We start from the raw sequence: 64,030 nt of genomic DNA, 5'->3' as shown, positions 1-64,030 counted from the left end.
ATTTGCACTATATTTTTGTGGGTCATGCTTTTCTAGAGACCTTTTCAATAAAATACGTGAAGTAAAATGCACAAGTAAAAAAGAAGGATGTCAATAAGTAAGAAAACAACCAACCCAATTTTAAAAATGGGCCGAAGACCTTAACAGACATCTCAGCAAAGAAGACATACAGATGGCAAAGAAGCCTATGAAGAGATGGTCCACATCACGTCATCAGAGAAATGCAAATTAAAACAATGAGATACCACTCCACCCCTACGAGAAGGGCCAAAATTCAGAACACCGACCACACCCAATGCCGGCGAGGATGTGGGGCAGCAAGCGCTCTGGTCGCTGGTGGCGGGAACGCAGGGTGGTGCAGCCCCTTGGGAAGACCGTTTGTGCACCCCTCCTCGAAGCTGCCGGCCCGGCCGGGCTCCCGAGCGGCAGTCAAAGCACCACAGTCAGGAACCTGCACACGACAGGCCTGACTGGCCGGAAGCTGGACTGACCAGGGGCACCTCCGTTTTCTGGTGGATCTGTCTCATCAGATAACGTAACGAAGATGTTTCAGAGTATTTGAAAATGGGTTGGAATAACCTTGAACTACTAACACAGCATGCTCTGTACAGTGATTATAGTCGTCCCTCTGGAGTCACCAAGCCGTTGAGTTGTAAACGTGAGGGAAAGAGTTCCACGTGGGTGTGTGACAAGTCAGCATTTGTATTTTACACAATTAAATGGAAAAAATAAATTTTTAAAAAGTCTTTAAAGGAGAAGAAGAATGTGTTGGCCTGAAGGAGTAATTGGCCTAAGAGTAGGGTAATGTTATAATTTCATATTCTCAGCCCTGCCGGCCAGGGCAGTGGAATCACAGAGCACTCTGTCCTAAGCGTTATCAGGAGGCCGAGGGAGGGGACAGAGACCCAGGCTTCATGAAGTCATTTTAAGGAAGTGATAGCTACATAGTAGAAAACATGACTGAGGCCCAGGGAAGGTGAGGTGCCGGTCGCTGCTAAGGCCAGAGTCCAGTGCACAGCATTCTCTCGAGGGCGGCTGTTAGGAGACTTTTTTATTATTAATTAATTAATTAATTTTTGGCTGCGTTGGGTCTTCGTTGCCGTGTGTGGGCTTTCTCTAGTTGTGGCAAGCGGGGGCTATTCTTCGTTGCGGTACACGGGCTTCTCATTGCGGTGGCTTCTCGTTACGGAGCATGGGCTCTAGGCACGTGGGCTTCAGTAGTTGTGGCACGTGGGCTCAGTAGTTGTGGCTCGCGGGCTCTAGAGCACAGCCTCAGTAGCTGTGGCACACGGGCTTAGTTGCTCCGCGGCATGTGGGAGCTTCCTGGACCAGGGCTCGAACCCGTGTCCCCTACATTGGCAGGCGGATTCTCAACCACTGCGCCACCAGGGAAGCCCCGTAATTCACCTTAAAATACTCCAGTGCAGCCGGTGTGATATCACGTGTGTGCCAATCAGCTTCACATCTAATTCTGAGAATGTGCAGCCAACCGCCTGCTACCAGCACTAAAACACAGCTCAGCCATCACCGGCGTGAGCCACCCACAAGGCAGCTCAGTCTCCGTTCTGTGTGCTCAGGGAGACGGCTGCACAGCACCTAGGGCCTTCCAGAAAAGGCGACTCTCAGGTAGATCGGTGCACAAATGGACTTACCCACCAAACAGAAACAGAATCACAGACACAGAGAACAGACCTGTGGTCGCCAAGGGGGAGGGGCTTGGGGGAGGGACGGACTGGAAAGTTGGAGTCAGCAGATGCAAACTAGTATATAAAGGATGGATAAACAACAAAGTCCCACTGTACAGCACAGGGAACTATATTCAATATCCTGTGATAAACCATCATGGAAAAGAATATAAAAAAGAACGTATATAGAGACTTTCCTGGAGGTCCAGTGGTTATGACACCACGCTTCCACTGCAGGGGGCACAGGTTTGATTTCCAGTCAGGGAACTAAGATCCTATATGCTGCACGGTGCAGCCAAAAACAACCGAAAAAAACAAACAAAAAGAATGTATATATGTATAACTGAGTCACTTTGCTGTACAGCAGAAATTAACAGTGTAAATCAAACTATACTTCAATAAAATTAAAAAAACAAAACAAAAAACAGATCAGTGGCCACCCGGGGCTCGAAGCTACTATGAAGGGGCTTAACGAACGTTTTATATCATAGGAAAAGTTCTATATCTTGACTGTGGTGCCCAGCTTAGATATTTGTCTAAACTCACAGAGGGGAGTTCCCTGGTGGCCTAGAGGCTAGGACTTGGTGCCTTCACTGCCGAGGGCCCAGGTTCAATCCCTGGTTGGGGAACTGAGATCCCACAAGCTGCACGGCCAAAAACTTAAACAAACTCATAGAACCCTATACTGAAAAGGGAGGTTTTTGCTATATGTAAATTATATTTCAGTAAACTTAAAAAGACTGCACAGTCCACATTTCACTGTAAATTTTACTTCAAAGAATCCATTTTGGAATACTGGCGTCTAGTTGATGTCCTGTTGGCACGTTTAGGGGTGCTGGGCTGAGGCCTGCCACCTGCCCCGAAATGTAGCAGAAGTGAGAGGGAGGGGGGGAAGGTCAGACACAGATGTGCACAGACATGCAACAAAGTAAATGTGGCAAAACTTTCAGGTAGCACCAAGGTCTGTGGTTCCCTAAGTGCTGTGCCAGACCGGCAGCAGAGCCTCACCTAGAAGCTTGTTAGAAATGCGTATTTTCAGCCCAGAGCCGCTGCTGAATCAGAACTGGAGGGAGGCCCCACCCCATGGGTTTTCACAAACCTCGGAGGTGATTCCGACGCAGGCTGCAGTCTGAGAACCGTCGATTAGAGGCTGGTGTGTTGGTGTTCGTCGTACAGTTCTTCCGAGTTTTCTGCACGTTTTGAAAATCTTCATAACGAAGTGTTGGGGCAGAGACTGTGTAGCCTGGAAGCTGGCCCCCGGCACTGACTCAGGAAGGGACACCCTCAGGGCGGGGCTGTCGCCAGCCCTCCAATGACTCCATCAACAGCCTGGGCTTCTCTCATCAGCGTCCTGGCCGTCCAAAACGGGGTTTTGTGGGTAGAAGTGGTGTCTTGTTACTTAGCACTATAAATGCCAAAAATGGGCTCGCGTTGGTGAAATTAAAGGTATTTAAGTAGGGATCGGTCAGACTGCCAGAGCAGGCATGGGAGTGTGGAGGCCCGTGGCCTGTGCCCCTCAGGCTGGGCCTGGGGTGGGGCCTCATGGGGGCTCAGCCTTTGCAGCTCAGGAATGTTGCATCCGCGGGTGTCGGGCCGACAGACTTGCAGGCAGGGGACTGAGAGCAGGCATTTCTTTGAGCCTCCAGAACAGGTTGTAGGAGCCATTCTGTGCCTGTGTTCTAACCAGTGTCTCGTAAATGCCTGTTTGTATCTGAATCCAGTCTGAGACTCACTTTCATTTTGACCCAGGGGTGAGATGTGGGTGGGCCTCACTCCAACCACTTCAAAATTCTGTGTCCGGGGCTCCCCTGGGGGCGCAGAGTTTGAGAACCCGCCTGCCAGCGCAGGGGACACGGGGTTGAGCCCTGGCCCGGGAAGATCCCACACGCCGCGGAGCAACCAAGCCCGTGCGCCACAACTACTGAGCCTGCGCTCTAGAGCCCGCGAGCCACAGCTACTGAAGCCCGCGCGCCGCAATAAGAGAAGCCACTGCAATAAGAAGCCCGCGCACCACAACAAAGAGCAGCCCCCAGTCGCCACAACTAGAGAAAGCCCGCGAGCAGCAAGGAAGACCCAACGCAACCAAAAAAAAAAAAATGTTCTGGCAGCCGTCACCCCCCAAAGGAACAGAGGGGCTGTGTGTGACCACATGAACTCAGACCAGGTGTAGCAGCAGGGGACCGATCACTTGATAGCTGGATGGTTCAGGAAACGTCATGTGGTTGCCTGACCACAAGTTCAGCCATTTGCCGTCAGTACTTCAGGAATTCCTTCTTAATTAGTCATTGCAGGCATCTATGGCTTCTAGACTTTCTTTGATTCCTGGTTAGCCTTCACTACAGCCTTCTTTTGTTAGCAGGACTTGTCCTTTTTCTCCAAATTTTGCAAAATAGTTACTGATTACTCCAGAAAGCTCATTCCACGTGGAAGGAAATCTAATGACGTGAGATGTATCGTGATCACCCCTAACATTTCATTCTGCAGTGAGCCTCTTTCCAGGCTGGCCCTTCGTGCGGGGGATACTAGTCCAGGGCTCCTCACCTGAGGGTCACAGATCCCAAAAGTCTGTGGATGGAACTCAAGAGACTTGTGAACTTGGACGGGGAAAAGTTACATCTTCATCTTCTCCAACTTCGAACTGAAACTTAGCATTTCCTTCCAATTACAAATGTGGGCAGCATGATACAGGCAGGCCAGCAGAACCTGTGCCTTTGTCTCCAGTAGAAATCAGAGATATTTTCACATCACATGACAATTTTGTAGTTATTCTTGAAAGACCATTTATGGTCATCACTGCTTCAAAACTAGGGAGGTTGTTAGATCTGCCAACCGATCTTAATGCATGAATGAAGAAACATATATATTACTATATCACCAGATTTCTAAAATATTTGATCACTGTATTTCAATAAAACAGGTTTCCTTTGGAATCATATGTATTTTATTTTATGCCTTAGAAAATATTCTGAGAAGGAGTCCACTGGCTTCCCCAGACTGTTAAAGAAGTTCCTGCCTCAAAAAAGATGAAAAATATCCTGCTTAGCCAGATTGAGAGATGTTATTTATTTCTGAAATTTATTTCTGAAACATGTGAGGGTTGGAAACCCACCCCCACCATGGCTCTCAGGGCACTGCCAGCCCGACTTCAACAATTGCTCGGAATTCAAAGGAGCTGAAGGGAGGCGAGGTGGCCAAGGGCAGGGCAGTGGAAACAACACTTGCTTAGGGACCAGCCCTCCCATCTGGGCCTGGGGATTTGCTGGTATTTCATCATCACGGTGACAGCCTTTGCTCTTAAAGATAATAATCTTCAGATTCCTCAGTTTTGGTGTGAGCCTCAGTATTTTCAGTGGCTCCAAAACAAAAGTAGATTTACTGCAAATGTACTGCATAGTTTTCAGTGAAGCTCAACCTTGGCCCGTTGTACAGAAACGCATGAAACGGCCCCTGCTTTGCTGGCTATAAAACCCAACTGGAAGCTGTTCCAAGCTCAGGAGGAAGAGGGTTGTTTAATAAGGAGGAACAGGACGGGAGAGCCCTGTCAACTCTCTTAGAGACGCTGAGAAGACGGGCACTGGCCGCCGGCACGCTCTGGTCATAGTACACAGGGAGCCAGATCTGGATTGGAAACCTGGCTTAGCCGCTTACTCACTAGATTTGGGGCGAATTAAAGTCTTTGAGCCTCCTTTTCGTCTCTGTGAAATGCAGTTTATCAGTGGATATTTTAACTTTCACTGATTCCACTAAACTACACCACTTCCACCAAAACATGACTGTGAAGCCAAGCATAAATGGCTGAGCCCGTTTTGAAACCAGTATTCCACTTGTTAATGCCTTTTGTCCTATCACGTGCCACGTGTTTAAGAATAAATTGTCTTCAAACCAAATGTCAGTCAACTGTGCAATGTCACACAGACCAATTTTTTGTCTTTTACATGGAAATAACAGTTCAATAGTAACAGATACTTTTTTTTAGAATACAATAAAGAATATTTAATTCTTCCTTCTCGATCACAGGGGTGAAATGATAGGTCTCTGAGCCTAATTCTCGGGAACTATCTTAAAATCATTTTTCCAAGCCCCCAGGCCTCTCACCGGAGCGGGCCGCCTAGCACCTCGTTTGTGTTTTCCACAGCTGCCCTCTTTTGAACGTCAGATCCCAGCTGTGACGCCCCGTGAGCATTCAGCCCTTGCTCTGTTAGTCTCCTGTCCTGACGCTGCTCTGTAAATAGCGCCCCGTTATGATTCCTCTTCCACGTGGGTGGCGGGGTGTCCCTCCATCAGCCCTTTGTGTTCGTTCTCTTCGAGCCCTTGGCACAAGAGTGCTCAGCGGACACTACCGGCTGCCACGCAGTCCTGTCCCACCTGTCCCACCTGTCCCGCTCAACAGCGCACCCACGGAAACGGAGTGTTACACGACTGTGCGATCCTGGGCCTTTTAAACAATACAGTAACCTGCGTCACCCAGACCTGTGCTCAGCGTTTAGCATTGGAATCACAAAGGCAACTTCAGATATGAAACCTGTTCTCAGCTGAGCAGAAAAGTACTTGTTTCTCACACAGATGAACCCCATGCGTCAGTGTTTTGCCAGTTGTGCTCTTTGCAGCGCTGACGTGTGACGACCTCACTGCACAGTAACGCCCAGCACTGCCAGGGAATTCTCAGGGCTGAGAGCCCCTCGGACTGCCCTCTGGGTTCAGGTGGCCCACGTGGCACTTTAGACCATGCCCGTTAGGAGAGCTGTTTCCTGGAAGCGAAAGGGCAGCTTCCTCCACGCAGTCCTCACGGTGGGGGTATTGCTCCTCTTGGGGAAGAAACTGAAGTCAGTTGACCATCTCTCTTCACCCCTAGTCTCAGGTTCCTGACATTCTGAGAGGTTTTCAGTGACACATTCCGATGGGTGTGTGACCTGCCCACACGGGGTGTGGCCTCGGAGTCCCCCTCTGAACCAGCCTGACCTCCGTTTCCAGCTGAGATGGAGGCCATTTTGTGTGTGTGCACGCGTGCGTGTGTGTTTGACAAACGATAGGGCTCGACTTTGATCAATTCAGCTAATTATGCAATGAGTGTAAAAACACTCAAAACAAGGTGGAGTGGTGACATAATACTATCGGATGTCAACAAGTTCAAAGTCATCTGCATGTTCCCCGTCTAACCTGTAACCCCACGTTTCTTCTCTTTGCATAAGAGCATTAAAAGAAAACTAGGACTATCCCTGAACCAGAACCCTGAATTTCAGAGACCGACCATAACATGTCGCTCTGCTCTCACCAAACAAAATACTTGTCAGGCCTTAAAATGGCTGAGAGTTAATTCCACAGCTGGCAGCTGTGATGTTCACCCTGTGGTATTCCTTCCTGAGGTTAGGGAAATTCCATTCAAAGTCCCCAGATTCTTCTATTTTTTTCAGTATGTACAGCATGTAGAATTTAATATAGCTCAATCGTTTTACAAAACAAAATTCACTATCTATAGGATGTTGGTCACAAAATCATCATAAATGCCTTTTTTAGATTTTCTGATCATGATTCCTAAGAATGCACAGCTGTGGGCTGTAACTGGGAGCAGACGGCGCTGTTACCTTCTGTAGAAATTCACTTCCCTCCCCAAATGTGACATTAATAATTTGATTCATTAGATGGAAAACTGACAGAAAGATTATTGGCTTTACCCTCCCTTCTAAATAAGATGTTCTTTTCCCTCTTGATATTTGGTAAGCTCCAGCTCTTCAGGATTTTTCCTTGGATAAAAGTTTCAACAAACACCTACCGTATGCTGGGGACTTCACACGTATGTCTCTCTCATTTGGTTCTCATGACACCATGCGACAGAAGTGAATCCCTACTCTATAAAGGAGGAAACCAGGGCTGTGAAAAGTTCCAAGAAACTGGGTCAAGATCTCATTACTAACCAGATCCGTTGGCTCCAAAGGCTGGGTCTTTCCAGTCCACTCAGCTGCCTCCTGGACCAGAGGTCATGTGCTTGCAATCCAGGATCAGGGAAGGCTTCCTGGAGGAGGTGGCAGGATGGGGAGCTGATTCAAGATCAGGGTGATGGAGCTTTCAGAGCAATGAGTGGGAAAAAGAATTAAGGATCAAAATCACAAGGAAAATAATTAGAAACACAACGTACACATAGCATTCCTGGGCACCTGCTAATCACCCCGTTGGACAGCAGTTAACTTAAATCGTTCTACCAGATTTATTGGTCACTGCCCATGTGCCAGCCCCTGTTCTCGGCGCTGAGGATGGAACTAAGGCTGAATGGTTCCAGCGCTGTTGGCCGCAGTGGGGTAAGGGCTCTCCTTCCTTCGCCTTCACCTACTAATCCATCCACCCCTGCCTTTTCCAGGAGCCTCGGAAGCGCGTCCAGGGCGCGTCCAGGACGCAAAGCTCAGACAGAAGCCTGGCAGCGGAGCAGCGCGAGGAGGGTCTGTCTGTCCTGAGCTGTCACCGGGGTGGGGGTGGGGGTGTCACGGGAAAGGACCCGCCGGCGCCTGACCAGATCCTGGTCCACTGGTCCACTGTCTGCGCCTTTGACCGCGCCTGGCCCCGGTTCCGCGCCCCCGCCCCCGCCTTGCCCGCATCCCAGCGGCATCCCGTCCCTGGGGATGGGGGAGGGCTCTTCCCAGCTACCTTGGCTCCACGCGGCCCGGGAACAGGCGCCCCAGGGTGGGGACAGAGCCCGAGGGGCCACCGGCCGCGGAAGGAGCGGGCGCCCGTGACTCTGGCCCGTCCCCTCCCTCTACGCCTCGCTGGCCTCCACGCACCGCCCCGTCGGGTAAGACTCGGAACCAGCCAGCCCGCCAGAGTTTGGTTTCCAGATGGGTTTTGTTTCGTCAGCAAAGTGTTTTCTCAAAAACGGACTCTGCAAATTTCTAGGCGAGTCGCGCCTGCCGCCGCGGGTCGGATATGGTTCCTTCCTCGGGGGGCCTCACCTGGTGGTCCTCGCAGGTACCTGCCCCTCCTGAGCCGCTTGGCAACCCTGAGGCCAAGCTGGGCCCATCCCGCGTCAGCAGCCCCCTCGTCCTCCGAGCCCGCAGCTGTGGTTGGCGGAGGCTTCAGACAAAGGCCGCGACAGCAAATACCGGGGCTCTGCTGGCGACACCGTGTCCCTCACAACTGCTGCCGTAGGGCAAAAGCGGCCACAGACAGCACCGAACGGGTGCGCGTCACCGTGTCCCCCAAAAGCTTCATTCACAGACACTGAATGACGGGTTGCATATCATTTTCACGAGTCATGAAATATTCTTTTTCTGATTTTCTCCCCCAATCATTGAAAAATGTAAACACCATTCTTAGCTCATGGACCACATAAGAACCGGTGGTGGGACAGACCTGGCCCGCGGGCCACGGTTTGCTGACCCCTTGTACAGGGTGAGTTGTGTTCCTCCAGAATTCCTGTTGGAGTCCTCAGCCCCAGGACCTCAGACTGTGACCTCATTTGGAGAGAGGGTCCTTGCAGAGGAAATCAAGCTGAAATGAGGTCTTTAGGGCGGGCCCTAGGCCACGTGATTATCTGTCCGTACACACAGGGGAAGTCTGAACACAGACACAGACAGAGGAAAATGGTGTGGAGACCCCCGCGGCCACCGAAGCTGGGAGAGTGGCCTGGCACACACTGTCCCACGGCCATCAGTGGGACCCAGCTCTGCGGACACCTTGACGGCACACCGCCAGCCTCCAGGACTGAGAGCCAGGAATTTCCCTCGTTTGAGCCCCCAGCGTGCGGTGCTCTGTTAGACAGCCCCGCAAACCGCTCCAGCCCTGGCCTCCACTCTTCCCCACCAGCCCTGCCATCCGCTGTCCACACAGAGGTGTCCAGAGGCCATGTCCCTCCTCAGTGTGGACCTTCTCAGTGACTCCCGTTGCTCTTGGGTAGATGAGGCGCACCGCCTCGCCCCTCCCGGAGGCCCAGCGGCCGTCGCGCCTTCCTCCACGGCGCCTCTCAGGGCTGTGTGATGACCACTCCTGCCTGGGCCCCTTCCGCCGTAAAAATTACAATGCTATTTATACCCGTGTATGATCCAGGCTGGACTTACTGTTATACATTCATTGTTAGTACATTCACATTTTTCTTCTGATTTTAAAACACTCAAAATTAAAACATTTCTTTGGGGCCTGGGCCCGATGGTGAGGCTCACGGGGGATGTGAGGGGGATCTAGGTCACCAGCGTCCTCCCTCACGCCGGCCCCTCCAACTAAACATACCGCTCGGTGAAAACAGTACTGCTCTGCAAAAGCAGCTTGGGGACAAGTCCCCACCCTTACTCAAGCCGACTGGGTGCCCTACCAGCGCCACCAAGAGGGAGGCTGTTTGGTGAAGAAAATGGAGGGGTGTCCTCTAGCAAGAGCGGTGAAAGCTTCCCCCCCAGGCAGCCTGTCCCCCGGCACCCCGCAGATTCTCGAGCCTCAGGGCCTGGGTTGCCGTGTGCGCCCACCCTCCCTGCCCCGTGCCTGGCTAGCGCCACTCCCTCTGGCGCTCAGAGGCCACTTCCTGGGGAAGGCCAGACCCCACGTGATTTGGTTGGAAGTTCACCTCCTGGAGGCTGTAAATTCTACGATGACAGGGTCCTGTCTGGTTTGCTCACCATGGTGATCTCAGCATCCAGCACTGTGCCTGGAATTCAGCGCACATGTGGTGGATGAATGAACGAAAAAATATTTATGATTCCTGAAATTCCACCTAAAGAGATTCAGTCATTGGAACCTTAAAGGCTTTCCATCTCCTGGGTTCCCTCTAAGGCACAAGTACCCAGCGGTTATCAGTTACAGAGGGAACGTGGTCCAGAAGGGCCAGACGTGGCCTCCTAGGTGACCACACGTGGGATGGAGAGAACAGCATCTCCTTCCGTGGGAATCAGGCCAGGACTTCAAAGGGCATTTTCAAGGACCCTCCTCTCTTACTTTTGCCCCCCTCTTTGGGCCCGCTCATAGAAAGGACCTGGGGGGCTTCCCTGGTGGTGCAATGGTTGAGAGGCCCGCATACCACAAAAGAAAAAAAAAAAAAAAGGACCTGGGCTTGGGATCATATGTGATCCTACACTATTTTTATTGTACTTAGGAATTAAAAATTAGTCTGGAGAAGAGACTGGTAAACGTGTCCAGAACGGTTCCCCAGTCGGGGGCGGGGGAGGGGTGCGCAGGGGGAGGCGGGGCGCGTGCAGCAGCCTGTGTTTGCAGGAGCGAGTTCCGGGCACTCAGCCGCCTCACAGCCGGTTCCCTCCCACCGTCCGCCCCCGCCAGCTGCACTTCTTGGCTTCTCGCTCTGTGTTCTGCCACTTCTTCCCTTCCTAGCTAGTTTCCGCTACAATTTCTCCAGATTTCTGTAGCTGTGATTGCAGTACTCACACATTTGTTAGACGGCTCTTCAAGATGCTTCACGTCTCTGCACTTTCTTTTTTTTTTTTTTTTTTTTTGCCGTACACGGGCCTCTCCCGTTGCGGAGCACAGGCTCCGGACGCGCAGGCTCAGCGGCCATGGCTCACGGGCCCAGCCGCTCCGCGGCACGTGGGATCTTCCCGGACCGGGGCACAAACCCGTGTCCGCTGCATCGGCAGGCGGACTCTCAACCACTGCGCCACCAGGGAAGCCCACATCTCTGCACTTTTAGTTGTGTGTAGAATAGGTGGAAGTGAACTTGCCCTTTTTTAAAAAAAATAAATTTATTTATTTTTGGCTGCATTGGGTCTTCATTGCTGCGCGCGGGCTTTCTCTAGTTGCGGCAAGCGGGGCTGCGCTTCGTTGCGGTGCGCGGGCTTCTCATTGCGGTGGCTTGTCTTGTTGCGGAGCACGGGCTCTAGGCGTGCGGGCTCGGTAGTTGTGGCTCGCGGGCTCTAGAACGCAGGCTCAGTAGTTGTGGCGCACAGTCCCTGAACATGCCCCTTGATCTGGGGGAAAGCTTTTTTTTTAAATCTATTTTTCTCTTTCTAAATCGAAGTACAACTTATATTCACCATCGTCATCTTTCCTCCATCATAATTTCACCCTGGAAGAGAAACATTAAAATGCAGACTTAGTCCTTCAGGATAAGCCAAGTCCTGTTTCGTGTGAATGTAACTTACTGTTATCTATTATCGGCAGTATTGAGAAAAATAATTCCTTGGTGGTCAGCAGCCATTTACAAGAGAAAGTGTCTCTTTATCCATTCTTATTTAGTATTAATTCCTTAAGGTTCCAAAGTCCTCTTCTGAGGAAAACCACGGAATAGAACTGAATTAAAACTAATTACATGGGACTTCCCTGGTGGCGCAGTGGTTAAGAATCCGCCTGCTGGGCTTCCCTGGTGGCGCAGTGGTTGAGAGTCCGCCTGCCGATGCAGGGGATATGGGTTCGTGCCCCGGTCCGGGAGGATCCCACATGCCGTGGAGCGGCTGGGCCCGTGAGCCATGGCCGCTGGGCCTGCGCGTCCGGAGCCTGTGCTCCACGACGGGAGAGGCCACAACAGTGAGAGGCCCGTGTACTGCAAAAAAATAAAATAAAAAAAAAATAAAAAAAAAAAAGAATCCGCCTGCCAATGCAGGGGACACGGGTTCGAGCCCTGTTCTGGGAAGATCCCACATGCCGCGGAGCAACTAAGCCCATGTGCCACAACTAATGAGCCCGGATGCCACAACTACTGAAGCCTACGCACCTAGAGCCCATGCTCTGCAACAAGAGAAGCCACCGCAGTGAGAAGCCCGCGCACCACAATGAAGAGTAGCCCCCGCTCGCCTCAACTAGAGAAAGCCTGCACGCAGCAACGAAGACCCAACGCAGCCAAAAATAAATAAATAAATAAATAAATAAATAAATAAACAAATAAAACTAATTACATGTCAAGAATAATATTTCTTGTTAACAGAAAATATTCAAATGGTTTTGGGGCCACTGACTAAGGAATGGCTTCTAATTTCAGAGAGATTCTATTTCACCTGAGGGAAACGAGGTGCGAAAAGCCCACTTACTGTGGTTATTTTGTTTCTGCCATGTCCATGGGGACATCCATGTGCTGACTTATTAGGTAGAAACAATTACTGAGTGACTTCTGGGTACCAGGCAAGGGACTAGAGAGTTCGGCAGCCACTGTACCCACCCAAACCCTGGGCCCTCACCTCAGGGAGCTGGAAGTCTAACAGGAGAACTAGCACGGTTCTGGAATAAACACTTCTCAGCAGGTGCCGCTGGGAATTCAAAGGAAAGGAAAGTGGTCCTTTCCAACGGAGACCATCAAGGACCGCTCCTTGGCGATGCTGCAGTAGAACCAGGCCGTGACAGAGGGTGTAGCATTGACAGTTTCCTCTTGCTGCCGTAACACTTCCACCAATGAGGCTAAAGCGTCACGAGTTTATGATCTTCCAGTTGCGGAGGCCAGGAGCCCACGCGGGCCTCACTGGCTACAACCAAGGCATTGGCGGGGCGGCCTGCAGCCTGGGGACTCTAGGGAGAGTCTGTTTCCTGTCCATTTGGGCTGTTCTTTGTGGGTGTAGGACCCAGGGCCCTGTTTTCTTGCCGGCTGTAGGTTGAGAGCTTTTCAAAGCTTCCGGAGGCTGCACGTGACCTCTTCTGACCTAACATCCCATCGTCAGGGAGTAAGCGTAGGCTTCTTTAAGTCACTACTTCGTGGTAGTTTGTTACAGCAGCGGTAGCAATCTCCCATTAAAAATAAAAGTAAGGGGCTTCCCTGGTGGCGCAGTGGTTGAGAGTCCGCCTGCCGATGCAGGGGACACGGGTTCGTGCCCCGGTCCGGGAGGATCCCACATGCCGCGGAGCGGCTGGGCCCGTGAGCCATGGCCGCTGAGCCTGCGCGTCCGGAGCCTGTGCTCTGCAACGGGAGAGGTCACAGCAGTGAGAGGCCCATGTATCGAAAAAAAATAAATAAAATTTAAAAAAAAATCCTCCCTGTGAACCCTCATTCTCCTCCAGCTGCTTCTTGATCACTTTCCTCCCCTTTCCAACCGTATGTCTCAGAGTGTTTTGTCTTCTGCTCCTGTGCTCATCATAGTATCTCCCATCTAGCAGCTCCTCTACCAAAAGAGCTCTTTGCTGAGATTCCAGTGGCTGCCACATCTTTAAATCCAGGGGGCACTTTCCAGCTACCATTTTACTTGCTTCTTAGTAGCCTGTATCTTGGTTGACCCCTCTCTCCTTGAAACACTCTTCCTTTTGTTTCTGAGAAGCCCTGTTTTCCTCCAGCCCCCGCCAGCTGATCTGTTTCCTGTGCGGACTCCCCCTCCGCTTCACCGTGGATGTTGCATTTCCTCAGCGTCAGGGCCCCTCCCATTCCATCTACACTGTCTGTGAGGCTCTTCCTCCACACCTTATCCACGGTACCTGTAGGGCAACTCACATGTTCGCATCTCCCCTGCTACAAACCTGTTGTCCACAACGCCCTCCGTAACATCTCCATCCACTCCACAGGGCTCAGAAGATACCTCCAAAAACAAATTTAAGGTGTTGGTCCACAGGACGGCACCAGCACCCCCGTTACATAAGTGAGAACCCAGGAGCCACGCCCTTCTCGCGTGGTCCAGACGGTCAACCCATCACTGGGGTCTCAAAGTTTGACCACTGTTATTTCTCCATTTCAGCTACTTTTTCCCTCGTCCATTGTTACCATCCTGGCTCAAGCTGCATCACCTCCCTCTGCAACTAGTAACACTCTGGGCCCCTGTCTCCACCCCCCCTCCCCCACTCATTCCCACACAGCTGATCCTGTCATTCCTCTACTTGGGACCCTTTCATGACTGCCACTGTTCTGAGTATTAAGACTGAAATCCTTAAAGTGACCTTAAAGGCCCTGGGTGCCTACCTCTCCTTCCTCACCTCCAATCTCTCCCTGCATCTCTGCACTCCAATCACAAGGGTCTTTTTCAGTGTTTGAGACGCTGGGTCTTGGTTCCTTCCACCACAGGGCCTTTGCACATGCAGTGCTTCCCCCCACCCCACCCCCTCTCAGAATGCTTTCCCTGTTCGTCTTGTTAATGTCTTCTCTGATTTTGCATCTCAGCTAAAGTGCTTCCTCATTTCCTAGACCAACCAGGTCACATCCCCTCTATGATAAGAGCTCAAGGAGCTGTGTGTCTTTCCTTTACAGTATTAATCACAATCCAAAATTTCCGTGAGTTTGTAGTGTTACCTGGTGATTATTTGCCTCTCCGCTAGACTCGGAAGCTCCACGATAATGTCTGTTGTCACTGTTTTGTCCCCAGGGCCTAGCACATCTGGGTGCCCAATAATGTTGAACAAATTAGATGCTGCTGGAGAGGGTGACAAGCCCGGCATATCGTAAGTTCTCAATAAATATTTGTCCTTTTGACTTTCAAAGGTTGTCGAGACACAAACGGGAAAATGTCTAGCAAGCAGCTGGAAGCGGGAAGATGAAAACATTGGATTTTGTGTTGCAGATCATAACCTTCGTGACCCATGAACACACCAAAAATTCCCATTTATGCAAAATACCAGAGAGAAAGGGCAGGCCAACTCAAGACCTTGCTTTTCCTTGAGGTCGTCTTTCAGTGTAGACATAAACCATGCTCCACCCTTTTGCCCTATGAACCCTGGGCACTGTGATGCCTTCCACCAGAGTGTAGTCCTTTCACCTCCAACCTCTACTTGAGCTCAGTTAAATTTTCTCTCACCTCCTGTGATAGCTCCCAAGTATTTTTTCAGCTCCTCTTTTCCCCAAGGATTGACTCGACAGCACATGGTCACGGAGCTGCCATCCACCTTCCCTCTGCTCTCTCTGAAGCCCACTCTCTGCATGTCTTAAATGCCTGCCTTCCTGTGACTTGCTTCTGCCCTGTCCCCCTTCCCAGATCTTTGCCTTGAACTCTAGTTCCTCCTCTCACCTCTGACTTTCTGAAGGGTATTAGCTCTGGGACATTTTTCGAGTTCCAACCCCCAAGCCCAGAAACTCTTCTTCTCCTGGGGTTACAAGCAACCAGATGCAATCTGCATGCCTGCTTCCCAACGTTTGTAGGTTTCCCTTTGCTCTTTCAAGTTGGGCAGCCTGTCTGTCGTGGGCCTCCTTCCACTTCTGCACATGAAATCACCTTATGATAATCTCATCATGGGTTTCATGATCAAAACCCATTTATCCAGCATCTGAAGAAAACACACTCAGTTTTTCTTTTCAGGTTTGGTTGATAAAGCAAGATACATGGTCTTAAAAGCAACTGTTCAATGACAACCATAACGACAGTTAGTAGTTAGTTATAAATTAAAAGTTAAAAATAGACCGTGAAAATGTTCTTTTTACAATTACACAATTAAATATTTCCTGTCAATTTAGATTGGCTCAGATGTTTCCCTTCGAAAATGTTAATTTTGTTATAGAGATTGATTTTGTTGAGACAAGAGTTGGAGCTTTACACTTTTTGTTCTTCCTAGAGCAAGTTTTACCAATGTTCACTGCAAAAGATTAGATTAAAAACCTGAATGGAAAGTTTTAGAACATCTAGGAGCATACAGACCTTCACAGTAGGATTTTTCTTTCAATTACAGACACAAGAACATTCTGCTCATGTCTGCAAAGGAAACAGAAGTTGCAGCCAACTATAAATGTAATGAGAAGTAAGTAAATAGCTGGTGTCGCTGTCACAGCTCACTCAGCATAAAAAGTAAAGTAACGGAGGATGTGGTAAGAAAAGAAAATGCATTTTAGCAATTGTCTCTCAATAATGTAAAGTGTCAACGTAAGAATTCTTTAAATGCAGAATGTGATTTTTATCTTGACAGTGTTTCTTTGAAGTCTTCTGGGAACACGTCTTAACTTATTGAGCAATTCTGACTTATGCAATCACATACTTCATTATTCATCTGAGAAGCAGAGTGGCTATTCGGAGAATGAAGCTGGGTTCTGTGTTGGAAAGGGCTGGAAAAGTAGGTCTGCAGAGACTGGCAAGGTGGCCACCCTGTAGGGCCTGCTGTGACCCTGGGCCTTTCCCTAAATATGCCCTAGAGGTTTTTACCAAATTTTCCAGGAAGCTCTGTTTTCCAAAATGGCTCAAAGCAATTAGAAATAAATTAAAATCAGAGAAGGTTTACTCTCTCATGATTTTAAGATTGGAAAACACATGTAAGAATTGAAATTTAGGGAATTCCCTGGCAGTCAAGTGGTTAGGACTCCACAATTCCACTGCAGGGGACATGGGTTCCATCCCTGGCGGGGGAACTAAGATGTTGGAAGCCACGTGGCGTGGCCAAAACAGAAAAAGAAAAAAAGGAAAAATGGTTAAGATGGTAAATTTTACATCAGGTATTGTTTAGCACAACTGAAAAAATAAAATAATTTTAAAAAGAAACCTAGTGGTAGAACTATTACGCAAAGGCTTTTGAAAAAAATATAAGGTATGAAATATTTCCGGTTATTCATCTACTATCTATTAATTGACTACTCTCTTAAAAACAATAATAATCCACTTTTCCATAAGTGTGACTTCCAGTAATATAAACCCTTTGGGAAATGTCCAGAAACTGAGGACAAGAGATGTTTTAATACTTGAAATAGCATCACAAGGCCCTAGCTCTCCTCTGCATAGGAAAGGCTTTTAGGAATAAGAGGTTCTGGTAGCTCTTAGTTTACGTACAGTTTTGAGAAGCGAAGTCATCTTTCATAGCCAACAGCAGACTAAAAGCAGAAAATTAGTGGGACTTCCCTGGCAGTCTAGTGGTTAGGACTCCATGCTTACACTACTGGGGGCACAGGTTCGATCCTTGGTTGAAGAACTGAGACCCCGTAAGCTGTGTGGCAGAAAATTACCTAACAGAGGAAAACAACAAAAAATCCCGCAAAAGAACAAACAAGGTGGGGAGGGAAGTAGGGTGTTAGGTGTTTAATGTGGACAGAATGTCAGTTTGGGAAGAGGAAAAAGCTTTGGAGATGGATGGTGGCGATGGCCGCACACAATGTGAGGGTACTTAATGCCCCTAAGCTGTACAGTTAAAATGTGATAAAATGGTAAATTTTATATTATGTATATTTTATTACAATAAAAAGACAGTAAAAAAAAAAAAGAAAAAAGAGTTCGTCATCAAAGCATATCCCCCAACTAATAAACTTGGTACTGCCAAGTCTTTCTAGAAGTTCCCACGAGTTTGCAGAACCAAAACCGCCAAAGAACAGTGTACCAGGAGGTCTCCCTGGCTGACCCAGAGTGCTTGGTCCTGACAAAAATGTGATCTTTAAAATTTTGATATTTCAGGGCTTCCCTGGTGGCGCAGTGGTTGGGAGTCCGCCTGCCGATGCACGGGACGCGGGTTCGTGCCCCAGTCCGGGAGGATCCCATATGCCGCGGAGCAGCTAGGCCCGTGAGGATGGCCGCTGAGCCTGCCCGTCCGGAGCCTGTGCTCCACCACGGGAGAGGCCGCAGCAGTGAGAGGCCCACGTACCGCATAAAACAAAAAAACAAACAAAAAAATTTTGATATTTCGGACATTAAAACAGCCTTTAAAAGTTCATTCAATACATTCAGATCAGCAGTTAAGTTCTCTATATGTAGTTTTGGGGGGAGAAAATGGTCCTTGTTCTTGAGGAATTTATAATCTAATTAAGGAGACAGACCACATGGGTATATAAAAAAATTAAATCAGTGTAGCACACCTTCTTTCTAGTTTTCCAGGCCTTTCACAATCTAACCCTACTCTACTTTTTCACTACTCCCCATAGAGAACATTCTTTGTAGTTAGCGGATTTGCTGTGTGTCCTCCACGGATTATTAACAAGGAGGCCTTTTCTTTCCAAAAAGACAAAAATTGTGTCTAGAGACCAGAGCCTGCTTTCCAGGCACTAAGGTATAAAGAGGCTGAGTCATAATCAGGCTTCTTGCATTCACAGGTGGGGGAGGGGTGGGGGAGGGGTGGGGGAGGGGAAGCAGGTAGGTAGTCTCAGGGCGCATTGCACAGCAGCCTCAGGGAGAACCCGTAAAACATCCTGGCCCCGCATCTGCAGGTGAGGTGATGCTGGTTCCTGCCAGCCCTCAGCCTCTGCCCTGTCTGCTGCGGGAGGCCCTGGGCCCCCCTTCCTCACTCCACAAAGACCATTCCTCTCCCCTCAAAGTAAAAGGGAGCTGATTTGGTTTCAGTTTCCTTATTATTAAGTACATTGTGATCATGACCGGTTGAGATTACCTGAAGACAGCCTTATAATTCAGTGCTTCCAAGCTCTGGCGTCAGATCTACCAAGGTTGGAATCCCAGCTCTTTGGTCTCTGGCGAGTTAGTTGGGCTCAGTGTATTTTAGGGTCCTCTTCTATAAAATGGGGTTAATAACATGGTTGACTAGAGGATTAAATGAGATAATACACAAGTTTAGGGCAACACCTGGTATACACACATAGTAGACGTATGTTAATCAATTAATTTATACATGGAGAGGTTGCCACTGCCACAGGCTTTGTGCTCAGTGGGACTTGTGCTGTCTCTCTTTTCTCCTCTTGGCACCTGGATGCATTACGTGGATGAACTTATGTAGCTGATTATTTAAACAGTTTTTAACTATCCTCTTTAGAAGTATCAGGAATTATAAGGCAGAAATCACCCAGCATCACTATATCCAGAGAATACCACTTTTAATATTTGGCTGCATACTTTACTGGACATATATACATATTTTTGTTTGTTTAATATATGTTATATTTTATATAATATATATCATTTATATTTTATGTGTATAGCTTAAATATAAATACATGTACTTATATTGTTTCACCAAGTTAGATCCTGTACCCTATTTTGTCACTATATTTCTTTTTTTTTTTTTAATTTTATTTATTTATTTAAGTTGTGGCTGCATTGGGTCTTCGTTGCGGTGCGCGGGCTTATTGCGGTGGCTTCTCGTTGAGGAGCACGGGCTCTAGGCGCACAGGCTTCAGTAGTTGTGGCTCGTGGGCTCAGTAGTTGTGGCTCACGGGCTCTAGAGTGCAGGCTCAGTAGTTGTGGCGCACGGGGCTTAGTTGCTCCACAGCACGTGGGATCTTCCCGGACCAGGGCTCGAACCCATGTCCCCTGCACTGGCAGGCAGATTCTTAACCAGTGTGCCACTGGGGAAGTCCTATCGCTGTGTTTCTTGAATGCATCAACAAGAGTGTAAGCTCCACCAATGGGTAAATCGTGTAGTTTTGCTCACTGTAGTACCAATGGTGTTTGGTTTAATCCATGGTTCATGGTAGGTCCTCAAAAAAATTTAAAAAACAAAAAACCCAAAGGAATGATTGACTGCATGTCAATAAACACAATGTTCTCCTATAGGGTGTATCAGTTTCCTCAAGTAAGCCTCTATTTGGAAAATTACCCGTTTCCAATTTGTTTCATATATATATATATATGTAAAAATGTTTAAGATATTTTTTAAAAAGGCACAAAGAATAACACACTACACATTATTGGATCTAATCACTCAGAATCAACAAATTTTAAGATTTGGACAATTTGTTTCAAATAAAGAAAGCAAGCACTGGAGAGAAAGTCGTTGCCCTTACTTTTCTCTCGAGTCTAATTTCTGCACTCCTTTCTACACCGGCCACAGCTGTAATGAGTCTGGTGTGTACATTTTCAGTCCGTGACTCTATTCGTATAAAGAACGTGATTAGCATAGGTTCTGTGGGATTTTATTTCTCAACATGGTATCATAGTGTAAATATAATTTTGCCACTCCCTTTTCTCCACTCTACAATGATTTTTGAAGTCTATCTACATATCCTTTGAAAAGTACAGCTAGTTCATTCACTTAGCTATTTTACATATTTTATTTTCCCACAGTTCCCTACTGCTGGACTTTTAGGTTCTTCCTGATTTTTCACGATTGCAAACAATTCTATAATGGTCATTGTAATCCCAAAATTTGATTAGGTGTCTCGCACATAAATTGTAAAGTCCATTAAATTCCTTTTATTTACGATATATTTCTTTCAGTTAACTATGTTTCTGTCGTTGAAGACACAGCAAGGGCAGGACCTTTACCTGCATACAAGGGGAGGAGGGGGCCAGCCCCGGGGTGGGGGCGGGGGGGAGGGAGGCCTGTCCGGGTGCGAGCGCCCGGGGCGCAGGTGAGGGCGGAGGCGGCGCCGCGCTGCGCCGCGCGTCCAGGTGAGCCTCGCGGGGGGCGGGGCGCAGGTGAGCCGGATCCCGGCGCTCAGCGGTGGCCGGGCCATCGGCGCGCGGGGACCCCGGGCTGTCCCCTGGCAGACAGTCCGGAGCCCGTCCGCGCGGGAGGACGCGGGACGGCAGCGCCGCGGGGGTGGGGGACGGCGGCTGAGGCCGCGGACCCCGCACGGACGGGCGCACGGACGACCGCCGGGCCCCGCGCCCCCTGGGCGGCCGGCGGGCGCGGGCGGGGGCGGCGCTGACGCGGCGGTCACGTGACGCCCCAGGAATGCCAACAATGTAGCGAATGTCCCGCTCGGGCTGCGCGCTGGGCCGCGGCGCGAGCGCCGGAAGATGGGGCCGCCCGCCCGCCCGTCCGCCCGGCGCCCCGCGTCCCCGCCCGCCGGCCGCCCCCGGGCTCGGCGTCCCCCGCGAGGCCCCGGAGCCGCGGGCCAGGCGGCCGCGGACGGCGTAGACGGCGCGAGGTGAGTGGGGCGGCGGGGTGCGGATCGGGACTCGGGACTCAGCGGCGGGCGGGGCCGCGCGCTCGGGCGGAGGGGGGTCCGCGCCGTCGGGCCACCTCGGCCCTCGGCCCCTCGCGGGCAGGTCGTGCCCGGACGGAGGCCGCGCCGCCCCTCCCCCTCGCGGGCCGCCCCTCCCCCCGGGCCGCGCCCCCGGGTCTTCCCCTCCCCCACCTTACCCCACCCCCACCCCGACCCCCGTCTGGAGTCCGGCCTCCCGCGGCGCCCCCCTACGCTTGGCGCCCGCCGGGCTCCGGACGCGGGTTCCGACCCGGTTCGCGGCGCCTGGCGACCCGGCGGAGGCAGGTGGGGCCGGGGAGACACACGTGCCCCGCCCGCAGGCCTCGGTGGGACCCGGACCGTGCGCGCTGTGTGCGGGGTTCGTCGTGTGGACCGATTACACGTACGTGGGGGGCAGGGGAGGGGATCTCCCTGGACAGGAGTCCAGACTTCAGAACTCACTAGCCCGGGACTGTGTGAGACCCAGCGCTTGGCAGGTAGAAATGCAGTGGCCAAACAGCTCTCTTCCCAAAGTGTTCAGCAAATACGTGCAATTGTAGAGGAAGGTTTGCCCCCATTTTACTAAGAAACATGAATGGAAAGTCACAAAATGTGTGATGTTCGCACAGGTGCTCAGTTTGAATTTTAACCTAGGGGTTGACAGGCCTTCCCTTGGTAATGGAGAAGGTAACTCCTGGCCCATTATTGGGGAAATTGTGCTCAGGAGCGCTTGATTCATAGTTTTAGTTGAATCTCAACTCAAATCCCTGCTTGATGGATCGTCATTTCTGAGCGCTCAATCAAGAGACTAAGCTACTTTGTATCTTTTAAAAGTTTTTTCTTTAGCAAATGTATTAATAAGAGAGTAACAGAAAAATCTTCAAAATAAGAATGCATAGACTGTTTAAGAAAGTTTGTTTTAAATTATAATTAACAAGACACTGTGTTATTCAGCCTGTCATAAAATTTGGTCTCATTATCCAGGTATATAGAGCGCTGTTTAAAGAATATGCCAGCATTCCTTTGAAATTAAAATTGCTGAACATTTAATGAATCTCAAAATGTCAAGCAATTTAAAATGATATCTGGGCAGAAGCTGTCATGAAACATTATTAAGGTGAATTATGAGAATCTCGGAATTTTTGAACCGGAAAAGATTCTTCTAGCTTCTTCATCTAATTTGAAATCGTTTTGACTTAGGTGTAAATGGGAGCTGTACATGTTTCTTTCTTTCTTTAGCGAATCGCAGGGTTGGGGGAGGGACTTTCCTTTGGTGGGAGGGGAATGTTTTTACAATAAGATGCCTTGTTATTTTAAATGATGTTTTGTAAGTAGCCCTCCCCGGGCTCCTAAATCCCACTGCTTGTGTGGGTTGGGCGTGAGGAGGGGTGTTGAAGCTGATAAATTCGCCGTAAACACCCAGGAAACATTTGGGGGAACTTTGCGGGGGTGTTCTGATTTGTATTGGAAAAACCAGACTAACACAGGTTTTGAAAAGCTGCTTTTATGTTTTATTTCATGGTTATAATAATGTGAAACTTCTAAATAATGTTCCTTACTGACTTTTAAAAAATAAAAGGTTTGAAGAAGTACAGAGGATAAATTCACTGCATTTACTTTGTTTTGACTGTAAATCTGCTCTAAAAAGGAGCAAAATATTCTGATCAACAGAACGAAGAGCTTGGGCTTGAACATTTCTAGAACATTTCCGACTTCCAGCATGAAAAATTCCCTGAATCTCCTTCCTTTTTTAAAAAAAAAAAGCCTATTGCTCAGTAATTCCTATGGACAGAACTGGGCGTCCCGAGTCCAGGGGTCACCATCCCCATTGTGTGCTGGTGGCTGACGCTCTGTGTGGGGCGGGGAGTGGGCTTTATTTCAGAGAGCACCTGTGACAGCTCCCAGAGCCTGGAGGTAGCCCTGTTTGGCCACTCAGGTCACTAAGTGTTAGTGTTAGTACTTTTGAGCCTAATGCTGTTTGATTTACAGTTTCATTTTGAAAGTATGATTAGAACAAGGTAATGCTGGAAATAAGGATAATAGTTACGGTGCTAAAATTAGGGTGGAAACTGGACGTTGTTTAATGTTTGCCGTTCACTCTACGAAAGCTTTATTTCGCTTGCCACTCGACCACGTCAACCTAATAGTGACAAGTGGTTGTTTAAGTTAATTAAATACTTTTTGTTCATATGCCAATATTTGACATTCACAGGAATTTTCTGGAGGACAAGGGAAACTCTCATATTGTGTCGCAGTGGTTTGTGTTTACCGTTAACTGTTCGATACTGTGGCGTAGAGCAGAGCCTGTAGTCTCTAGATTCGTTAGCACGGTGAGAATCTTTTCGAGGATGTAAGCTGGCTTTTGAATGGAGTGGGCTTCTCTTTGGAGTACTGAGCGCCCTTCTCCAGGCCGTGGTCTTCAGCAGGAGTGCTAGGGACCAGCTCGTTCCTTACGAATTAATTAACTCCATCCTGTCTCACGAGTGTCACTCCTGTGTTTTCATTAAATGTACCCAGATGCACCTGCCTTGCTCCCCGACGTTATCTGCCTGTTCATCTTTTCTCTGTTTGAGCCTTTTCGCAGGAAGTTCCGGACTCCAAGAATAGCTTCACACTTCCTCCATCAAATCATAGCCCTTGCGCCTTTCCAACTTTGGTGAAGTGATCCTTTCTCTGGGAGGTTTTCTCCAAATAGGCCTGGGCACTGGGATTCCTTGGATGGTCATGTATCACCTCTGTCCACAGCAGTGACTCTCCAGTGGCATGGGTGGTCCAATCCCTGGCCGCGGAGTTTCCGAAACTTGAAGGGGAGAGGGTTTCAGAGGAGGTGAGGCTTCTCAAAGAGTGAAAGCCCCTGCCGGGGTGTGGAACGGAATATAAGGAGACCCATCCTGTTGGGTTGCTTGCTGTTATGGTTGCTACAGAGAACAGGTGACAGATTTATCTACAGCCTGGCCATTCCACGTGGTCATCTTGAGTACAAACTTCTATAGCTCCGGGCTTCCCTGGTGGCGCAGTGGTTGGGAGTCCACCTGCCGATGCAGGGGACACGGGTTCGTGCCCTGGTCCGGGAAGATCCCACATGCCGCGGAGCGGCTGGGCCCGTGAGCCATGGCCGCTGAGCCTGCGTGTCTGGAGCCTGTGCTCCGCAACGGGAGAGGCCACAGCAGTGAGAGGCCCGCGTACCACACACACAAAAAGAAAACAAAACAAAAAACTTCTATGGCTCCATTTTTTCATGCTGTTATTCATAATGTGTGTCTCTAAGTGTATGTATGTGTATATCTATATACACACGCGCGCACACACACACACACACACACACACATATATATATATATCATACAGATATCATGTACAAAGCAAACAGGGCATGTGGTAGTTTGTTTTCCCTGGATCATAAACTTATTTGGGGGTGAGGCCCAGTTCTACCTGAGTGAACCCATATAATGTCCGGTACAGCCTTTGGCCCGAGTGGGAGACCTCCGTACCCGCTGAAACCTTGTGACTGTGCTCTTGGTTGGAGAGACGTCCTCAGGGGCCCTCCTGGCGCGGGGTATCCCCTGTGAGGGCTTCCTGGCTGGGGCAGCCCAGGTGAGGTCCTGCCGCACGGTGGTGCACGGTTCTGACATTCGGCGTCCGGCTGCAGGCCTGGCCCAGCTGCCTGGTTTATCTCAGCTTTGCCAGTTAGTTAGAGTAAGGATATGATTTAAGTAATAACTGGAATTTTAGGTCCGAGAAATACTGTTTTAAAAGTGCCAGCATGTGTCCGTAGTGCGGGCCCCGCGGTCCATGGGTTTGGTCGGTTCCTTCGTCGGTCGGGGCTGCACGTCTGTTTGACAGCCTGTGTGGGTTGTGAAGTACTGGGAGAAATTAGAATAAAAAGTATTGAACATCTGATAGCGTTTTCCAGGATTGGTTTCAGAACTAGAACTGGGTTTGGTAGGGCCAAATTAAGGGATGATTAAAATATTGCTCTCATGTTAAGTTTTTACAGGAGCCACCTATATTAGGAATAGGATTTAGTAGTTGTCACAGCTCCAGATTTGAAAATGACTTGTTTTTGTCTTGTGAGCTGTATTGCAGTTTTTTGTTTTTTTTTGTTTTTTTAAGAAGCATGAGAGAATAACACTTCATTGTTAGGAGATAATACAGGGGCTTTCTTTGCACATCGAGAGTATTGCAGTTTTAAAATTCCAGTGTCTTGTAGTTTCTTTTACTATTTTATTTATTTATTTATTGGCTGCGTTGGGTCTTGGTTGCTGTGCGCGGGCTTCCTCTAGTTGCGGCGAGCGGGGGCTACTCTTCGTTGCGGTGCGTGGGCTTCTCACTGCGGTGGCTTCTCTTGTTGCAGAGCACGGGCTCTAGGAGTGCAGGCTCAGTAGTTGTGGCTTGTGGGCTCTAGAGCGCAGGCTCAGTAGTTGTGGCACGCGGGCTTAGTTGCTCTGCGGCATGTGGTATCTTCCTGGACCGGGGCTCGAACCCGTGTCCCCTGCATTGGCAAGTGGATTCTTAACCACTGCTCCACCAGGGAAGCCCTGTAGTTTCTTTTAAAGTATATTTAAATCAGTTGATGATACCTAAGAAATTTCTAAAATTAGATTACTTTGCTTGCTACCCCCGTCTGTTTTCTTTTTTCTTTTTTTTTTTTGGCGGCACCGTGGCCTATAGGATCTTAGTTCCCCAACCAGGGATCGAACCCGAGCCCCAGTAGTGAAAGCACAGAGTTCTAACCACTGGAGCACCAGGGAATTCCACTACCCCGATTTTTTAAAGACCCATCCATGAGGCTTTAGGGTCATATTTGTAAAATTCTTGATGAGAGAGCTTAGTAAAATGATACAGTAGTGTGTCAGAGTAGCTCATTTCCAGCTGCAGTCTTAATTTGACTGATGAGTATTCTCGTGAAAAATGCTTTCAGAAGTTCATAATTTCACCATGAAATCAACTGTCGTCAAACTAAAGTCTAAAATACAAGGTCTCAAGCTGAGGAAATACTTTCATTCTTTGTGTAACTGAAGGAAAGTTTCATCCTTACCAAATTATTCAGGCAGGACCAGTTTGCCTGTAGGTGTCCTACATGCTCACCTAGGAAGCCAGGTATGCCCAGGAGACCGTGGTGGGAAGGCGATGAGAAGGGGGGGGGTGTCTTCCCCCCCCGCCCCGCCCCCGCATGAAGGAGCTTTCCCAGGCACGGCTTTAGGAGGTATCACTGAATAACTCTTCCAGCTTTCCTGTATGTTTGAAACTTTTCACAATGAAATGTTGAGGGAAAAGGAACCAGGACGTCTGATCCAGATTCTGTTTGGGAGCACCTCCACCTGGTACTTCTTAGCTCGGGTAGAAATACAGATGTCGGCACAGAAATGTCTGGTCTCTCCCGTGCTGCTCGGCTTTATAATTGGAATGTTTGTGGGACACACGGGCACTTAAACCCCCAGTATTTGCAGGCGCATGGCTCTGGGAAGCCCCTCCCCGTTGTGTGTTTCAGCGTCCTGGTGGAGTGCGGAGGGGCAGGAGGTTCAGACCTCCTGCGAGGAGAGTTTGTCCACTGCCAGCACCCAGTCCTGAGGTCCGGCCTTTCCCTGTGGAGCTGTGTTTAGTGAGGGAACACGACCAAACACTAGCTAGCTGGATGTGAACAGTTAGATGACTTTGCATAATGCTCGTCATTGTAACCATTCCTAAGGGTACAGTTCAGCGACATAGAATACATGACCGTTGTCACTGCAGTCAGCACCACAGTCTGTATTACAGACTTTTTCATCGTCCCGGACAGAAACTCTGTACCCATTAAACAATAACGCCCCCGCCCCGAGCCCCCGTGACTCCAGTCTTCGTGTCTCTCTGGATCTGCCCCATAGGAGCGGATCCCACGCTGTTCGTCCCTCGGTGTCTGGCTCATGTCGCGCAGCGTAGCGTCCTCAGGGTTCATCCACGCTGTAGCAGGTGGCAGAGCTTCGTTCCTTTTCTGGCTGAGTAACATACCGTAGTTGTGCAGCCTTTTATAGGAGTTTTGTGTAAATGGCAGGAGCACTGTGTCTGAAACCTCAGAGAAAGGGCACTGTGTTTTCCGAGGGCCGTCCCCGTCCACAGCCCGTGCTGCGTGTTCTCCCGAGGGCGCCGTGGGGCAGGTTTTACCCGCAGTCCGGGATCGCGGGGACGGACTCAGACGCTTCCGGGCAGCGGGCAGGGGAGCCCCTGCCCTCGTGGCGCTTACAGTTCAGGTGATTGAGGAGGAAAGTGGGCACACTTGACAGTGCTCTGCGGGGCTGTGGGTGGCCTGCAGGGTCTCCGGGGCTGGGTGGGTGGGAGACCCTCTGCCGTGGGTCACAGCTTTCAGTGCTTCTCCCTTTTAGAGTAACTCCCAGGGTATTTACTCAGAACCCTCCTGGTGGCCCCACACCCTTCTCTGCTGCTGTGGCCAGGCAGGGAGGCCGGCCCTGCGTCCTGGCTTTGACCTTCTTACAGCCCTTTTTCCTTCTCCATGGACCATCTCCAGGGGCCGAGTGGAGAGCAGCTTTCCCTATCCTGCCTGTGTCACCTGGCAGCGGCCTGAGGCCCATCACAGCCTGCTGCCGCTCTGAGGACTGCCGCTCACCCGCCTAACTGTCCCTGTCCCCCAGGGGTGTTGCTGCTTCTCACCTAGGCCCCTGTCGTCCACCTGGAGTGTCCCAGCTTTGTCCCTCCTAGCCCTCTGTCCAGTTGGCTTCCTGACTCAACCCTCTAAAGGGCGCTTGGCTGTGTCACTTCTTAGCTCGGCCGCAGACGGTAGCTCCCCGTGGAGTCCAGACGTGGCCATGACCTGGAAGGTCCTCCCCATCAAGCCCCTGGGCGCCTCCCAAGCATTACCCCTCCAGACTCCAGGAAAGGCCTCTCCGCGGCCCTCAAGCTGGTGGAGGAGCCTGTGGACGGCGCATTCCTCTGCTCCTTTGCATATGCTGTTCCCTGGGCTGGAATTCCAGTCTTCCCTGCACAGAGGTTTAGTTCTCTCTACTCCGGAGATTTTTCTGACTTTCTCCTGTATTCTCCCATTTGCCAGATGATTCTTTTTCTCCTCTTGGGCATCTCTTTCTTTGGAGCAGTTTATCTGCCTCCCTCACCCGCTCCTCTCTGCAGTGTGACCGTTTGCAGGGGGGATGGGTTGGGGAGGGGTACCGGAAGGACCCTCCCTGCGTGTTGTCAGGCCCCTCCTTCACATCGGTTATTTATTGCGAGGACAGTATGATTTATGACTTCTGTATTTCCATTTTCAAAGGAAGGGAAGAGAGCTAAAGATTGGAAACAGTAGTTTGTGTGAAGGTCGTAGGAAAAGGTACAACTCCTGTATGTTCTCAGACTCCAGACGTGCTCAGCAGCTCCTTGAGAATCTGTTCATTTTTGTTGGAATGTGAACTTGCGGTTTTAGACAGTTAGGTGTTTCAGAACAGATGCTTAGACCACGAGGTCACTGAGAATGAGTGTGGGTGCAGTGTGCCCCATATTACACCAGTGCAGCAGGGCTCTGGGCTCGCGTCCACTGCACGGGAGCCTCAGCTGTGTCTCAGCCAGTGGGTCACTATCGCGTACTCAAGGGCATTTCAGCGACTTTAACGTATTAGATGTTGTGTTTAAAAATATGAATTTCAGGGCTTCCCTGGTGGCGCAGTGGTTGAGAGTCCGCCTGCCGATGCAGGGGACACGGGTTCGTGCCCCGGTCCGGGAGGATCCCACAAGCCGCGGAGCGGCTGGGCCCGTGAGCCATGGCTGCTGAGCCAGCGCGTCCGGAGCCTGTGCTCCGCAACGGGAGAGGCCCGCGTACCGGAAAAAAAAAAAAAATTGTATTTCATGTTGAAAATTTTATGTAGCCTGCTTTTCTTACTTTCTAAATAGAATCTTCTTGTAGTTACAGTGAGAAAAGGGACAGGTAAAACCTTTTGAGACCTTCCATCTTCCCGTCTCTAAGAAAGGAATAGTAATTTTATGTCATTTTTTCAGGTTTATTGTTGTATATGGTAATGTAATAGATCTATGTAAGTTAATTCACATGAAATGCTTAGAACAGAGCCTGGCACTTAGTAAATACTGGATAAACATTAGCTATCTCCCCACCACAGTGGGGGAAAAGGAGTGGAAAAGGCCGTGAAGCACGGCTCCATTTTGCAGTTTCTAAGCTCCTCACTGAGAGAAGTCCAGACCCCTGTGCCCCCTCCCTCTGAAGGAGGCTCCAGGAAGGGATCAGTTTTCCTTTGTTCATTAAACTCCAAGGGATTTTACTTCACTATCTGCTCCCTGGGTTCTGTGGTCACGGCCACGTGGGCTGCCTCCAGGGCAGGACGGCTCAGGACGGGAACAGCAGTGACCACGGGACGCTGAGCCTCACTCTGTGCTCACCCGCTGCTGCCACCTGTTGGACGGAGGGGAGGGAGGTGACCTCACCTGTCCCAGGCTACGCAGCCCTGAGCCCCTGAGCCAGGTGCTGCCGGGCAGCTGGCAGCTAAGGGCAGCGTCAGGGCTGGGCTCGCCTTCTGACTGCCGGCATGACAGCACTCAGTGCGTTAGCCGGGAGCAGGTGGAATCATCGTGGGGAAGTGCTCTTGTGACAGCGAGCTCTGTACAGAGAGTCTGCTTCCATGCTGAGGGGTGGGTGCCGCACACAGACGACTTGCATCTGCACAGCCCTTGTTACTGTTGTCACCTTGTGACCCACATGCTGTTACTAGACCCCTCCATGCAAGTGTCAATTTCCACAAGCGAGACATTCTCATTTTATTTTTATTATTTATTGATTTATTTTTGGCTGCGTTGGGTCCTCGTTGCTGCGCGCGGGCTTTCTCTAGCTGCGGCAAGCGGGGCTGCTCTTCGTTGAGGTGCGCGGGCTTCTCATTGCGGTGGCTTCTCTTGTTGCGGAGCACGGGCTCTAGGCGTGTGGGCTCAGTAGTTGTGGCTTGTGGGCTCAGTAGTTGTGGCTCGAGGGCTCTAGAGCGCAGGCTCCGTAGTTGTGGTGCATGGGCTTAGTTGCTCCGCGGCATGTGGGATCTTCCCGGACCAGGGCTCGAACCCGTGTCCCCTGCATTGGCAGGTGGATTCTTAACCACTGCGCCACCAGGGAAGCCCCGAGACATTCTTATTTAGGTCAAAATGCCGGTAAGAAGTTGACCACTTTATAAAAAAAACCAGAGGAGTCATGACCCTCAAAGTCTCATAGCTCATTGTGCGAACCTTCAGCGTGGCAGGCTGTGGTTTCTCTCAGGAGGTTTGGGAGGGTCTTATGAGAAAGAGTTCCCAAGGTGTGGAAGGACCGCCGGTTGAGGTGCGTGGGGAGGCTTGTTAGTCATGCTGTGGGGATGCAGGGCGTGGTGTGGACCAGCCGCTGAACCCTCGAGCTGTGGATTTCCAAGTGAAGTCATATTATAAAGGAGAACTTTAAATGAGCTGTCGGTTGTTAATACTGTTGTTCTTGCCCCAAATTGAGTATTTATAAGAAAGTATTGGCTTCTGCAGCGGTATGTCATTGCAGGTTACATGTTACAGGAGACGCCTGGGGTGGCCCTGCCTGTCACGTGCTCGAAGCAGAGGTGAACCGTATCTTTATCTTTTCTGAGAGGTGGTATGTTCTTTCTTTATCTTTCCAAGTGGAATATTTTCAGGATCATGGTCCATTTCTGAAAAGTGTCATTAACATTACGTGGGAACCACAAATGAACACCTCTCATTTTCTTTTTCAGGTAGAGATGGTCTTCAAAGTGAAGTCTCTGGAAAATGTTCGGTTCTCTGCAGAAACTACAGAAATGGAAGGAAAGAACATTTTCAAAACAACATTGTTGTGAAAGTGTGTTTACAACTAACTGATACTGTTGACAGTTTTGTTTTCGTTTTAACTAATAAAACACTTTAAGAAGATTGTATTTATGGTCAAAGGAAACTGGACTAACCATGCGGCCGAAGACTTTTCCCGCCACGACCTACTCTGGGAACAGCCGGCAGCGGCTGCAGGAGATCCGCGAGGGGCTGAAGCAGCCGCCCAAGACCCCCGCCCCGGGGCCGCCCGCGGGGCCGGGCAGTGACGCCGCCCTGGATGCCAAGGCCCTGGGGGGCAAGGACGCGGCTAGGCAGCAGCAGCAGACGAGGACAGCCCCGAAGTTCGGGCCTTACCAGAAAGCCCTGAGAGAAATCAGATACTCCTTGCTGCCCTTTGCTAATGAATCGGGCCCTTCGGCCGCTGCAGAAGTAAACCGACAAATGCTGCAGGAATTGGTGGACGCGGGCTGTGACCAGGTGGGTGGACGCTCCCGGGAGGCTGCGCATCTGGGGTGCAGAGGAGACCAGCAGAGGTCCCTGGAGAGGGGTTTCTAGGCTACAAACCCGAGGCCCTTTCTGCGTCCCATTGCACTGTTTTCCACCTTCTCTCCAAAACCATCTTGTTAGCTGCTTTCCTTTTCAGGCAAGATCCAGAGATTTCTCAGCTCTCCTGAAGCTGTGTCCCGTGCGCTTTCTGTCCTGTCCCTGTGAGGACGGGAAGGCTTTCCCACGTAGCCCTCTCCTTGGGGTTTTTTGGCTTATCGCGAGCTGTCGTGGGGAAGAGACTGGCTTCCTTGAACTTGTGTTTGGTGTGTGCATTTTTTAACTCAGCTAAGGGGAAGGTTGGTTAACATGAGTCGGCTCTTTGCCTCTGTTTTCTCCTGTTTTAAAAGATAGCATCTATGCTATTAGAGGAGACGTAACTATATTAAGGGAATGAGAAAGGCTAGAAAATAAAAAGCTTGAGAAATCATCAGAATGGTGGCAACACAGCCTGACTTCTCACGCTTAAGCATAAAGGCCAGTTAATGGAGGAGACATCAGTTACACAGAAACACACCCGGGGCCGTGCGTACGATCCTGTGCTCTTCACGTGGCTGAGTAAAGCCCGAACCGAGGGGCAGGACCGTATGAAATGGAGCTCGTGTCCAACCAGGTAAAAACGTGTCCGTGACATGTAACTAGTAAAAATACAGCTGTCTTATGAAACGGCTTCTGAAAGCAAGTGCTGTATCATCACCTGTCGTGTGAACGTCAGAGCTGCATGAACGTGGAAATAGACCAGGCACGTCTGCCGCCCTGCAAAGTGAGTAGGATTTCACGCGCAGAGCGCATCAGGATGGCTTGAGCACTTCTAGTTTCTTAGAAACAGCGTAACTACGTACTCCTGGCCTCACAGTCATGGGAACTGGGAGGAAAGAGAAACAACGCCGTCTTTTATTTCCAAAAGCTACCTCAGCCCTCTTATAGTTTCTTACCGGAGAGCTTAGATTTCTCAGATGATCTGTTTGGGAAACTAGTGGCGCTGTTTTGTGGGGCTTCCTTGACCCTTCGGGATGTGCCGGGATTGACCTGGGTAACGAGCTGCTTTCGTGAAGCCCAGGCTGTGAACGGCGGGTGCAGAGGGTTAGCAGCGCGAGCGGACAGCACAGCCACGGCCTTTCTCTCTGTGAAAACATGAAGCTGTCCCCTGACCAGCAGAACTTGTGCTTTTGAAGATAGGCTGGAGCCGTCCCAGGGAAGTAGTGGGTGACATTGCAGATACTCAGCCCAATAACAAAGCTGAAAGCCTTGTGTAAATCACTAGCAAACAAGAGGGAATCAGAGCCGCTGTTCTCGCAGTTGTGATAAAAACAGACAAATCGGGCAAACGATCCAGAATCCAGGTGGGATCTCATTGTGGTAAAATCCATTCGTGATGACTACAGTGCAACAAATAACGAAGCTGGTGCTGTTTATAGTAAAACACAAGTATGGCAAAATTAAGGGTCGGGACACCCATAAGTTCCCATCAGCATTTAATTTATGTTCATCGCTGGCAGCAAGGACTCTTTACCCTTTTGACGCTCCTGAAATAATCCGTCAGATTGGTGCATAGCGTTACTTTGTGGCTTAAGACAACTCTGTCTTCGGTCTGACCCTCCAACTCAGACTTTTTCTGGCCTGGTTAGAGGGTACATTTGCTTTCAGAGAATTCTGGTTGGAAAGTCATTATGTGAACCCAGATAATGTGAGGAAAAGCTCAGCAGTACCTCAAGAGTTGTGTGTCTTGGATAAAGCAGGTGATTAGAATTCCCGTGTAACAGGTACAGAGAATTCCTGTCTGTGCAGCTTTTCCCCTTGCCTCCTGTTGTATCGCCTTTTAATCTAGGTTCAGTTTTGTTTTCTTATATTTTGAGTTTAAATGCCATTTTAGCCCTATATTTATAAGAATGGCAGTAAACTCCCAGTTTTCCCAAGGTCTTACAGGTCCTTGTTGGTGATGACACACTTTTATATGCGGTGTTTTATCTACTGCATGTGCACACACATTTTTTTCCCCATTTTATTGGGACTCTGATTCAGTTTGTGGGAAAACGTCAAAGACTGTTCACTGTGTAATGGTATAATGTATATGTCAAACGGTGTAATGTTCATAAATCTTTTGCACATAAATCATTAAAGACTTACGACAATTTCTATAGGGCAAACCAAGAGGCCAATAGGTTAATATTTCTTAAGGAAGGAGCTGTTCTTTAAATATAGATTTAAGGAATTGGAAAGATATGTTTTTGATTATGAGCATCCTGTTTTGTAGTCTCTTATTAGCACAAGTGATGACTTAAATTTAGCTCTTACTTTATCTTTCTTATAAAATTTAGTTTCACTTTTTCTTTTAATCTTTATGGTTCCAAACGACCATATTACCAGGTGTTCCCTCTTTTTCTTCCTGAGACAGTTTTAAAAACAGCTGATTCAGTGTTGCCGCGATGTTCATACGTGTGACATCGCTGCTTCTCGGAAGCACGGATCTGTATTCGCCTGCTGCATTGTGGCGGGTTAGCGCAGGGAGGGCGCCCTTGGGGCCCCTCAGAGTCTGTGTTGGGGCCTTGGGAGAGCAAGGATGCCCATGGCTCCTGGGCCCTTAGAGCAGCTGAGCGTTCCATCACGGTGTGTCCCCAGAGGGGGACTTAGGTGAGGAATTTCTTTCAGACGGGAGTCCTGGGACTTGTTCGTGCTTTTTCCCAGTGGACGACCTGTGTCCTGACCCTGCCCGCCTCCCTCCTTGCTCTGCCACGGGCAGTGCTGAGTCCAGGCGCGGCTATGTTCCCCTGGTCCCGAATTTTTCTGTTGGTATAATTTTCCTAATCCTGACTTAATCCAGTTTTCCTCACTTTATTGTATGTGTTTAAGTGAGTAAAATCTTAAACTAAATGCAGGTAGGAAGAAATGTAAACAAACAAATCGATTTCTTATGCCCAATTCGGCCTGAGGAAGAAAGCCAGTGGTCAGGGACCCGAGCACAGCACCAAGTAGACTGGGGTGACTTGGTCAGGAGGAAAAGGGAGAGAATTCTTGGCATCCTCAAGCCAAAAAGTGCTGAGGAATCACGTTTCCCAGCCCACCGCACAGGGTGCTCCTTGACCCAGGTCCTTTTGCAGAGGCTGTGGCGCTGGGCGTGCTGCCGTCACAGTGGAAGGACAGGCCCTGGTGGTGGCTGCGACCGTGTGTCCCCGCGCTGTTCTGAGACCGCGTGGCAGCGGTCAGAGAGGGCTCCAGTTGCGACTCCAGTGACTCAGGCTCCCCCCGCCCCGACAAGCGTGGTCGCACGTGCCTGTCACACACGCTTCAGCGGAGGGAGGACAGCGGTGCCCGCGGAGGGGCTTCCTCCTCAGCGACTTGGTCCCCTCCTCTCGCCCCCTCCTCCCCCCAGCCACGCTTGCCCAGCCCCCCTTCCCCCGGACAAGCTCACGCCGGAGCTCTGTGGACGTGTCACACTGTGTCGGCAGTGATGCCATCTCCCCTCATCCCTGTCTGGATCAGCTCACCTCCTGCAGGAACCCTGGTTCTTGCCTCTGGGTTTGAGCCGACCCTGGTCAGACCGCCAGGCTCCGTTGTTTCTTCGTTTTTTCTTTTTGGCTGCACTGCACGGCATGTGCATGATCCCCTGACCGGGGATCGAACCCCTGTCCCCTGCACTGGAAGCGCACAGTCTTAACCACTGGGCCTACAGGAGAGTCCCGGGGTCCGTTGTTTCTAACTCGTAGGCCCATGGTCGGCCGCCCCTCTCGGCGCTGGACCCGCGAGTGTGCCCTGTGTGCCCTGGAGGCCCCGCGTGGCCATGGGGCTGTGCCCCTCATTCGGCAGGAGCAGTGATGGTGGGAAACGCAAGCTTTGCAGAGAGGATTCCGGGCGCTGGTCCACTAAACTGTCCCTCAAGTCTCAGGCACTAGAACAGACAGAAGCACAGCTCTGCCTCACTGGCCATTATCAGGAGAGGGCCAGGGGGTGACCCTGAGGGGCGCTGACGCGAGGCTGCCATCTCTTCATCCTGGTGACAGGTGGCCTCGGTGGTCTCACTCGAAGGCCGGGGTTTTGCTAATGAGGGAGATGCAGGGATTCAGGTGACTCGTATGTTTCCTCCTCTTCCTCTGGAAAGGGGACTAGTGTTCAGGGTTGTCACTGCCCTGAAATATTAATAAGAGCAGGAGGAAAAAAGAAACACTTGAGTTGAGGAATGTCAGTCCTGTAACAGGAAACTGTCTTAACAATGACTGTGGGTGTAGCAGCCTTTGCCTTTTCCCCCTCTGTTTTTTCTTTTCTTTTTTTTTGATTTTCAAATTAATTTCGGCCCTGCCAAAAGATAAACTATACCTTTCTAAATAGGATTTAGACAAGACACTAGCAAATCATACCTTTGTGTCGTACCTTCCCCCAGGCTTCCCCAGGTTATTAAAGTAGCGTGTGTTCATTGCATACTTTCGGAAAATACGGAAAAGTATAAAGAGAAAATGAAAATTGCCTGCAATTGTATCAGCCCACATATGGCCACTGTGAACATTTTGGTATAAAAGTGGCCAAATTTTTTTTCTAGTGAAAGGAAATTAAAGGAAGTTATCAAGGAGCGATGTGCCCAGGGTGACAGGTTGAAAAACGCTGGTCACAAAACAGCACGTACAATATGATCCTAGTTCTTCTGTTGCAGAAATATACGCGCTGACTCTCTCCCTGCTTGCCTTCCCGCTCAGCTCTCCCGCCAGGCCCGGGACCGCAGGGCTCCTCTCCCCATCTGTTCCCTGCACAGAACCCTCCGAGCAGTCACTCTGGAAAGGAAGGAGCCTGTCCTTTCCCTCCGGAAACCTTCCCACTGTGCTGGGGACGAGTTCTTGGCCTCAGGTCCCGCCCTTTCCCGCGGTCGGCACCCTGGCCCCGCCGGCTGTGTGGCCTCTTCTCAGGCTTCCCAACTCCAGCCCCCCCTTGCCTGGGTGATGCCCTCTCTCTTTGGAGGCTTGTCTTAGTGTCATGGATTCAGAAAAGCCTTTTCTGATCCCCGGTCTAAATTGGAACCCCCTGTTTTCGTTCTTTCATTACAGTGGAAGTTCCCTCCGTGGCGTTTATCAGAATTTGTTTCTATGTGTGTAGGTGTGTATTTTGTTCAGTAACCATCTCTCCCTTCAGGTTGCAGACCTGTGAAGCGGTGGCTTTGTTCTGAGATCACCATCCTCTAGGCCCTGAAACTGTGCAAACCCTCAGAAGTGAAGGGATAAAGATTTCATCATAAACATTTTTGTCTGTAACATCTGTGTTATATTCCACTGTTCAAACAGATGTTCTGTAATTTATTGTAAACAGCTGGTGTTAAAAGGTAAACTGAGGCATATTAAACATTTTAAGAGTTTATTTGAGCAAACATCTATTTGAGTGGACAGCGCCAAGTCGGAAGTGTTAGGAGCTCCAGTGACCAGGCAGGGGAGAGGGAAGCAGGAGGTACCGGTGGGCTGCAGCGAGGCCTGGCCACCACGAGGGGCAGCATTTCGGGCTCGTGCCCGGGCTGACGTGGCATCAAACCACGCGGGGCTCGCGGCCTCCTCGTGTGGGCAGCTCAGCGCTGGCGATGAACAGCCTTCTGCGGGAATCATAACGGATTTCACTGATTTCCTGGGAATAAATTTTAGGGATGGAATTACTAGGACAAGTGATAAGAGCCTTTTTATAGTTTTTATTTGAATCGCCACATTTCTTGACAAGTGTTTAAATTGCACTTACGCTTTCAATCCTTCCAGCAATGAATGAGATCTGTCTTGGACTGTCCCTGACCAGAGCCTCTCCTTCAGTCGTTGTTTAATGAATACTTTCCCCGATGCCTGCAATTTTTTCCTCCTAAGTAGCCTTCACATCTCTGTCTTTTCCGCGCTAACACCCTGCCCTACCCTAGATTCTCCTGAGAAGTCCCCCGACCCCCATTCCTCCTGGTGGCCTTTTCCTGAAACGCGGCCACAGCCACCCCCTTGGGAGCTGCTGCACTTCCTCACCCGACCCCGTCCTTTCTCTCGTTGCCAGGCACACCCGCCTGCCCCGGCCGTATCCCCCTCCTTACACGCCGGCGGCCTCCAGGCCGAGTAAGTGCCCCGCACGCACTGTCCGTCCTCCCGCTGGGGCCTCCCTGGCAGCCCAGCTGCATCCCACCCTGCCAAGGCCCGCTTCTTCCGTGGTCCATCGTGTGGCCTCCTTGGGCAGTGGGTTCCCGCACGAGCCGCGTTCTCCCTTCCCTGAATCCCCGTTTCCATCAGGACCCCCCAGGCAACCATAGTGGGTTACACGGGGTCTTAGGGATTTGCTGGCCCACCTGGCACGTTTCGCAGGTGAATTAGCTGAGAACCCACAACAGTAGAAGGAATCGGTGAAATTAAATATGGATCAGTGGACATCACACAAGCAAAAAACATAGAAAAGATTGAAGAGAAGTAAACAGAATCTCAGAGGCCTGTGGCACAATACCGAGGGGTCCAGGATGTGTGACGTGTGTGACTGGAATCCCTGAAGGAGGAAGGGACAGAAAAACATCTGAAGCAGTAATGGCTGAAAACTTCCCAAATTTGGTGAAAACTTTCAGGTACAGTCAGATCTCAATAAAACGGGGCTTCGCTTTGTCGCGGCTCACGCACCGGGGGGTGGGGCTTAAGTGGAGATGCCACTGACCCTTGAACGACTTGGGTTTGAACTTCACGGGGCCACTTATCCACAGATTTTCTTCAGCAAATGTGTCCCACGCACTCTGTGGTAGGTTGAATCCGCGGACGTGGAACCACGAGTGCGGACGGCCGACGTACAGCTGTACATGGGTTCTCAGCTGTGTGGGCAGTTGAAACCCCTAACCAACCCCCATTGCTCCGGGTCAGCTGTAGCAAGGGTCCTATATTTTTCCTGACACAATTAGAAATCAACATTTAAGTAGGTGGTGGTAAGTTAAAAATGCATGTTGCAGCCTTTAGAGCCATCACTAAAATACAGTTGGAGGAGACAGAGCTACAGAGTCAGTGAAGAATTAAAGCGAACAACTAAAGCAGCATTTGATTAACGTGGAAGGAGCCGGGGAGGGAGGAGTGGCGGAGTGAAAGCCAGATGCGTCAGTAGGAATGCAGACCTAAATAAAGCCATAGCGATCATTACACTCGCCGCGTAAAGCGATTAAGCACCCCAATCAAATAAAAATAAATAAAATGAATAAAAAAGCAAGATCCACCTCTGTCCCGTCTACAAGGCACACCTCTTACAAGGACAAGGACACAAAGAGACTGAAAGCCAAAGTCTGGGGGAAATGTCTGCCCTGCAAACCGTAAACATCAAGTAGATGCGGTGGCGACGTTGAAATCAGACAGTCCCCTTCAGGGTGAGTGTTACTTGAGACAGAGGGACACAATAATAAAAGGGCCAGTACGTCCGGATGATGTACCAGGGAGAACACACCTGAAGACAAAGCTTCAGGCTCTATGGGGTGAGGGGTGCCACGCGGGAGCTAAAACCCGGCTCTTCCGTGGTCGATGGAGCGGCAGACAAGGACCGGTGGGATGCAGGACATGCAGCTCCGCGTTCTTCCAGCCTGGAGCATCGTGTGGGGGTCCTTCCTCCGTGCTGAGGGTGGGAGGCCCCGCCCTCCGTGAATCAGCCGGCCACTCACATGTAGTGATTCTAGATGCTGACGGGGACAGTCGAGGCCCGGATTGGGTAGGTCAGTAGTTTTGATCCCGAGCCAGTAAAAACCAGACAGGGTTTCAGGGTGCTGTGCCTCCCGTCACGGACAGAGCTGGACACCCGAATGGCCCTGCTGAAAGGCACTTGCAGAACAAGAAGTTGCCACCAGCTTGGGCGCCTTCCCTCTGAGGATGCCTTGCATGGTGTTCCGCAGGTGCGCCCGTGCTGGCCCCGGGACACCAACAGAAACTTCTCCGTCAGTGTACTTGAATTCTAGTTCAAGAACGGTGCAGAACTCACTGGGAGTAGTAAGTAGTAGCTTAGACGTAAAGGAATACTGACGTAGCTGATAATAACCTGTTAAATAAATAAAAGTCCATGAATCAAAAAGCAAAACAGAATGAGACGGCCAGTCAGTGGGCAGCCGCAGCCTTCCGGGTTCTGCAGTGGGCGCTCGGTGGGCCCGGCGGAGGCTCCCAGGCCCTTACGGCCCGTGGGGGGGCGCCTGCGCTGACCCTGGCGGCTCGTCTGAGTTGAAGTCTGCGCTGAGCCTGATACACGCCTGATTTGGAGGACTTCGTGCAAAAAAGAGAATGTAAGATATCTCTGTACCTTTAATATTGATTGCACTTGAAAGAGATATATGGGGGTAAATAACGTATTAACACTAATTCCACTTTTACCTTTTTCTTCTTAAATGTGGCTACAAGAAAATGAAAGTCCCTCTGTGGCCCGTGTTAGCTTTCTGTCGGGCAGTGGTCAGTTGTGCCAGTGAAAGCAGTCGAACCCTCGCTCACTCCCTGCCCAGACCTCGTGCACTAGAAATGTCAACCAGCTTGGAAAGGGCAACTCATAATTTCATGACTACTATAGGTGTATTGTTTTCAAAATCGTAATTTATGTTCGTTATAGAACATTCTAGACATTGTAGATGAAAATGAAAGCAGCTGAAAATCTTACCTCTGAAAGACAGCCACTGATAAGATTACGTTTTTAACATCAATATTTTGATAGATAAGCACCTTCAGTCTTTTGTGTGTGTGTGTGTGTGTGTGTGTGTGTGTGTGTGTGTGTATTTATTTGTTTAGTCCGTGTTGGGTCTTCGTTGCTGCTCACGGGTTTTCTCTAGTTGTGGCGAGCGGGGGCTACTCTTCATTGCGATGCGCAGGCTTCTTATTGCAGTGGCTTCTCTTGTTGCGGAGCACGGGCTCTAGGTGCGCGGGCTTCAGTAGTTGTGGCACACATGCTCAGTAGTTGTGGCGCACGGGCTTAGTTGCTCTGTGGCATGTGGGATCTTCCCGGACCAGGGCTCGAACCCGTGTCCCCTGCATTGGCAGGTGGATTCTTAACCACTGCGCCACCAGGGAAGCCCCGCTACAAGTGCTTTGAGCGTCTCTCCTTCCTACCTGGTCCTTGCTATCACTGTGGCTTAGGGTAAGTTGCTAATCCATCTTACTCCCTCGGTTTTTGCATCTCTGACACATGGCTGGCGGCACTCATTTCTCGGGGTGATTGTGGCGGATAGGACGGGGCTTACATGCAGGGCCCTCTGTCCACACATTCACTCCACAGGCCTTCCTGCTGCTCATTTCTTTACAAATCTGCTAACAGCCTGCACGTGCGAGTCTCCGAAAGGGGTGTTAATGGCATTTTCTAAGAGCATCGTTTTAAAGTGGGACCACTGCTAGGTAGAAAGTTTGGCTGGAAGATTTCCTAGTGGAGCTCCGGCAGGTATTGATGAAGCTTGTCGTCTTTGGAACTCTTAACTCTGCAGCGGCCCAGATGTTTGAAATTCCTGGCCGAGGGCAGAGCCTCCCATTGTACGGACCTGTCCCAAGGTGTGTCGTTTTCTCAGGGAAAACGATCGTGCACCTCCGAGCACTTGTGTGGTTATTGTCTGGTGTTTAGTCTGCTGCCTGTGGGCACGTGACCAGCTGGAGAAAACAGGCCTCCCTGTAACGAGGAGCATCCCTGCAGTGGTGTCACACCAGTCCGTGGAGGGTGGAGAGGACATGGGTTCTGACCCGCAGCCGGAGCTGACACCCACGCACGGTCTCTAGAAGTCCGTCTCGATAGAGCCGAGAGAAGGAAGCAGATATTTTTAAACAGCAGCCAAAGAAGAGGTGAGAGGAAGTGAGGGGGGGTCGTGGGTCCCAACACCAGGGAACCGGGCGGTTACTTGGCTGCGTTTCTGGAAGATCATCGGGCCCCCATCGCTCTGAGGCGCCACCGCGAACATGTCGGTATCTGGTGTGATTTTTTTTTTAATTTACAGAATGAGGTCATATCGTGTGTGCTGTTGGGTTTGTTTGCTTTGGCTTGAGTTGGAGGCTGTTCGTACCTGGGAGTGACGGCCACAGTGCTGATGGCAGGGGCTGCGCTGGAGGCCGGGCTCACTGCTGCCCACGCCGGGCTTGGCGTCTCCGGAGGAGGGGAGACCCTCAGCTCTGTGAGGTGTCGTGGCTCCCTTGACCCTCTGCCTGACTCCTGTGCTGCCCGTCGGCCCCTCGCTGGGCTGCAGTCTCTGGTCGGAGCTTCAGGTTCAGTGTCCCCAGGGGAGGGCCGGGCCGGGTGGGACCCTGGGTCCTCATCCTCTCCTGCCCGGTGGGCTCACAGCTTGCTCCTGGGCGTTTCACCCCCTCCCTCTGGCTTCTCTATTCCAAAACGTCCTGCGGTCCCTTCTCCGCTGTGACTGTCGCGTCAGAGCACGGATGGGAAATGATGAGAGCGATTTGGCGGCTGACGCACCAGGATGAGCCGAAGCCCCGTGTGTGTGTTTGGGACCCACTTTTTGTGCTTGGCTTGTTTTACTTTACAGTATATCGCAAGCATTGCCCCGTGTCATTTTATTCTCCGACACACTGTCTGAAAAAACAAAGTGTCGCGTTCCAGTGAATTGATGATAGACCTCGGTCTATTCTGGGGCACCCAGGTTGTCTGAATGTTGTCACCCGTAAGCGACAGCCAGTGGGTCACTCTTGCACGGCCTGACGGGACCCGCTGGGCCACAGGAGGGGCTGTTTGAGGCAGGAGCAGGTGCGGGGGTGGGGGGGATTCGGCGCCCCTAGAGCCTCCAGGGCGGAGACCACGCAGGGACGGCGCTCTTCCCGGCCCCTGTGCGCTCACGAGATGGGGCCGCCAGGGCAGGAAGGGCTGGGCTTTTGCACGTCTGTTCCTTCATCCGTTCATCGCTTTCCAAGCGCCCAAGCAGTTCCTGTCTGCCAAGCCGTGGTCACAGACGTGAGCAGGACGCAGCTTCCGGCCCCGAGAACTTCAGGATGAGCAGGCGGGATTGTGGACAAGGGGCACAGGCCGCGCGTGGGCAGGCAGCACTGGGGCTGGCCTTCCTGTCAGACCTGCTTGGGATGACTGATGACGATGTAATATTTCAAACGTTTATAGAAGTAGAGAGAATGATGTAACATTTTCCCACCTTGTTCCAGAGACCTTTGGGAGAAACGCTGTGTCACATGGAGCAGCTCCTCTGTGCCTCCGTGCTGGGCTCCTCTTTCCCATTTGTGTTCGGTGCCGTTGCTGCAGACGCGGTCTGTAACCAATCTGCCGTATTGTTTTACAAGTGTTTTAAAACACTGTATAATGTGATTTTGCAGCTTCCTTTTCCCGTCTGCATCATGTTTCTGAGGTTTATCGACGTTGATGGACGAGGCTCCCGTTCATTGTAATTGCTGTCATTTCACCGCCACTTACGTCTCCGTTATCCCACTAATGGGTGTTTAGATCGTTTCCAGTTTTCCATTCTCGACAGAAGTGCAGCAGGTGTTCTCCTGTGTGTCTTCTTGTGAACACGTGGGGACTTTCTCCGGAAGTGGGGTTTGTGGGTCACAGATGCGAGCATCCCTGACTTTACCAGATGCTGCCACAGTGTTCTGTGTGGTTTACAGGTCAGCATCTCGTCCTCAGCCTCTGCGGGGCGGTCTTCCCTGTCCTAGCCGACACTTGGTGGTGTCAGGTATTTTAAACACTTGTCCATCTAATGAGTGTGAGAGGGTCCCTTATTTTAAAAAATGCAGCCTCTGATTACTGGTCATGTTGGACTTGTTTTGACTATCTGGGTTTTGAGTTCTGACTTTACCACTGACTGTATGAACTTGGGAAATGATGACTCATTCTGAGCCTCAGTCTCCTGATTTTTTAAAGAATATTTTATTTATTGATTTGGCTTCGCCGGGTCTTAGTTGTGGCACGAGGGATCTTCCTTGCCGCCTGTGGGATCTTTAGTTGCGGCATGCGGGATCTAGTTCCCCGACTAGTGATTGAACCCGGATCCCCTGCATTGGGAACTCGGAGTCTGGACCAGCAGCGTCCAGTCACTGGACCAGCAGGGAAGTCCCAGTCTCCTGATTTTGATAAAATACAAGCACCTACATTTTAGGGCGATTCCAAGACTCGGAGACTCGTGCACAGCTCCCGCTCCCTCTCTGTCTCAGTCCCGAGTCCTCCCACCAACAGGGCCCACGAGGCTGCGCCTCCACTCAAGAGACCCTCCCAAAGGCTGGTCTGCAGCACGAGAGGAGCTGAGCTCCCCGTGGGCTGCGAGGGCCCTCCCGGGAACCCAGCAGGAGTCCGTGGGGACCTGGACAGTCGATGTGTCTGCACGGTCACGCCGGCCCCTTAACCTCCCCCATCCCCCTTAGACTGTGCTCTCCACAGCGCAGCCAGGGGACCCTTTTAAAACAGAAGTCGGGTCTCGTGCTCCAAACGCTAGGTGGCTTCCTGCCTCGATCAGGGTAAACGCCAGCGTCCTTGTCCCGGCCTACTTGACGGGCTTTCACACTGGGGTCAACATCCATTTCAACCCTGAAAACAGTTTAAAGGATTTCAAACAAGTTTTTTAAAAAATATTTATTTATTTATTTGGTTGCCCCGGGTCTTAGTCGCGGCACGCGCGTGGGGTCTAGTTCCCCGACCAGGGATCGAAGCCAGGCCCCCTGCACTGGGAGCGTGGAGTCTCACCCACTGGACCACCAGGGAAGTCCCAGTTTAAAGGGTTTCAGAACCACGGGGTGGAGTCGGCCAGAAGGGTGCCTGCATAGCGGCTATGTGCCTGTGTGCGGAGCTCCCCAGTGTGTGTCCATTTCAAGGTTACACTGTAACTTTTTCTTTGCTTTTTTTTTCTTTTTAATAGATTTTTTTTTGTTTTGGGGTTTTTTTTGTTTGTTTGGTTTTGTTTTGGGCCGTGTGAGGCTTGCGGGATCTGAGTTCTCCAACCATGGATTGAACCCGGGCTACGACAGTGAAAGCCTGGAATCCTAACCACTAGGCCACCAGGGAACTCCCTAACTTTTTCTGAAAATTACATAAAATCTAGCTTGGAAGTTTGTCTTCAGTACCATATTTCATAATTAAACATTTTTGTAAATTTCACTGTATCTTTCAAGGGTGTAGAAGTAGCAGAAGACTGTCTTCCTTCTTAAATGAGCCCATAGCTTTCTAGATCGCCCTGTTTACTTGATAACATTTTTAAAAAAAAACCACAGAGAAGAGAGCTCCCTGAACTCTGCATCTAGACGTCCCTTCCCTTTGATGCCTGTGGGCTGACGGTCCCCAGCAAAGTGGGACGGAGGCCGTGCGGACGGCTACAGGACACAGGAGAAGAGCAGCTACTCATTTAAAGCTCAGAAAGGAGCTCGAAGGTCTGTGACTACGGATGCTCGGTGGGGAGGCCCGCGTGCCGTCTGTGGGTGAGACGTCTGAATGGCAGAAGTTGGCGGTGGCCCTTGTCTGCACGGGAGGACTCTCCGCACACACTCAGGCCACTGAATTTCAGGAGCCGAGGCGGGCTTGTAGCCGACGAAGAATCTCTTCTTCCAGAATCACACGGAGCCGCTGGCGCCTGAGCTCTGCCGGCTGGTCCATCTCCCAGCGTCCTGACGCCCATTCGCGGCGCGGGTCTGGCCTTCGTGGCTCCGTCTCGTGTCCGCAGGTACCAGGCGGTGGGCAGCCCCCGCCCCCGTCCCCTGGGCCCAGGGTCCCGCTGCTCACGCACTGGACTGCCACCTCCTGCTTCGTCATCCGGCATCGTGGGCTGAGACAGAAACCGAATCCTTTCCTTCGTGAAAACCTTGTACCTCTGACGACAGAGTTCCCAACAAGAGTGCGAGCCACAGCTCCCTATTAAGCCCCCCCTTGATTCCCCTCCCAGCCCCGGAGGACAGTGGCCGGAGGCTCTTGGGCCTGCCCTCTTTCGGTGTCTTCTCTCTACCCTGTAGAGCCCACAGTGCGGTCCAGAACCAAGTGTGCAGAGCTTGGAGCTTGGCAAGCCCTTCCTTCTGAACCCTTGTCCCGACCTCCAATCCTGCCCTGAAAGGAGCCGGGGCCCTGCCCAGCGGGGGAGCAGGAAGGCTGGCCCTGGGCCCCGTCGCACCGCGTGCCCCAGTTCAGACCATCCAGTGAGGCTGTGTCGTCCCCAGGCTTTCTCTGCCTGAGACCTTTTCTTCTGAGCTCTGCCCACCCCCAGCTCCACCCTCTGTCTGGCATCCTCAGCTCAGGCTTTGAACGCGCCTGTCTCTAACTCAGCGTCCGGTTCTTTGTGTCGGGCCACCACGGACCTCTACCTACTTGTGTCGCCAGGCTCTCTGGCTGGTGGTGACCAGCTCCCCCCTGGAATCTGACTTCTGAGGGGCCCGCACCGCCCACCCCTGTGCTGTCTGCCACGGGCTCCTTGGTTCCCCCAGAACTCAGAACGCCAGGGCTCGTCTGTCCCTGGCAGGGACGGTCTGGCTCCTTCCTTGTTTCCTGGGGCAGAAGAGACGGTCCTAGAGATTTTGTGGTTTTGTGTGTGTGCCTATTTATTGTGTGACTTGTGCAAGCCAGGTGTTAGAGGACCTGTCGGCCTCCCTAAAAGCAGGCATGTGCTGGTGAGGGTGCGGTCAGGGGGTTCCTGCCAGAGCACGGGGGGCGGCCATGCTGGGGAGGCCCGGCAGAGCCTGTTCCCTGAGCCCAGCGGCGGGCCCACTGTGTCCACGGGCAGGTTCATGCCGCTGACCATCCTCAGGAGGCCCTGACCCTGGGCAGCACATGTGCTGTTAAAACTGGTTCCCTACCCTTTCCTGGAACATGGCTAAGTGTTTTTGTATGTTATATTCTATTTCTCTATGGCTTTTCATTATTGACAAAAATGGGAGTGTTTTTTTCAAAAAGAGGTTGGACCTAAGTTATCATAATAGGCATGTCCAGGAGTGTAGTGTTCCTTTAAGAACAAATCCCACGAAGATGTAAGAATGGTTTTGTAGTTAAATAGTAACCCAAGTAAAATACTTATTTAAGGGCCTGTGCAGTTGCAAGAGCATGTAGAAAGCAGTACTTCCTGCTGACTGTGTAGCCAAATTATGATAAATGGAAGCAAAGTAGGTATTTGATGATTGGGCTCATAGTAGGACAACTGGAATAACCCGCTGGATAGACTGAACTAAAGACGTTATTTAGGTTCTCAGACGTCACTAATCACACCAGTAATCAACATTATGATAACGTTCTCATCTCCTGTGTGTGTGTGTGTAAACTCAGGGGATTTTGGTAGTTTCCCTGGAGTGGGTCACACCTCCGCTCACCTATCTCAATAGTGCCAACAGTGAAATCCTTAATGTTTTAGCAAACATCCCTTGAAATCACGTAACTTTACAGCTGAAGGGAGCTCTGGGATGACCTGGTGACATCTTGCCTTCTCACTGGACTCAGCTGTGGTCTGGAGGACTTTTGTCATCTGCCCACAACTATGTAGCTGGGTAACACTGGCAGCTTTATTGTAACGGAACGGGACATACGCATAAGTATTCTCATCATCTTACGCTCTTTAACAAGAAGAAATCATTGCATGTTTCAACATAAAACTGCCAAACTTGTTTTCCTCGTGTTCTGATCAAGCCCTTGTTTGTGGACGATGCTCAGACACATTTTGCACGTCACTGTTTCTTCATGTTGTTTACGCTATTGGAAGTCGCACATTTTGTTCACTGCTGTGTACTCTGTAGAGAAGAATATTAGATGCTTAGTGCTTCTCCAGTAGGAGAATTTGGCCATAGCAAGTATTTTTGGGCTGCATTAAGTGTATCCCAGGGAATACTTTAATTATAATGAACATAATCATTCTCTCATTGGATATTTAAGCCCTTTCTACTCCTGCCCTACACCCTTCTGTTTGAGGGGCTGATTTATTGTATTATATCTAATTCGGACAAACATCTTTATGCAAGTTGACTTTTAAAATAGGATTCTTTTAAACTGGCCTGAGAATTTTAGGAAGTAAAATTATTAAATCAGGGCGCACGTTTAATAACTTTTGGTACTTGTTAACAAATAGTCACCTCAAAGGACCAAAAATATATGACTGTGAAGAGTTTCACCAGCCATTTGCCTTTATAACTATTTTGTTTTGGTGTTAACAATTCAGTATAAAACGCTACTTTATTAAAAGTGTTTCTTTGATCCTTGGTAAGGCTGAGCATTTTCCACGCTTGTTTAATTCTAGCCCAAATTTCTTCTTCATTCCCTACCTATAAGTTACTCTAAAAAACATCTCTTTCCTCGGAAGCGCTCAGTGGGCGCCCTGCCCCACGGCCTTGCTGCAGGGCCTTGAGCCGGAGTTGTGCCTCATCTTCTCGTCACCCACTCACAGTTCAGATCCAGAGGCCCCTTGCGGGTTTTCCTGGCTTTAGTTTTCTCTTCTCCTTCTCCGGGAACCGCGCGGGTGCCGGGTGTGTCGGACTGGCGCGGGATCCACTCGCTCCGCGGGGGCCTGCGTCTCTGGCTCCGGCCCCAGGCAGGCTGGGTCGCCCTTTCCTTCTCCTTCACAGCCAGCCACCCGCCCTTCAGGCTCCTGGAATCGCCGGGAAACGGCGGTGAGGAGCTGCCCTGCCCCCGGGCTCTGGAGCTGCGGGACTTTCAAGCCGGGCAGCTCAGCCGGTGGAGCGAGGGAGGGCAGGGGGGAGGGGACGTGGGTCTAGAAGCCGAGGGGCAAGGGGGTGGCGCGGGGGCAGCCGTGCAGACCCTGGGCCCCCGCTCACCGGGCTCCCGAAGGCCCCGGGGGCAAGCGTGCCGTCCAGCTGGGGCGGAGCTCAGGGGCAGGGTGTGGGCGTCCCTGGGCACCGCTCTTACAGCGGCACACCACGCTGCTGGCCTGACATCTGGGCACTGGAGTCACAGAAACGGCGTCCTGCTGCCTGGGGGGTGGAGGCAAGGCAGGGTTGTGATTCCTGATGGGTTTAAAAATGATCCCGAGTTTCCCGCAGTTTGTGGGGCTTTTTAGTATTTATTTACTTACTTATATTTATTTTGGCTGTGCCAGGTCTTAGTTGCGGCATGCGTGCGGGATCTAGTTCACTGACCAGGGATCGAACCCGGGCCCCCTGCATTGGGAGTGCGGAGTCTCACCCACTGGACCACCAAGGAAGTCCCTTCCTGCAGTTTTTAAAGCACGGCTATACATATATGTCTAGTGGTGTCTCTGAGAGTTAATGTACGGAAACTGCACACTTGCTAAATTTGGTGGAAGGGACAGACGGCAAGGGCAAGACTGCCTGACTGGGTTGTTTAGTAAACAGGAGGGCTCATTGGCGTGGTCGGGTGTGTGATGGGCGTATGGTTAGTTGGTCGGTTGTGCGATTCGAAGTAGCCCTGTGAGCACATCGGTACCTGTGGTTGCCTCCCGGTGTTCTTGCTGGTTAAGCTCCTCGACTGGAAGCGAAGCGTTGGGAAGGTTGGAATCTTGAGGCTGAGGCCAGTGCGCAGCAGGGAGTTGAACACACACACTGTCTGACGTGGTTGGTCCTCAGAGTCGCCGCTTCCTTGACACGTAGCCGGTCTGAAGCGACGCATACGTGCGGCTGGTCACCCCAAAGAAGCCAAGGCTTCGGTCCCGTCCCAGACACAGCAGATGGGCGCTGTCCGCAGGGGGCTGGCTCTCCCCCAGCTCGTGTCCTTTCCTTCGATCCCAAGGCAGCTCTGGCCACCGTTGCCCAGCCTCGCGAGCTGTCCCTTCCGCTGCTTCCCCCAGAGGCCGCCTCCCCCCCAGCCCTTGGCTCAGGGCGGGGCTCTTCCTGCCTCTTCTCTCCCGAATCCCCGAGGACACAGGCACAGGTCACGGCCGCGTGCGCGCTTTGTCCAGCCACCCCGTGGGGCCCGGCCAGGATGGAGGTTAATATTATGTACACAATCAGTGGGTGTGAAGCACCAGAGTCCTTCCCGTCCCTGTGTTAGGTGGGTGGGCGCAGCCCTGAGCCACAGGAGGGTCAGGCCCCCAGGCTGTCGCAGTCCTAACAGAGGGGCAGACACACAAGCGCGGGGACAGGTCCACGCTGTTAGCCTTGAAAAGCCCCTGGCCCGGCAGGCGGGGAGAGCGGCTCATCCGTCCTCAGGGTCCGGGGCATCTCCTGGGTTTCTGCCGTGACTCTTTGCTGACCGGCCTCTGTCGCCTGGGGACCTGGGGTCCTGCTGCCTGATCACTGCCTTCTCCTCTCCTGTCCAAGCTACAGCAGTCTCTGTCAGGGCTCTCCCACCCCTGCTGCTCTGAGACCCCTCCCCTCCGGTCACCACCCACTTCCTGCATTTGCAGTTCCCTCCTCCTTGCCCACCCACCCCTCCACCTTCAGAAGACCCCTGTCTGTCCACAGAATCCCCTCTCGCTGCCCCTCCCGGTTCCATCCTTGAAGGCTGGCTTCCCTGTCTGCCCACAGCTCTGCAGAGCCGGCCCAGGGCGCCTGGGCCACAGCCCTCGCAGCCCTCCCCCTCCGGCCTGAGCACCCGACCACGGGTTCTGCAGCTCTGCCCCTGGCCCATCCTCTCACTGACCCCGACCCTGCTTGGAAAGCTCCCGCGACTGCCTTCAGGTAGGCGGCCCGGTCTGTGGCGCCTCCCCGCTGTCCTCTCCCGCCTCCCCGTTCTTCCCCCACCAGGCCCCGGCTCTGACTGTACCACCTGCTGCCAAGAATACCTTTCCTCCACTGAGCCCTCCTGCTGCCTGAATCCCAGCTGTCCGTGAAGGGCCGGCTGTGCCTCCGTCTGGCCTGTGATCAGTCCCTGGTCCCTCTCCGTCCTCCGGCCCTCTTTCCCGGTGCTCATCCCGCCAGCAGTGCTGGGGCCTGTCCTGGGCTGACGTCCTCTCTCGCCCGCCGCCGCCCGCATGGGCACGGGGCACCATAAACAGTAGATGTGCAGGTCTCCCCTCGGGGCAGGGGTCCCTCCCCCAGGAAGCCTGGGCTGGGGAAGGCCAGTTCTCTGACTTCCACAGGCTAGATGGGAATTTCAGTCCAGTCACAGAAGTTTTCTAGCAGGAGCAGGATGTACGGTCTTCCAGGCCCATCGTCGTGGTCTGGGGGTCAGTGAGGTTGTCATCGGCGACTGAGGACACGTCCCCAGTGGTGCTGGCTCGGAGCCGGGTGCAGGGCGGGAAGGCAGTCCTGGAGGCTTCGTGTCGAGGGGACGCGCACCCAGGCCCCCACTAACGTCTCTGTGTCCACCCCACCCCCAGGAGATGGCGGGCAGGGCCCTCAAGCAGACCGGCAGCCGCAGCATCGAGGCCGCCCTGGAGTTCATCAGTAAGATGGGTTACCTGGAGCCGGGCAAGGAGCAGATTGTGCGGGTCGTCAAGCAGACCTCCCCAGGTGAGCACGCTGGGGGCTGCGGGCAGGGGCCATCCTGACGGTCGCCCGAGGGCGGGGACGGCGGGTGGCAGATATGACACTGAGCTGGGTGCCTCCTACTTGCTGGGTTTGTGGATTTGTTTTGCTTATGAAAGATCTGAAAATTCACTGGATATTAAAATGAGGCAACCCCCGCAGGTTTTCTGCTTTCTCTTGGGCTTGTGGGGGAGGCTTATTTCATTGATTCTGAAACACACCGTTTCCCACTCTGTGGCCTCTGAGAGCAGGCTGCCCAGTGGCAGGTGCCTCCAGAGCCGGACACCTTGGGCAGAGGTGTGGGAAAGCCCCCTGGTGCCCCTGGGGAGGGCCAGAGGCCCCAGCACCAGGTGTCTGGCCTTGCTGCCTGTCACTGAATGTTTCTGTTTGCTGGTAGAGCAGATGGGGCCCATTTGGGGACCTGAGGTCCCTGGGTGTAGTAAGGGATTCAGGATATTGAACAGGAGTGTTCCCTGTTTTGTGGGAGACCTTGGATAAGCCCAGTTCATCTGCTGAGGGGGAAATTGCACGGGCTTTGTAGCCGTATCTTCTTTGTGAAGAGGACACAGGTTTCTGTCGTCTTCTTGACTGAGGAGTTCCCTTAAACAGTGCCTCGCTGGCCACCGTGTCCAGACTCTGAGGGTCCCGGGGTCTGTGTTGCAGCCCAGCCCCTCAGGAGGCAGCGCCCACTCTCTGATGACCCCGCACCTGCCTTGCTCGTGGTCTTTCTGATGCATCGTCTTAGCCTGAGAACACAGTGTCATTTGCCGTGGCTTCTGCTGGAAGCACAGCTGCAGAGGGTCAGGGCTCGGCCAGGTGCTCCGCGGGGGCGTCCTCGGACAGGCAGGGCACGGCCTTTGGACTGGGAGCCCGGCGCCGCCCACGCGGCCGTCACTGGCGTCAGGGGCCTTCCCAGGCCTTCGGCCGCGGAGTAGCCGTGCTGCGGCGTCAGCCTCCCGTTCCCTTCTCTGCAGGAAAAGGCCTGGCGCCAGCCTCTATGCCGCGGAGACCGAGCTTCGAAGGAGCAGGTGACCCTTTCCCGCCCTACGCCCAGGTGAGCGGGCCGGCCTTCGAGGGCCCCGCCGCCTTGGACGAGGCGCCCCGCCAGTACCCGGACTTCCTCTTCGCCGCCGTCGGGCCTCACTGCCGTCCGCACCCACCCAAGGGCTATGCCGCCGCCGGGGAGGCCGCCGGGATGAGCCTCCCCGGCCCCGGGGGCCCGGCGCCCCCGCTGCAGGGCCCGCACTACAGGGCCCCCCTACTGGTGCCCGGGGAGCCCCTGGCCTACGGCGTCCAGCGCAGCCCCTCCTTCCAGAGCAAGACTCCGCCGGAGGTCGGTGGGTACGCGGGCCTGGCCGCCAAGGGCCCGGCCGTGCAGGTGCAGGTGCAGCCCGGCCTCGCGTTCCCGCCCCCGGGCGGCGCCGCTGCGTACGCGCCCCACCCGCACCCCAAGCAGCCCCACCCGGTGCACGCAGGGGGCCCCCGGGGCGCCGTGTTCGCTGGCGACAGCCCCCCGCCGGGCCTGGCCACCCCCTCCCGGACCGGCCTCGGCGCCGAGCGGTTCGAGCCGAGCGCGCCCCCCGCGCCGCAGTGGCCGAGCGCCGGCCTGGCCCGGCGGGACTCGCTGCAGAAGCCGGGCCCCAGCAGGACCGGCTCCTTCAACGGCCACCAGACGGCGGCCGCGCCCTCCCCCAACGCCATCACGGCCGTGACGGCCGCGCACATCCTGCACGCGGTGAAGAGCGTGCGGGTGATGAGGCCCGAGCCCCAGACGGCCGTGGGGCCTTCGCACCCCGCCTGGGTGCCGCCGCCGGGCCCCGCGCTCGAGGGCCTGGAGCCCCAGGACGAGCATCCCCCCGCCCCGGGGGGCGCCGAGGCGCGGGGCCGGCCCCCGCCCTACCCCCGGCACCTGCTGCGGCCACAGGGCCGCGCCGAGCAGTACGACGTGGACGGCCTGTGCGCGGGGCTGCAGCAGGGCCTCCGGGGCAGCCGGGCCGCCGAGCCCCCCGACGGGAGCCCCAGGAGCCCCAGGGGTGCCAAAGGGGAGAAGGCGGGCAAGGACCGCAAGCAGATCCAGACGTCCCCGGTGCCCGTGCGCAGGGGCTGCCGCGACGAGGAGAAGCGGGAGTCGCGCATCAAGAGCTACTCGCCCTCCGCCTTCAAGTTCTTCATGGAGCAGCATGTGGAGAACGTGCTGAAGACCTACCAGCAGAAGGTGGCTCGCAGGCTGCAGCTGGAGCAGGAGATGGCCAAGGTGGGTCGTGGGGTCGCCGCGGGTCCCTTCTTGCTTCTGCTTCACGCACCTCCCCTCCAGGCCGGTGGTCTCCTGGGGAGGGGGGCTGGTACCGGGGGTCCCACCTGGAGAAGTCCTGCACGTTGCGTTCCCCTTCCCCCTCGCTCTCGGGAGGGGATGGGCTCTGCCTGACGTGCCGGCGCGTAAATGGACACATTGGTTTTTATGGTGTGTCCTTACTAGTGCACAAATCCACCAAGTTTTTCTAACTGCTAAGAAAACATTTTGAAAGAGTAGAAAGGTTTGAGGTTTTATACATTGAAATTGTGGGATTTATAAAGACAAATATATCTAGTAGTGATTCATCTATTTCTTAAGTCTATAGTTAGAAAATAAGGTTTGAAATATACCCTAGTTGGCACTAAACTGTCAGAAAAGGTAATTATTAATGAAATTATTTAGATTAAAATGCTATGGTCAATTTAAATCACACAGAGCCGGTAACTGCAAATTCTAAAAATAAGATTTGTGCCCTTCCCGCTGTCCCATTTTCGTTGACTTTGTTTGTTTTCCCATTTTCCCCTGAACTATTATTAAATTATTACATTGCTCTTAGAGCTCCAGGAATTTTGTGGTCCCCTTTCCTCCAGATTTTTATTAATATAAGTTTCCTGTAGTTTTTAGAGCCTAAGGTCACCTGGAGAAAAAAGTCCCTGTTATTATGTCTTCCCTTTCGATTCCAGATCTGAGACTCTGTGTGGATGTAAAGAACAAAGAGTTATTTTCTCGCTTGTAGTGTCTGGCCCCATTCTCCTGCACCCTGGTTTCCGCGGATCGGTTGGGGTCCCCTGCGTTCTGGGGCCTCTTCCCCACCCCCGTCCCCTACCCCTTCCCCCTGGGCTCCCCCAGGGTGACCCTCCCCTGTTTCCTCCTGCACAGGCCGGGCTCTGTGAAGCTGAACAGGAGCAGATGAGGAAGATCCTCTACCAGAAGGAGTCCAATTACAACAGGCTCAAGAGGGCCAAGATGGACAAGTCCATGTTCGTGAAGGTGAAGACCCTGGGCGTCGGCGCCTTCGGGGAAGTGTGCCTGGCCTGCAAGGTGGACACGCACGCCCTGTACGCCATGAAGACGCTGAGGAAGAAGGACGTCCTGAATCGCAACCAGGTGGCCCACGTGAAGGCCGAGAGGGACATCCTGGCGGAAGCAGACAACGAGTGGGTGGTCAAGCTCTACTACTCCTTCCAGGACAAGGACAGCCTGTACTTCGTCATGGACTACATCCCGGGCGGTGACATGATGAGCCTGCTCATCCGCATGGAGGTGTTCCCCGAGCACCTGGCCCGCTTCTACATCGCGGAGCTGACACTGGCCATCGAGAGCGTCCACAAGATGGGCTTCATCCACCGCGACATCAAGCCGGACAACATTCTTATAGATCTCGACGGCCATATCAAGCTGACAGACTTTGGCCTCTGCACTGGGTTCAGGTGGACGCACAACTCCAAATACTACCAGAAAGGTACCGCCTCAGGCCTTTCCTTCCCCTCCTGGGGCGCAGCTGTCACCGGGTGATTTTATAATTTGGCGTGACATCCTTTTCTCCCTGAAGAAGTCGAATGACGTGTGAGGTGGTTTTTTTTGTAAGTTAGTGGCTTCAAATTTTACTAATACGTTTTTAGGACAGTAGGCCATAGCGTCTCATGGGGCCTTGCTGAGGGGCCATCACTCTGCCCTATTAAAACAAGCCTTAAAACACAAGCCTCCCAGCCTCCCAAGGAGCCCTCTCTCACAGCCACCCTGAGTCTACCTGCAGGCACAGACCTGGCTGTGGATCCAGCTTAACTCCACCTCCTGTGGTCCTGCTACCTGGAAAAGTCAGAAACAGCTGGTCATTATCTTATCTATGGCTTGAATTTTTATAATAGTGATTTTAATACTCTATAGCTCAGGCTTCTTGTTTTTTTTTTTTTTGCGGTACGCGGGCCTCTCACTGCTGTGGCCTCTCCCGCTGCGGAGCACAGGCTCCGGACACGCAGGCTCAGCGGCCACGGCTCACGGGCCCAGCCGCTCCGTGGCATGTGGGATCCTCCCGGACCGGGGCACGAACCCGTGTCCCCTGCATCAGCAGGCGGACTCTCAACCACTGCGCCACCAGGGAAGCCCTCAGGCTTCTGTTTTTTAACTCAAAACTAGTCCTAAATCATTTTGTTCATTCCCATTTTTTGGCACTGAAGTCATTTGTGTTCGTATTTTCTAAATCCTCTCACTCTTTTCCATGCCCGTCTTAAAAATGTCTATCAGACAGGTGGTGTTAGCCTTTGAGACGGGCCTGAGAGGCTCTGGGGCCAGCATCCTACAGTCCCTGAGCCTTTCTCACTGGCCCTGCACTGTCACCCAGCACAGGGCACAGCCCCTGCGGCCGCCTCCCATGCTTCCCGTGTTGGCACAGGAGTGCACCTCACAGCTTGGGTGCGAGGCCCAGGACCCCCGCCACCTGCGAGATGGCGGGAGGAACCTTTCTCTCACTGTGTCAGGAGCTGGGTTGGATTACTTTCCCTTGAAGCTCTGGATTTGCTGCATTGTTGAAGAGTGAAGATTAACGTTTTCATTCTCTTCTCTCCTCGGCTCGCTTCCTGGGTGAAAGGGAGTCACACCAGGCAGGACAGCATGGAGCCCAGCGACCTCTGGGACGACGTGTCTAATTGCCGCTGTGGAGACCGGCTCAAGACCCTGGAGCAGAGGGCGCGGAGGCAGCATCAGCGGTGTCTGGCTCATTCCCTGGTTGGGACCCCAAATTACATCGCCCCGGAAGTGCTCCTCCGAAAAGGTGCGTGCTTCCGCCCTGCACCCAAGCCAGTGACCTCTGAGGGTCCCGCGCCCCAGCTTTCAGAGACTCGAAGTGTCCCCACTGTGTCTGCGCTCACGGGAGCCCGAGAGCTGGCGTCTTCCCTTAGCAAGCGCAGCCTCCAGCGTGTGTCCCTCCGCTCGGGAGCTGCCTTTGCTTCTGGCCCGCCTCCACGTGCCCCTCCTTAGGCTGGAAGTGACAGGCCGGGTGCGAGGCTGGCTTGCTCCCTGGAGCCCAGAGGAGTCGCTCCAGAACCGGTTTTGACAGAGTCCTGTGATAGACAGGACTGGGGGGGAGGGATGCGGGGGGGTCCTACCTGGGTCAGCCACCTTCACTGGTCAACGGGTGTGAGGATACAAACACTGTGTCCTCCAGTTCTCCGCCGCAGGTCCAGAAGCACCTTCAAGGTAAGATTTGGGGACAGCAGTGCTCCGTCCCATCCAGTGGGCGCCTGGCCGAGCACAAGAGGCATCTCTGACAGTCAGCTGCAGGGCCCGCAGCGCCCGCGTTTGTTCATCTGATTCCGTTTGATGAACCCAGAGAGCAGTGGCCTGTCTGTTCTCACGTGTTGTTTCCAGTCATTGGAGCCAGGACCCTCTGTCCTCACCCGTGTTCTCCGTGAGCTGTGTGACCCAGCGCGGGTTACTAGCCTCTCACCGCCTCTCGTGTAACAGCAGTGCCTCGAGAGGTTAGAGTATTAACCTCCCTGCCCAGTAAAGCTCTCCCCCTCCCCCTCCTTTCAAAGAGGGAGGGGTGGGTGCTGGCCTGCGGGGGAGGACACCCGTCTCCCTCAACCCCCCGTTCGCAGCAGCCCAGCGGAGCCTCCGGGGCCAGACGGGCAGGGGCTGCACGTCACACTTAGCAAGAATTCGGTGACAGCAGGACCGGAGCAGGGCTCAGACTGGGATGTGGGACAGAATCAAAGGTCAGCCTGCTCCGCAGCCTCCACGAGGCCGCCCTGCCCGAGCACCGGGCCGCCGGAGCCCTGCGGGGGGGCCTGGCTCCCTCGGTGCCCCCAAGGGGCACGACAGGTGGCAGCCGTTCCCTTTGCCAGTTTCCTCCCCCCGGTTCTCCCAAAACCTCCCCAGGAAGCCTCCCCGGGAAGCCTCATCACTGGTCTCACCTGACCTCAGGTCACAGAATTTCTGCTTTTTAGTTTCTATGATTTTAACTTGCGTCTGTTCGTGTTCTTTAAGAACCTAAAATTCTGGTTAGTATTGTTACTAACAATAACAGTAATCTTTTAAAATTAAAAAGCCTTTTATTACAAGAGCATCCTGTGTTTATCACAGACTAATGGTGGAAAATAAGAAAATGCTCGTGACCACGCTCCTCCCACGTGGAGACCGTGGACGCCCCGGCAGCGTTTTTCTCGCACACTGTTCTGAGCCCCGCATGCCGGAGGCGGTGACGTCACGCGTGCGCCGCCCGGTGCGGAGACGGTGGCATCACGTGTGTGCCGACACGTGCGGGAGGCCGTGACATCACACGCGCGCCGTCAGGTGGGGTGGTGACGTCACCTGTGCGCCGCCTGGAGCTTCCCAGCCGACGTGAGCCGGTTCTCTCGTGGTGTGTGAGGAGGGTGTGTGCGGGGTGGGAGCTGAGTGACGCTGTCTTTCAGGATACACCCAGCTCTGCGACTGGTGGAGTGTTGGCGTGATTCTCTTCGAGATGCTGGTGGGGCAGCCGCCCTTCCTGGCGCCGACTCCCACGGAGACCCAGCTGAAGGTAATGGGGCACGTGGTTTTCTGATGAACCCAGGAGGCTTAGGCCAACATTTGACCTTTTATTCTGAGTAGTGTAGGGACGTCAGTTGTATGTCATGGGATGTTTTCAAGTATTCTTGTTATTACCTATTAATTTTTTATCTGGGTAAGTAGAGGCACAGAGTCAGAGCTGAGCTGTGATGCGCGCGTGAACCTGAACCATGGTCGCCTGCCGATGTGGTGCTTGCAGGTGAGAACTAGGGGTGGGCGGAGCACCGAGGCCGCAGGTCTGGGCCCGGCGGCAGGTGCGCCGTGCAGCAACCAACACGGCTTTGAGACTGTGCCCGAGGAAATCGGTTTGATACTTGGATGTTCTGTCGTTACCATTGGCCAGTTACAAGCTATGTGTCAGGCTAGTTGTGCACAGTTCTGATATTCATTTCAAGTAATTAAAAAGTTACTCCGAAAAAAAAAAAAAAAAAGTTACTCCGTCAAGTAATAACTAAGCACTGAAGAATTAGTTTAGAATGGTAGCCATTTACTGTCTGAAATGAATGATTTGATTACTTAAAGACTGAATAGAGAACCTGATGAAACCTTTGGAACTTCTCAGAACAGTGCCCTTACACACGTTCACTGACAGTTCTAGGATGTAGTCACATACCCCGGAGTCCACAGGAGACCCGAAATTAATAACCTCTTAATTAGAAAAACCCTAAATGAAGGCTTGGTTTCTTTACAGTAACAGTGAAATTGGAATTTGGCATTATCTATATCCTAATTGAATTGCTGAATTAGTTACCAATTTGTCTGCATGATAATAACCCAATTTTTAAAATTGTGGTGAAGTTTACCATTTTAACTACTTTTAATTGTACAATTCAGTGGCGTTAAGTACATTCACAATGTTATGCAACAGTCACGGCTACCTATTTCGAGACATTTTCACCATCCCAAGCAGGAGCTTAACTACTAAATGATAACTCCATTCCTCCCTCCCCTCTGTCCCTGTAACAGCTCTTGTATCAATACTTTCTGTCTCTATGAAGTTGCCTATTCTAGGGACCTCATATAAGTGGAATCATACAGTATTTATCCTTCTGTGTCTGGCTTATTTCATTCAGCATAATGTCTTCAAGGTTCATCCATGTTGGAGCCTGTGTCAGAATTTCCTTCCTTTTTAAGGCTGAGTGATATTACGTTGTATGTAATATTGAGTAATACTCCAGTGTGTCTAAATAACATTCCATTTTTTTAATCCATCATCTGGCAATGGACGTTTGGGTTGTTTCCACCTTTCTGCTCTTGTGAGTAGTGCTGCTGTGAACATAAGTATGTGTACAAGTATCTGTTTGGTCCCTGCTTTCAGTTCCTTTGGGGATATACCCAGGAGTGGAACTGCTGGGTCATACGGTCATTCTATGTTGAAACTTGCTGAGGAACCTCCATACTGTTTCCATAGTGGCGGCACCATTTTACATTCCCACCAACAGTGCACAAAGGGTCCTGTTTCTCTACATCCTTGCCAACACTTAATTTCCTTTTGTTTTTTTAAAAATAGTAGTTATTCTAGGGGGTGTGAGGTGGTATCTCATTGTGATTTTGATTTGCACTTCCCTAAGGTTCAGTGATGTTGAGCCTCTTTTCATATGTTTCGTGGTCGTTTGTAGATCTTCTTTGGAGAAATGTCTATTCAAGTCCTTTGCCCTTTTTTAATTCGGTTCTTTGGGTTTTTGTTGTTGAGTTGTAGTTGTTTATATAGTCTGGATATTAATTCCTTGTCAGCTATATGCTTTGCAAATACATTCTCCCATTCCATGGTTTGTCTTTTCACTCTGTCAGTAGTGTCCTTTGATGCACAAAAGTTTTAAATTTTGATTAAGTCTGTTTTATATATATTTTTTGTTTTATTGCCTGTGCTTTTGGTATCATATCCAAGAAATCATTGCCAAATCCAACGTCATGAACGTTTTCCTTTATGTGTTCTTCTATGAGTTGTATAACTTTGGCTCTACTAAAACAACAACTCAGTTTCAAACCAGCCCTCGCACCGTCTGCCCCGTGCCACTCCTGGTTATATTGGCCTTGCTTTATCCTGACTCCAGGTGTAAACAAGAAGTCCCTTAGGCTTCCTCCTCACAGCAGACAGGTCTCTGTGAGCGTCCTGATGGCTGATGTGTGTGGTTGGGCACCACCAGCTGGGGGTGGCTTCCTTGCCCTGTGCCTCAGGCTCTGGGCTCCTCCTGAAACCACACCGACCGTTTGTAGCTGCTCAGAGCCTCCTATGTCTGTTCTGTTCTCCCATCGTGAAATTATCAAGATCTTTTTAAATTAAAAAAAGTTATTTTTATTGAAGTATAGTTGATTTATAATATTGTGTTAGTTTCAGGTATAGCAGCAAAGTGATTCAGGTATATATTATTTTCAGATTCTTTTCCATTACAGGTTCTTACCAGATATTGAATATAATTCCCGGTGCTATCCAGTCGGTCCTTGTTATCTATTTTATATATATTGAATAGTAGTGTGTATCTGTTAATCCCAAACTCCTAATTTGTCCCCTCCTTCCCTCCCTCTCCCCTTTGGTAACCATAACTTTGTTTTCTATGTGTGTGAGTCTGTTTCTGTTTTGTAAATAAGTTCATTTGTATCATATTTTAGATTCCACACATAAGCGATATCATGTGGTATTTGTCTTTCTCTGTCTGACTTCACTTAGTATGATAATCTCTAGGTTCATCTGTGTTGCTGCAAATGACGTTATTTCATTCTTTTTTCATGGCTGAGTAGGATTCCATTGTATATATGTAACACATCTTTATCTATTCATCAGTTGATGGACATTTTGCTTCCATGTCTTGGCTATTGTAAATAGTGCTGCTATGAGCATAGGGGTGCATGTATCTTTTTGAATTATCGTTTTGTCTGGATATATGCCCAAGAGTGGGATTGCTGGATCATATAGTAGCTCTATTTTTAGTTTTTTGAGGAACCTTCATACTGTTCTCCATAGTGGCTGCACCAGCTTACATTCCCACCAACAGTGTAGGAGGGTTCCCTTTTCTCCACACCCTCTTCAGCATTTATCATTTGTAGGCTGATGATGGCCATTCTGACCGTTGTGAGGTGGTGTACTGTATTGTGGTTTTGATTTGCATTTCCCTGATGATTCGCAGTGTTAAGAAATGATCACGTTCTTTAACACCCTGTCCCGGGACGGCCCTCGTCGGCCTCGAGGTTGAGGAGGAAGGAACACCGGGTGTGTTGTCCCCGCAGGTGATTAACTGGGAGAGCACGCTGCACATCCCCGCGCAGGTGGAGCTGAGCCCCGAGGCCCGGGACCTCATCGCCAAGCTCTGCTGCGCGGCTGAGCACCGGCTGGGCCGCAACGGGGCCGACGACCTGAAGGCCCACCCGTTCCTGGGTGCCATCGACTTCTCCAGCGACATCCGGAGGCAGCCTGCCCCCTACGTGCCCACGATCAGCCACCCCATGGACACGTCCAACTTCGACCCAGTGGACGAGGAGGGCCCCTGGCAGGACGGCAGCGAGGACAGCTCCAAGGCCTGGGATGCGCTGGGCCCCCCGGGCAGCCGGCACCCCGAGCACGCCTTCTATGAGTTCACCTTCCGGAGGTTCTTCGACGACAATGGCTACCCGTTCCGGTGCCCCAAGCCTGCGGTGGCCGAGACCGGGACTGAGGCCGAACAGCCAGCTGCGGGGGGCCCGGCCCCGGGGGCACAGGCTGGGAGCTGCCAGCCCGTGTACGTGTAGACCCTGGGGGACCGGGAGGTCAGCCCCTCAGGTCAGTCGGCCGATTGCCCCTCGAAAGTCTGGTCTGCACCCAAAACCAAAGCAGAAAAGCTTCTGAAAGAGGACTCGCCTCTGACGTCTCCTCCACATTCTGGTTGACGGCGGGGCGGGTGTCAGCATGGCCTGGAATTGGCTTTTGAGGACCTTCACTGCATTAAAACAATATTTTTTAAAATTAGTACAGTTTAGAAAGAGCACTTATTTTGTTTATAGCCATTTTTCTTACTAAATTATAGGGATTAATTTTGACAAATCATGCTGCTGTTATTTTCTACGTTTGTATTTTATCCACAGCACTTATTCACATTTAGGGAAAGACGTAAAGATTGAAGAACATGTGATAAGAAATCTCTGTGCAATAATGTAAAAAAAAAAAAAAGATAACACTGTTCTGATGTTACTGATACCATTTTATTCACACAGTGGTTTTTGTTTTATATTTTTCCCACATTTCAAAATTGTGATATATGTTAAAAGCTGCTTTTGTTTTGTTCTGTTTGCTTTTTGCATATTATAGTATAATAGGAAGTGTGAGCAGGTGATCACGCGGGTGTGACTTCAGATGCCAAGTGTGGAGAGATCGCTGCATGAACAGGGTTTTTCTGTTAAAGCGTGACCGTGTCTTGCCATTCACAGCGGGTTCTGTGAATACGTTTTGAGTGAGTAATTCTGGACAGTGTGCTGATGCCGTGTCGTCCTGTGGTGACTTCCTCGCTGTGACTGCACCCTTCCTCTCTCATTGAGGAAATGCACGTGTGCCTGAGAGCTGATGTGACTGCATGTGTCTTGGGTGTGATTGGATTCTTTGGGGGGCAAAGACGTTTGTCCTACACAACACTTGTATACATCAAAAGGGATTCTCTTAGCTCTGCCAAAAAAATGTAAGTTAGTCGTGGACCTCTGTCTGCTTCGCGAGTCAGGATGCTGTCCTGGTGGTACAGCCGCCACGGGTAGCCGGAGCCCCACCCGGCAGACGCCCTGTGGAAGGGCAGTGATCTTGGGGTTCTCTCACCGTGTTTCTAGTGTGCTTTGAAGGATCCATCTTAACTTGGTTTTAGAAGCACATTTTTCTAATCTTTGTGAAACAGCGAAGTGATGTTGAAAAAGATATTTAAGCCATACATATTTTCTTAGGAGTGTAAATGTATATATAACTACATAGATAAACACAAAATATTCCTATTTCAAATTAGTATGATTCCTATTTAAAGTGATTTATATTTGAATAAAACGTTAAATTCTTTTTTTGCTTTTTAAAAACCTGATGCATCATATTTTTCATTATATTATTCCACGTATTTTTCCTTGAGGTTTTTAGCATAATGTATCCATTAGTTAGTGTATCTCTAGGCAGCACACTTGCATCTATCGATGGCTAAACTGAAGAAGATGATTCCTGTGTACTGGTTTACATGTGTGTGAGTGGCAGGTTCTGGGTCTGCTGTGCTGTGTCGTGACTGTCAGTGTTTCTCTAGTTTTGCAGTAACGCCGTGTTGTTATTTGCGCTCTGACAGACGTCATGTGGTAGGTTCTTTCTCAGGAACTCAATTTAACTATTATTTATTGATACATCATTGCCTTTGAAAAGCTTCTACTGGCACAACTTATGATTAAAGTTTTGAATCCAAATCCACTGGTGTCAAGCTTCATTGGAATTTGTAAGTTCTTGCTTATGTCATGTGTTGCCACTCCCCCAGGCTTTCCTGTGATTTGCGCGCAGCCAGGGCCGCCATCGGGAGGGGGAGGGGGGAGGGGGAGGGGGAGGGGGGAGGGGGAGGGGGAGGGGGGAGGAGACCCCCCCAGAGGAGATCGGGTTTCAGGTAAGCGCACGGTCCAAGCAGGGGTGCAGTTGTGTGACCAGCTTCTCTTCGCGAAGGTGGTGACAAGTGTATGGCATTAGATTGTCGAGCGGGTTAAGTGGGGTGTCAGGGAAATCGTGAGTGGGAGCTGATTCTCCTGCTCGGGACAGTTACCCTGACAGGACAAGGCTAACACCTCACCTTTGCTTTAAGATGGTTGATGGCATTAAGAAATACAGAAAATATCGTTTGTTTTACTCTGAGTTGGTCTTTTGAAAGGTGCAGTCACGTGGTCCCCACTGGGCAGTCGCGACTCCACCAGGCCGCCTCCGACCCTGTCCCAGCGGGGAGGGGCCCCCCTTACTGCCGGCCCCCGCATTCCTCTTAGGCTGCCACGTTGGGGAGGCATCGTCAGCCGACGGGCGTGGAGGTCCCAGCGTCCTGCCCTAGCAGGAGTCCCGGCATGTCACCCCAGCAGGACGCTGGGGGCTCTGCTGGCAAGGCCGGGGGCAGGGATTTCTGGTCTGACTGGCTGTACTGGAGCAGTTACTGCCCGTCTGTCTGCCGTCTCCTCTGCGTCGGGGGTCGGGCTGTCGCTGGGACCCGGCTTGCTGGTGCTTGCAGGTTGCTGGGCTCAGCTTCAAGCCTGGAACCGGAAAGAAACCCCGGAGCACGTAGCGCTGCGTCGTTCCTCAGGCCCCGAGGCCCAGCTCCTCTGCCGCCGCCTCCCCACCTCTCAGGGTCTTCCGTCCTGCCTGCCGTGTCCAGGGGTTTGAGTT

At 51.7% G+C, this 64,030-nt stretch overlaps 1 protein-coding gene across 1 annotated transcript; it reads left to right on the top strand.

The window, feature by feature from the left end:
- Positions 1-21,096: 21,096 nt before the first annotated feature.
- LATS2 (large tumor suppressor kinase 2) lies at positions 21,097-63,067 on the top strand. The gene is made up of 8 exons (XM_082859724.1): positions 21,097-21,231; positions 30,975-31,524; positions 50,705-50,837; positions 51,827-53,106; positions 54,025-54,607; positions 55,733-55,915; positions 57,555-57,661; positions 60,916-63,067. The coding sequence occupies exons 2-8, from the start codon at positions 31,183-31,185 to the stop codon at positions 61,411-61,413; spliced, it is 3,126 nt and encodes a 1,041-aa protein (XP_082715850.1). The 5' UTR covers positions 21,097-21,231; positions 30,975-31,182; the 3' UTR covers positions 61,414-63,067.
- Positions 63,068-64,030: the final 963 nt, after the last annotated feature.

This window comes from Leucopleurus acutus (assembly GCF_964270905.1).
Source record: "Leucopleurus acutus genome assembly, chromosome: 18".
Lineage (NCBI taxonomy): Eukaryota > Metazoa > Chordata > Mammalia > Artiodactyla > Delphinidae > Leucopleurus > Leucopleurus acutus.
Note: the sequence above shows the minus strand (reverse complement) of the source record. Positions and strands in the feature narration are given on the sequence as shown.

Bases quoted from the DNA above. Each gene is read 5' to 3' on its own strand.
- LATS2 (XM_082859724.1), top strand. From the start codon at position 31,183: ATGCGGCCGAAGACTTTTCCCGCCACGACCTACTCTGGGAACAGCCGG. The intron at 31,525-50,704 runs GTGGGTGGACGC...CCCCACCCCCAG, and splicing joins TGGACGCGGGCTGTGACCAG to GAGATGGCGGGCAGGGCCCT. The intron at 57,662-60,915 runs GTAATGGGGCAC...TTGTCCCCGCAG, and splicing joins CCACGGAGACCCAGCTGAAG to GTGATTAACTGGGAGAGCAC.